This window comes from Tasmannia lanceolata, unplaced genomic scaffold, assembly GCF_043159265.1.
Source record: "Tasmannia lanceolata isolate RefF3 unplaced genomic scaffold, GAP_Taslan_0.1 ptg000003l, whole genome shotgun sequence".
In the NCBI taxonomy this organism is placed as follows: domain Eukaryota; kingdom Viridiplantae; phylum Streptophyta; class Magnoliopsida; order Canellales; family Winteraceae; genus Tasmannia; species Tasmannia lanceolata.
Window position 1 is genome coordinate 41,019,442 of NW_027518680.1, and position 72,089 is coordinate 41,091,530.

At 38.6% G+C, this 72,089-nt stretch overlaps 1 protein-coding gene across 1 annotated transcript; it reads left to right on the top strand.

The window, feature by feature from the left end:
- Positions 1-22,839: 22,839 nt before the first annotated feature.
- Positions 22,840-54,750, top strand: LOC143854657 (neurofilament light protein). The gene is made up of 3 exons (XM_077364722.1): positions 22,840-24,234; positions 47,632-48,318; positions 53,910-54,750. Exons 1-3 carry the CDS (start codon positions 23,098-23,100, stop codon positions 54,543-54,545), a joined length of 2,460 nt encoding a protein of 819 aa, XP_077220837.1. The 5' UTR covers positions 22,840-23,097; the 3' UTR covers positions 54,546-54,750.
- The last annotated feature ends 17,339 nt before the right edge of the window (positions 54,751-72,089 follow it).

The window sequence follows — 72,089 nt, forward strand, 5'->3', positions numbered from 1 at the left end:
CATCAATAAAAAATTTTAATTTAAAGGATTTTATTTAATTTTCATTAAAAAGGAATCCAAAATACATGTCATAAGGCCCATTGGGCTAAAGCCCACAAGGTGGGGCTCCATGTGGACCCACCCATGTGAGTCTACCACATAAGTGGGCGCCCCACATGAGGAGGCCACATGCAAAAACATTCAAAATGGGATGAGGTGGTTGGTGACATCATATTTGTTTTGAAAAAATAATAAAGAAATGAAGAGTTATAATTAGAAAGGGCTTGTATGATCAAGTTACTAAATTGACCATAACGTTTTACTTTCTGGTCCAAAAAATTAGTTATTATACTTGTTTCGAATGTCTCGAAAATATCTACAACTTTCTAGTTTATGAATTTTCCTGAATCAGCCTCTAAATTAGTCAAAAATGAGCTCAAACATCGGGCAACCATTTTTGGACGAAAATCATTCATAAAAGCTAGTTTCCTATGTGAGAAGGCTTCTAGATTGATCTTGAAGGATCTCCATTGTGTAATTTAGCATTGCTTAGCTTGCAAGAAACAAGGTTTAGAAATAAGTTCAATATGAAAATCAAAGAATGAGAAAGTCAAAGCACAAATTAGAAACTAACTAAAGGTAAAAGTCCTCATATTGGAAACTTCCAAATCCAATATAACCTTAACTTTTTCTATAAAAACAAAGCAAGCACAACCTTTGGCTGCTCTCTAGAAATTTTCATCCCTCTCTCTCCTCCATCTTGAAATTTGTTCCATTATTTTGTGTGTTTTGGTGTTCATCTCTATCATTTGGTTCTACACAAAGTGCTTCATATATTCAACATATTCAACATTGGAGGCTATTCGGGGTTTCTTTTGCAATTAAAAGGGTAAGTCAATGCTTATATCCAAGGATTATTTACCCTAGAGATAAGGAGAGCTAGCAAGGTTGGTCTTCCAAAACCATCTTTCATGTAGTTTAAACTAGAAGCATGCTAGGATTGAATTTGTGATTTTCTTTGAAAAGCTATGAAGATGAAATTGTTTGCATGTAAAATTTTGAGGAGATGAGATCAGGTTTAGATTATTTCATCTCTGAAAAATTTATTTTTTAATATTAAAATCCAATTTTTGAAATTAAGAGGGTTTAAATCCACTTTACAAAGCAACTTTAATAAGCTTTTGAAATTTCTTGAATTTTTCAATCTCTGAGTCTTTTGTGTATTAAAGAGCATAGAAATCTGGAATTTTCAGACCTTTTGAACTTTACCCTTAAAGGGGTGAAATTCCAAAGATCGGATTTAAAAGATATCAAAACAGATCCAAAATCAATGAAAATTTAAACATAACAGATTTTTGAGGTTTTGGAACAGTAAATTTTTTTTAAAGAATTTTAGATTTTATTTAAGGGGTTCAAAAATTTATTTAATCATAGGGGCATTTTTGAAAAAAACTAATTTTTAAAAAATATATAGAGTTTTCAGAGATGAAATTTGGATGAGAAGTAACTAAGACTTGATTTAATCTCTTGTAAATTTTTAAGATTTTGGTTGCTGTTAGATACTTGTTTATGATTTTTTATGCCAAATCATGCATGCTATATTAAATCGAAACAAATAGTAAATAGCAATGAAAAATTTTGAAAATAGTTTATTGAGAGTTACTACTGGAATTACATGTTTTTATAAAGATAGGATTGATTTGGACTAGATTTACTATGTGTTGCTTTGTAAATTCATAATCCGGACAGATACTTTTAAAATTAAAATGGATAGTAAATCATTTTTAAAAATCGATGAAACTTTTACAGTAATCGTCTTTGGTCAAGAGAAAGCTACTGTAAAATTTTCATCTTATTTCGATTAGAGTTTCTATGAGTGTATGTGTAAATTTATAATCTGAACATAAATCTTCAACATGGAAAAACTGATAGTAAATCACAATTACAATTCATGAAAATTGTACAGTAACCTTCTTTGGTCAAGAGCAAGTTACTGTAAATATTTGAACTTATTTAGATTAGATTTCCTATGAGTTGCTGTGTAAATCTATGATCTGGACAGAACTCTTCAACATTAGAAAATTGATAGCAAAACATATTTGCAATCCATGAAAATTTTACAGTAATCTTCTCTGGTCAGGAGAAAGCTACTGTAATAATTTCAGCTTAATCCGAATAGATTTGCTATAAGTTGATGTGTAAATCTCTAATCTGAACTGAATTTCTTTAAAATACTTAAGAAAATCATAAATTCGAATTGTTATCAAAATTTCTCAAAAAAATTCTAATGTTCTATCAAGTATTCAATCTTTAAACTATTGAAATAGAAACTTTAGGAGTCATTGATTTCTTTTGCTAATTTGCAATGCTATGATAGTTTAATCGCCAAGATTGAGTTCATAATCATATCTTAATTGCGATCAATCCTTAATAATTTGAGCATTTAAATTATAATATGTTGTTGGCTCCGAGGTCCACTGTCCACGGAAATCCTGAGAAATATGCCAGGCAATAACATACTATAACTTACGTGTTAAATTATACAAGGTTGGAAAGCACGATTTCCTTCCGTGAATGCAACTCCAGACTGAAACTTGCCAATAATAGAGTCATTGGTATTCCTTAGATGTTAGGAATAAAAAATATTTGAAAAAATTGAGAATCATTAACTTAATAAATTAAGATAATTTGATCCATGCTTTTGGAACCGTTGGATAACGGTATCACTTCGTAGGAACCTTTAGAACCAATTAGGAACACTTACGTCACGTCCTAGGTTTTAGGGTATCCTAGAGTTAAGAGGTTCTGCCTCATCACGACCGATTGCTAGTATTAGCAATTGAGTCATAGATCTAGTTACACTAGTTACCCTAGTTACCCATTTTTCCCATAGGACAAGCCTAGTTACCTAGGATGTAGGTTCGCGTGCATTAGTCTAAGGGATGTCTTGCACTTAGATAGGACCATATAGCATCTTAGATGGAGTCCTAGGATAATAAAATCTACTCAACTTGAACTAAATAATCTCTTTTAAATTGTTGAAACAGTCATTCTAGTCTAGCTTAGTGTCCTAGATGTCTTAGGCATGTAGCTTAATTCAGGCACTGAACTACGATCGACTTTGATTCCAGTGAGGCTTGGATACGTAGGCAGCTTTGGATGCTTTGAATGGCATACCGAGCACGAGTCGGCCCACCACAAATGGTGGGGTTTTGTATATTAGTTTTTTTTTAAAAAAAATTCTTAACTAAATATATAGGATTTCCCTCAAATTAGAATTTTAGGAGAACATTCACTTAGATTGAATCCAAACAAATTAAGAAAATCAAGATACACATTAGGGAATACATTGAAATTAGATTTTAGGATACATGTCACAAGTTCGCACATTAATAAAGAGTTAAATGAGCCATTTAAAAAAAATCAAGAGAGTTAACTTTTGGAATTGAAGACCGGATTATCAGGCAAGAATGATGATTGTGGTGGTAACTCCCCATACCTTCCATTCTTGTAATCAGGTAACGAATCTAGATTTTTGGTCATTTACGGATCCTAGATCTCTCATCTAGGTGGCGACTTTGTCATTCTCTTTTGCGTGAAGTTCGGATTGCTTTAGTGTTCCTAAGTTCACGGAAATGATGAATCAAATCAATAATAAAAGGGACGCGCCAACCGGGTGGGTACGAGAGACCAAGAGAGAGGGAGGCGGCTCGCGGGCCATTCCCCTCTCGCGGGATCGGGTCCCACAGCGGGCGACCGCAATGGCTCGGTCGACCGCCGCAGTCGAGCAAACTAGCCGTTGGGGCATTTTCTGCTTGACTTTTTCAATCCAGTTATTTATAGTTTTATCCCAAACGGTCATATTTTTAAATACACTATATATACATCATTAAAACCTATCTCTACAAGCTTTTCAACATTTGAGAAAGATCAAATCCCATTTCTTTGAGCTTAAACTTTTCAAATGAAAAGCTAAAACCTCTTTGATCTTCAATTTCTACATCTTATCAAGAGGCACTCCATAAGGCTTTACATTTATATTTTCTTGGAGTGATTGTGAGCTTTCAAGTTTGTAATCCACCTATCTAAAGAGGCATTGAGAGTTTTTCCTTTTATTTGTTCTTCATGTGAGGGTCTTCTCTTCGGCCCGTTAAGAATTGTGAAGACCAGGGTCGCCTCTTCGGCCCTTTAAGAAAGGTGAAGACATGAGGGTCTCCGATTCAGCCCGTGAAGAAAGGTGAATCATGTAAGAGGGAGTGTCCCTCGCAAGGCTTCGTGCGAAAAGGGTGTGTGCCCTTTTGGAGTTGGAGGAGTCATGGTGTATGGCTTGGTGATTCGCTATTGAAGAATCCCAACTTTAGTGGAGCATTCAAGGAGGAACTTGGAAGAGTGGAGTAGGTCTTGTGATAGACCGAACCACTATAAAAATCTTGTGTCTCTTATGATTGCTTCCTCTTCTCCTTCTCTTGCACGTGTGGTGATTGGTAAACTTAACCCTAACTTGTATTTGTGCTTTTAATTGAACAAGGGTAGTAAATGCACTTGATTGAAATGTTTAAACCCTAATTGCATTATAATGTCTATTTGAACAAGGGTTAACAAATGTGCATGATTAGAATGTCTAAACCTTAGCTTTTATTGATATACCTATATGAACAAGGGTTAGACTAATTAGTGCTTAATTAAGTGGATTAATTTTTAATCTTCCCCTAATTAAGCCTAAAATTTCTAATTGACCAATCCACCCCCCCTCTTGGGTTGTCACACTTGTATTTCACCGAGTAAAGGTTTTGGAAGAGGAAAATCTGGGTTTGTACCCAAAATCCCTTAAAAAACTTTTAGTCTCCCTTTAAAAAGCTTTTATTCTCCCTTTCCTCAATTTTATACTTCAAACAGAAAAAAATGGAAACAAAAAAAATATATGAACTTACTTGGTTTGTCGCCTTGCGAGTGGAGGAGATGAAGTAGAAAAGCTTGAACCAGAGAGAGAGAGAGGAACCGGAGAGAGAGTGTGAGGAGAACAAGCAAAACCCAAAACAAAAACCGTGATTAAGGCGAGGAGAGAGACGAACTAGCGAGAGTGAGATGAACCAGAGAGAGGGTGTGAGGAGAACCACCAAAAACCGAAAAAACCCTATTTTTGGGCTTTTAGCGCTCCAGAGAGAGAGAGAGAGAGAGAGAGAGAGAGAGGGAGATACGACTGTCTTTTTTATAAAGGATACGAATGTCTTTTTTTAAAACATTAGTGCAATGTAGGGGGCTTGACTGTCATTTTAAAATAAGTTCAAACAGTTAAAACATAATGGGGGCCCACTATAAGCGCCAATTGAAAGGAGCTTTTAACTAGTGCGCAGATATCCTCTCTACGCTGCTGCGCAGAAACACTTCTCTCTCTCTCTCTATACATACATATATATATACACATACATACATATATATATATATATATACACATACATATATATATATATATATATACACATACATATATATATATATAGGGAAAAGGTTTCTGAGGTAAATCGAATGGTTAGGATTATGGTATAGAGATAGTTTCTTTGGAACACCTTATCTATGTGAGGTCCTATGGAATGAATGGGTTGTGATAGGGTATAAAAAGCAACCCCAATTAGCAATCGACATGTGGCGTTAAGAAAGGCCTACGTACTTGTTACCCAACAAGGGGCAAGGAGGTCATTACAGCCTAAAGAATGAAGGATCAAATATAAGTTTCACCCAACCACAATCCTGCACCTATCAAGGGTAGGAAGGAAAGGGTGAAATTTGATCCATTGATAAACTGACACCTGTTCTCAAGGGTAGAAGGGTAATTCAATACCCAGAGCCCTCACTATAAATAGCCTTCATACAGGCAAAGGTAAGGGACCGAATCCAAACAATTTACTATTCATAGCTTTGGTTTCTATATTTGTGCCCATTACTGACTTAGCATCGGAGGTCCATCCGGAGCTACCACTCCGGATTGGTCATCTGACTGGGTGTTCCTCTGTGCAGGATGTACCCCCCTAGACCAGTTCAGCAACTTGGACTCGCCAGATCAGCTTTTTCGTCACTGCCTTATTTGTTACCAATTTTGGGCGTAACAGGTTGGATGAGTCAAACTACATGGAGATGGTGTATTTATAGTGGCTTGCTCAGGCTGCGCGATACCTCAGAAACCTCGCCCCTATATATATATATATATACATATATATATATATATATATATATATATATATATATATATATATATAGAGGAAAGTGTTTCTAGTCCGGCCGACTAGAGATCATTCTCTAGTCCACCACCCAAAAACACATGGGTCCCACATATTTTGTGGTGATCTAAAGCATTCATTTGATAGGCCTCATCATAGATAGGATGTCCACAAAAATTCAGCTTCATAGGATCTTCTTAACCCTTTGATTTGTGGAGTTAAAAAATGGACAGATTTGTGGCGGTTTATAGCCGTCCATTTTAAGCTCCACAAATCATAGGGTTGGGATGATCCTATGAAGCTAATTTCTTGGGGACACAGTCTCCATGTCAGGCCCCATCAAATGAATGCTTTGCATCACCCAAATATGTGGGACCCATGTGTTTTTGGTCGGCGGACTAGAGAATGATCTCTAGTCGGCCGGACTAGAAACACTTTCCTCATATATATATAATTAGTGGACAAGAAATAAGAGTAAGGTTATTCTACACAGATGGAACCCTTAATATCCTTAAACTTGAGTGATCAAATTGGTTTGTGGGTTTGTTTTTTAGTTTTGGTTAGTCTCACAGTGGATTTCATTCGAGAATCATATCTGACTAAACACTACACTGGATTGTATGGTAACCCACGAGATCAATAGGGATGCCCAACAAAGAATTCGCTACATCTCGAAGAGGAAAATCATTTATAGTTTTGATCACAACACGAACCTCAAATATCTAACCAAGAGTTTTTGATGAATAGTTTATCAAAGCAATTTTCATATACATACATACATACACACATATGGAAAAATGATTGTGCTTGGTCGAGTAGATTAGCTTATCTACTTAATAGTGGAGGACACTTGGTCATTTTTTCATGGTCCTTAAAAGTGATTTAGACATGTTCAATTTTCAATGGTCCGTTGTCTTGTCTTGGAGAAAGTGATAACTTTAGCTCGTCTCCCAATATCTTTAAAATCTTATTCTTTTAGAATTTTCATAATGATTTTTGTCCTTTTCACATGGCACATCTTTTTATGTCTTATCATTAATGCTATCAGGAAAAGTTTCACAAATCGCTCCATATAAGCGCCAAAAGGTTACAATAAACCAATTGGGAGGATTACATTGGTTTCCAAATCTAATAAACCATGAATGTTTGAAATAATTGTTTTGAAGAGGAATGATAGATACAAGGGAGCCCTTGCATAAAGAGCCAAAAAAAGGCAATTGATTGGATCCACGTCGTCAACTGTAACTGATTTTACTTTTTCAACTGATTTTAAAATGTAACTGAAAATGATGTGGATCCAATGAAAAGCCCTTTTTCGGCTCTTTATGCAAGGGCTCCCTTGTATCTATCATTGCTCTTGTTTTGAATTAACAGTACATTTTCCCATTCACTGAGAAAATGTTTCTTCAAAAGGTGTAAGCCCAATGATTCCCACCTTGGCAATTCTCATCTTATTTTGATGATTCCAATACACAAGTGATTTATGATCACTAATGTGTTTGATTGTCTAAGTTGTAGATCATAATTGCTTAAAGACATCATTGCTTGGATTAAGGCCAAAGAAGCTCGCATTGGACCACATTCGGAAGGCCAAAGACATCGAAGTCCAAGATAAATGAAGACTTGAAGAGTCCATTGAAGATCAAGTTATATTAGAATGTATTAAGATCCAATCCTAGTTTAGGATTTTGAAAGGCATAATTAAGGAAATAAACACACACCCTAAATTTATATGTGATTGTCTTTGTGGTGTTCCAACACCTTGGAACCCTCATAGCAATCCCAACTTGGTGTTAAGTTGGAAGCCTAAAAACATGAAGTGAAAATCTGCTCTTCATAGGCTTCTCGGAACTCCGAGAGAAATTCTCGGAACTCCGAGAATTCTCAGAACTCCAAGAAATGGTCCAGTAGACTTTTTTTCATCTTCTGTTTGTATTCCCGGAACTCCGAGATTTTTTCTCGGAACTCCGAGAACACTATAACGGTCATATTTTGACCCGTTGGGAATTTTGCTGGAATTACCACAATGCCATTGAACGGTCATATTTTGGTTTTTCTATATATATATGGGCATTCTAAACTTCAAGACTATCAATCCTAACACTCTTAAACTTCATTTGAACATCCAAAGAGTGAATCAAACTTGATTATGCCTCTCATCCTCTAAGATTAGGATTTGGATCTTTAGGCTATATTTGTACATCTTCTCCAAAGTTGTAAACCCTTGTGAGGGATTTTGTTCTTTCTTTCTTATTCAAGAAATTGTATTCGGGCAAGTGTTCGGAGAAGCGTAGCCCACTCTCCGTGGTGAAGATTGCCACCAAGGTTAAAGGTAATCGGAATTTGTAATCGGCACCGATCTTCGCCGAAGTTAAGAAGATCACTTAGTGAAGCCATCAACGGGTCTTTGTTGGTGGAGTGGAGTAGGCCTCGCGTTTTGAGGACCGAACCACTTTAAATCTCGGGTGCACTCTCTCTTGAACTCTAGCTCTTTATTTTGCATTGCACCTCTAGATTTAACTTGTGTGCTTGAATTTCATTTTGATCTCTTAATTTCCAATTTAGGTTTGAGTTTTCAAAAGATTAAAACTTGTTAGAAACCTAATTAATTTTCACTCCTCATAGTTGCCGTACTCGGGACCACCCTTGGAATTTCACTTGGTATCAGAGCAAAGGCTCTTAAAAGATTTTCTTTTTTTAAAATCTTTGGTAAATTTTTCTTTAAAAATTTCAAACAAGGGAAAGATCATAAGATCTTTGACAACTTTCTAATTGTGAAATGGCGGATAGAAATGGAACCGGACTTCCGGAGAGCCATTCAACAACTAGACCTCCCTTCTTTAATGGGTCCAACTATGGACATTGGAAGATAAGGCTGCGCATCTATCTCCTTTCGATAGATGTGGAACTTTGGCACATTGTTGAAAATAGATACATGTTGCCTTCCAAACCATTTGAAGAATGGAATGTCGTAGAAAAAAAGCATGCAAATTTAAATTACAAAGCTATAAATTCTTTGTTTTGCGCCTTATCTACGGAGGAGTTTAATCGAGTTGCTCTTTTTTATTCCGCCAAGGTTATTTGGGATACACTTGCCGTTACCCATGAGGGAACATCTCAAGTTAAGGATTCCAAAATAAACTTGTTAAAGAGTAAATATGAAATGTTTAGAATGGATCAAAACGAAAGCATTTTCGAAATGTATACCCGTTTTTCTAAAATTTCTAATGAATTAGCAAATCTTGGTAAATCTTATCCTACTGATGAGCTTGTGAGTAAGTTGCTTAGGTCTCTTCCTCCATATTGGGATCCAAAGGTAACCGCCATACAAGAATCAAAGAATCTCAAGACGCTAACCATGGAGGAGCTTGTAGGATCTCTCATCACCCATGAGATGCTCCTCACTAGCCGACAAGAAGAGAAGAAGCCGAAAGAGAAAGAGAAAGAGAGTCGATCTCTAGCTCTAAAAGCCTTCAAAGCAAACTCATCATCCTCTAGCGAGGCGGATAGCGATGAAGAAGAAGCTTTAAGGAAATTTAAAAGCTTATGGAGAAAGAAACATAAAAAGGATAAAACGAAGAAGAAAGTGAAGTAGAAGGAGGAATAAGGTGCTATAATTGCAAGAAGGCCGGACACAAAAGACCGGATTGTCCACTTCTCAAGTCATCTTCCTCAAAATACAAGGGAAAGAAGGAATGGAAGAAACATAAAGCTCTTGCCGCCGGATGGGATGCTACTAGCACCTCGGGAAAGAGTTCAAGCGAAGGGGAAGAAAAGAAAGACGATCTTTGCTTCATGGCACTCACCCATGAAGACGAGGTAAACTCTAACCCTTCATGTTATTCATCTAGTAGTGATAGTGAAAAAATATCATATGATGAATTGTGCTCAACCTTGCACTCTCAAATTTCTAAAAATAAAGTTCAAAAGAAATCCATTTCAAAATTAGAAAATGAACTTAATTTTTTGAAAAATGAATTTTCTTCCAAATCTCAAATACAACTTGAAAATTTTAAACTTGAAATTGAAACCCTTAAGGGTTGTTTGGATGAGAAATCTTGCCAAATTGCAAAACTCCAAGATGTGGCAAGCTCTTCCAAATCTTATGAAGATGAATTTAATGATTTTCTAAATCAAATAACCCATCTTCATAATAAAAATGAAAGGTTAAGATTATGTCTCCATGGATTCTTAAATAGTGACAAAATTATTGACATAATCTTAAAGAAGACTAGTCAAAGACCTCAACATGCATATGATAGGACTAGCGTATCTAACCCTCATGTTAGATGCCATTATTGTGGAATAAATGGTCATTACCAATTCCAATGTGCATCTAAGATTAGGGATTATGGTAGCACCAAGAAATCTTGGGTTCCCAAAGTCCCCATATGATTTTCATCATATATGCTTAGATTAGGGGCTAATGCTTAAAATTGAATATCTTTTTCAAAGTTAATTAAATATCCCCTCTTATGTTGAATAAAAATTCTAAATAGGGGGAGTTCTAGGTTTGTCTTTTTCCTTGAAAAAGGGGGAGCATTAAATTGAATATTTCATCCATTTGTTTCTCTTTTACCCCAATCTTTTTTATTGATGCCAAAGGGGGAGAGAATTCTAGTGTAAGGAAAATATGTAAGCTTTTATTGGAAAATCTCTTGTGCTTGTCATCATCAAAAATGGGGAGATTGTAAGCCCAATGGTTCCCACCTTGGCAATTCCCATCTTATTTTGATGATTCCAATACACAAGTAATTTATGATCACTAATGTGTTTGATTGTCTAAGTTGTAGATCATAATTGCTTAAAGACATCATTGCTTGGATTAAGGCCAAAGAAGCTCGCATTGGACCACATTCGGAAGGCCAAAGACATCGAAGTCCAAGATAAATGAAGACTTGAAGAGTCCATTGAAGATCAAGTTATATTAGAATGTATTAAGATCCAATCCTAGTTTAGGATTTTGAAAGGCATAATTAAGGAAATAAACACACACCCTAAATTTATATGTGATTGTCTTTGTGGTATTCCAACACCTTGGAACCCTCATAGCAATCCCAACTTGGTGTTAAGTTGGAAGCCTAAAAACATGAAGTGAAAATCTGCTCTTCATAGGCTTCTCAGAACTCCGAGAAATATTCTCGAAACTCCGAGAAATGGTCCAGTAGACTTTTTTTCATCTTCTGTTTGTATTCCCGGAACTCCGAGATTTTTTCTCGGAACTCCGAGAACACTATAACGGTCATATTTTGAGCCGTTGGGAATTTTGCTGGAATTACCACAATGCCATTGAACGGTCATATTTTGGTTTTTCTATATATATGGGCATTCTAAACTTTAAGACCATCAATCCTAACACTCTTAAACTTCATTTGAACATCCAAAGAGTGAATCAAACTTGATTATGCCTCTCATCCTCTAAGATTAGGATTTGGATCTTTAGGCTATATTTGTACATCTTCTCCAAAGTTGTAAACCCTTGTGAGGGATTTTTGTTCTTTCTTTGTTATTCAAGAAGTTGTATTCGGGCGAGTGTTCGGAGAAGCGTAGCCTACTCTCCGTGGTGAAGATTGCCACCAAGGTTAAAAGTAATCGGAATTTGTAATCGGCACCGATCTTCGCCGAAGTTAAGAAGATCACTTAGTGAAGCCATCAACGGGTCTTTGTTGGTGGAGTGGAGTAGGCCTCGCGTTTTGAGGACCGAACCACTTTAAATCTTAGGTGCACTCTCTCTTGAACTCTAGCTCTTTATTTTGCATTGCACCTCTAGATTTAACTTGTGTGCTTGAATTTCATTTTGATCTCTTAATTTCCAATTTAGGTTTGAGTTTTCAAAAGATTAAAACTTGTTAGAAACCTAATTAATTTTCACTCCTCATAGTTGCCGTACTCGGGACCACCCTTGGAATTTCAAAAGGTAAGGATGATGGGCTAGGAGAATAAGCCAATGGAACTTTAGGCAATGTTTTGCCTTTTAAAATCTCTTTATAGTTGAATTTGTCCCACCATTTTAGATAGACCTGGCAAACGGGTGGTACGGGCTAGGTTTCACCCAACTCGTACGGGTCCGGGTCATAGGGGCCTGGTAAAAAATCACCCGAATTTTTACGGGTCACTGTTTGATGAACCCGTACCCCAGCCATACGGGTCGGGTGGACCCGCGGGTCACCCGTATTTTTGTGTTGTTTTTTGCTTTTTCGGGTTAGATGAAACCCAACTGTCCGTTTTCCCCAAATTCATGTTTCAAGGAAAACCCTAATTATTTGATCCAGGTCGAATTTATATGTGCAGCCTAAACCTAAGATCTTAGGGTTTCTTGAGAAATTAGGGCTCATTGAGAGGGGAAGGGAAAATCTTAGCTTTCTATAGAGAAAGATAAGGATTAGGGTTTATAAAAGGAAGACTGGGATTAGGGTTTTAGAAACCCAATTCAGAAACCCTAATTATTTGATCCAATAAGGAAAAAGAAAAAAAATCCCAATTGGTGGATTGTCGTCGCCGGCAAGTAGAGAGAGAGAGAGAGAGCACCTATCCTTAGAGATCACCAGAGGTCTTCGCTCGCCAGAGGTGGGGGTTGCCGCTCGCCGGAGGTCGTGGTGGGTTTGGTAGAGGTGGAGACCGATCGACAGCGAAGAGGTGGTCTCTCTCTCTCTCTCTCTCTCTCTCTGGGAAGAGGCAAAACAGAAAACACTTTAGATTAAAAAAGAGGCAAAGTAAAAAATTAGGGTTATTTTGTTATTACGGGCACCCGCGGGTCCACCCGACCCGGCCCAATTTTGACGGGTGGGGCCGGGCCGGGTCAAATTTCTTACGGGTTATTACTGTGTGACCCGGACCCGTAAATTACAGGTGGGCCGAGTGGACCAGCGGGTGCATGTCACTTTTTGCCAGGTCTGATTTTACATGGGACCGAGCCCCGTAGTCATGGATGCTCGTTTTGCCCGTCTAGCCAAAGAGCGTTAGGGCTTTGTGTTGAGCTACTTCACCATTGATTGGCCACTAGAAGTTACTTCAAAAGAGAATTATGGATAAGATCCGAAAGTCACTAAATTGTAGCTGCCAAAACTCACCCTCAACTTCTGGATCGTCCAGCTCTCCTGTGAGAATTATGTCAATAAAAAATAGTGAAAACATAAATTTCTCTGATATTGAAAAAAGCATTCAAAATTGGAAAATGCCAAAGGTTCTTGTTAATGAAATTTACTCCACAGGATCCTTCAGACTTAGATCTGACTACTGTATAACATAACATTTATCTGCTCTATGTGTTTTTATAGATCTTGCTTTGATTTCTTCCCTTCCTAACTTTATTGCCCCAAAGGGAGGATGGACAGATTCAACCTCTGTATCTTTACAAGTTTTCCAAGTATTTGTGATCTTTTTTGACACCATGGCCTGATCTTCAATCGGGAGGTCTTTAAGTATTGACTTTAAGGACTCTACATGATAATTGTCATACTAGTCAAAGAAAAGTATATTTTTCTTTTCAAATCTCATTTGGTCATACCATTGTTCTCTTATCACGGATCTTTCTTCTTCATCAAATTCTTAAAGAACCAATTTTTCTTTTCTATGTTTTCTTTTGAGTTAAAATCTTTTTTAAGAAAAAAATTATCTATTTCAAATAAATGCACGGAATGTTATGCCTTTCAGATTAAAAAATGCTCCATCTGAATTTCAAAAAATAATGAATGAAATTTTCAATCCATACATTTCATTTACAATTGTTTATATTGATGATGTTTTAATCTTTTCAAAAAACATAACCTCTTTAAATACTGACACTCAAGTTGATATTGACGCTCCATTGCTTTGATATTGACGCTCAAGTTTCTTGTCTTTTAGTATTTAAAGGGATTGTGAGAGTTGTTTTGGGAACTGTAATAACCTTTCGACAGCCCTTTAAATACTAAAACAAAAGAAACTTGAGCGTGAATATAAAAATATTGAAGCGCTGACATCATTTCCCTATATATATATATATATAGAGTTAAGTGAAGCTACACATACGTGTAGCTAACTTAGCTACACCGATGGCTTAAAATACAGTGGGCCCCACATTGTTTGGGTGATGCAAACCATTCATTTGATGGGCCCTCTCATAGATAGGGTGTGCCCAAAAAATCAGCTCCATAGGATCATCCCAACCCTACGATTTGTGGAGGCAAAAATGGACGTGTAAAAACCTTCACAAATCTGTCCATTTTTGCCTCTACAGTTTGAAGGGTTGAGATCATCAAATGGAGCTGATTTTTTTGGCACACCCTATCAATGTGAGGTCCTATCAAATGAATGGTTTGGATCACCCAAATAATGTGGGCCCACTGTATTTTAAGCCGTCGGTGTAGCTAAGTTAGCTACACGTATGTGTAGCTACACTTTTCTCATATATATATACTAGCAAAAAATCCCGTGCGATGCACGGACCGAAAAAAGAATTGTATAGACCACATCATAGGTTGATCTAAACCGTCCATGTGATGGAACACAACATAAATAGGTTGTGCCCCAAAAATCATTTCCATAGGCTGATCCTAGCCCTCCAATCTATAGAGGTTTCCATAATTCCTCTTCAATTGGATGGTTAAGATTACCCTATAGATTTTTTATTAAAAAAACATAAAGGAGGGGGGTAAGATTGAAATTATGTGGCTTTAATGGGTGCCTTTGTTAAAAAGCATAAAGAAGGGGGTAGGATTGAAAATATGTGGGTTGAATGGGTGCATTTGTTAAAAAAAGTCAAAAAAGTGATATGTAATTCTCATAGAATTTTCAAAAAATTCAAAAAATTCTCTTCTTTTCTCTTCTACTATATAGTATACTAGTAAAAAACCCCGTGCGATACACGGGCCGACAAAGAACTGTACGGACCACATCATAGGTTGATCTAAACCGTCCATGTGATGGAACACAACATCAATAGGTTGTGCCTATAAAATCATTTCCATAGGCTGATCCTAGCCCTCCAATCTATAGAGGTTTCCATAATTTAAAAAGCATTAAGGAGGGGGGTAGGATTGAAATTATGTGGCTTTAATGGGTGCCTTTGTTAAAAAGCATAAAGGAGGGGGTAGGATTGAAAATATGTGGGTTGAATGGGTGCCTTTGTTAATAACAGTATTAAAAAGTGATGTGTAATTCTCATAGAATTTTGGGAGAAATTCAAATAATTCTCTCATTTTCTCTTCTGCTATATAGTATATAATCATGAAGATGGAATTAATTAATAGCATAATACATAATCTAACATACAGATGCAATAAAAATGTCCTTGGAATTGTTCTCAGGTTAATGTCATTGGGAATGCAATGGAGTTATAGATATAAAATTAATTAAGGAGATTATGCCAGTACCTTAGGAAGCCCCAAAATGTTTTCCACGCGTGTGGGACCTGATCCCGCGAGAGGGTCGCTAGCACGCGATGCGCTACACTCTCTCTTGGTCTCTCGTACCCACGCGAATGACGTGTGCTTTTTATTATTGATTTTAATTACCCAAGCAAGCAGGCAGCAACCAAGCCATAGGGTACAAACAAACGTGCAACCCAGTACCCAAAAGGGCAGGGGTAATCCACCGAGCCTAGCAATATGTGATTTAATTCATCTTTTCTGTGAACTTGGGATCACTAAGGCAATCCGAATTCCACGCAAAAGAGAGTGATAGAGTCGCCACCTAGATGAGGGATCTAGGACCCATAATTGACCAGAAAATTTGACTCGTTACCTGGTTACCAGAATGGAAGGTATGGGGAGTTACCACCACATGCACCATTCCTGCCCGATAATCGGTCTTCAATTCCAAAAGTTAACTCTTTTGAATTTCTTTTAAATGACTCATTTAACTCTATGTTAATGTGCGAACTATATGACATGCATCCTAAGATCTAATTTCTGTGTAATTCCTAAATGTGTATCTTGATTTTTTTAATTTGTTTGAATTCAATCTAAGTGAAAGTTCTCCTAAAATTCTAATTTCATGGAAATTCCTAAGTGATTTAATTATTTTTAATTTAAGGATTAATGTACAAAACCCCACCACTTATGTGTGGAGCCGACTCGGGCTTGGTATGCCACTCAAGTATCCAAGTTGCCTACGTATCCCAGCCTCACTGGAATCAGAGTCGATCGTAGTTCGGTGCATCTGAACTAAGCTACTTATGCCTAACTCATCTAGGACACCGATCTAGACTGGATTTACTGTTTTAACAGTTTAAGATAAATTATTTAGTTCAAGTTGAAGATTTTATTATCCTAGGACTTCATCTAAGATGCTATATGGTCCTATCTAAGTGCAAGACACCCCTTAGACTAATGCAGGTAACCCTACATCCTACGTAACTAGGCTTGTCCTATGAGAAAAGTGAGGTGACTAGTGTAACTAGATCTATGGCACGGTTGCTATCCATAGCAAACGCCCGTGATGAGGCTAGACTCCTAACTCTAGGACTCCCTGAAACTTAGGACACAACGTGACGTAAGTGTTCCTAATGGGCCCTAAAGGTTCCTACGATAGGAGACCATAATCCAACGGATCCTAAGATGCGGATCGAGTTAATTCGATTTGTTAAACTTAAGGATTTTTTATTTTTGAGAATTTTCGATTCCTAAACATCTAAGGAATACCAAAGGCTCTATGGTTCGCAAGTTTCGGCCTCGAATCGCAACCATGGAAGGGAATCGTGTTCTCAACCCTTGTATAATTTAGCACGTAAGTTATAGTATCTTATTGCCTGGCATATTTCTCAGGATTTTCGTGGACAGTGGACCTCGGAGCCAATAACATACTATAATTTGTGCACTCCAATTATGCTGGATCGATCGCAATTAGTATACGATTATGGTTACGATCTCGGCATCTAAATTATCCTACCATGTTATTTTACAAAGGAAATCTATTACTCCTAAGATCTCTGTTTCATATGGCTTAGTGATTGAATACATGATGAAAAGTTAGAATCCTCTGAAAATTTTCAAGGTGCTTTGAATCAATTTGGATTTTTAAATGAATTTATCACAATTGGATCAGATTAATGATTTTACAAAGAAGCCTATAGCTAATTAAGTTATATGTTCCAAAAACTTTAGGATATGATGTGTTCTTGAAAAATATATTCTGCTTTAATTTTTCATGATTTTAAAGATTGAAATTCGATTTTTAATTGATTTTCCACTTTCGGGTTAGATTGATGACATTACACTAACAAACATAGCAAATTAATTCCAAATCTAACCAAACTTTTACTAGACCATTCTCGGACAAATAGAAAATAATGAGAAAACATTCAGACATTACGTCGATAACTGTCTATTTTTAACAGATATATTCATGTTCTGGTCAGAGCAATTAAAACTCAATAACAAATATTAAAATATGCCCAAAATTTCTGAGAAATTCACAATATGATTCTGATTGGTCAGTTCATCTTGCTACCAAATTTCAGTTTTTAAGGAATTCGTTGAATGATATGTCCTTCATTTACATGAAAATCAGTGATTTTATCAAAACAATTCCAGTAGGAATAATAAATCAACTCCTAATCTTTTGAAAATTTTTGAAAGATATTAAACATCAAAAATATGCTGAGGACCAAATTTCAATCAGTTTCGAATTGTTTTGTTATATGAACGATTTTTAGAACCATCAAAATCCTATTTTCGGGTATTATTTAAACGAATTTTTGAGCCATCAAAACAAATGAAATCTACCGAAATTTTTAGATTTTTGGTGCTACTTTAACCACATTAAGACTCAGAAAACATAGCTTCGCGAAAAACCCTTGGTTTCAAAACACTCATTTTGTAAAAATGATTCAAAAGCCACTAGATATCCCAATCAGTTAAACGCCCAATTTTCTCATATAACGATTCTTTTTTTTTTACCAAAATTGATAATCAAATAAACTGACCCACCAAAATCATATTACATCATGCATGGTAGCTTTTACGAAAATCATGAAGCAAACAAAGAAGAAACGGCCCTAAGCATGCTTTTCTACCTTTGATATTATAAAAATGGAGGAACCTACCGTTAATCGCGCTCCTTGTCTCTAGGGTGCGTAAATCCGAGGTATACGCTTTGTCGCACCTTTTTATATGCTTTAGAAAACCCCTTTGATGAAGTCGCGAACCGAAGCTATGTGCGACAACCCGCAGAAAGATGGCTGACTCGGCACAATGAAGAAATAACACCACCAAGAGAGAATGAGTGAACTCTTTTTTCCTTTTCCACCAAATAATAGAGAAGGTTGCACTTATGAGAGGAATCAAGAGGAGAGAATGAGAGAGGAGAGAGAGAGAGGTAGATTAATGGGTTTTTTTTTATTCAACTTGAAGAAAAACTTCTCTCCCCTTTTTTTCCCGAATTCCCCCTCTTTTTGTAAGCTGCCCTCCTTTTTGTGAATTTCCTCATAAAATGCTTTCCTTTTCCCACATTTGGTGTGTTGCTAAAAAAAACAATCCTCCAGGAAGAGAATATCCGAACCTTATTTCTAGAAAGAGGGAGGGTATTACCAAAATATTCAAGGAGAGAGAAAAATTACACCATGCTTTTCTTATAAAATCTCCTCTACAAAATAGCGACACATGGCTTCCCCAAAGTAGCTATTCGTTTGGCTGGGTAAGAAATAATTGCCTAAATCTTAGAATGAAGATAGCTGCTATAATAAGGTAGTAAGTAGAATGGGGAGACATTGCCGAATTTATTTTTTAGGAGGTGGAATTACCAAACGTAACACATGAAGATGGGGCAACCCAAAAAACGGTGACTGAAAACCTTGTGGTCATCCACATCACGTGCATGTATTTGAGGGTATAGTGGGCCCCGCAGATCAAACCATTGAGTTCCAATCATATTCAAAGTATAAAATGATGGGCCTCATCCAACCACAGCTTGATGTGTAAACTGTAGGCCCAACACATCAGATTATGAAGTTCAAAATGATAGTGGCACCACCCATACAAGAAAAACAGTGGTTCCACAGACGCATAGATTAATGATGGTGGCCCCACACATGTCCAGTACTAGTGAAATTGGTGGACCCTACTTTCTATAATTTAGAATTTAACTTATAGAGACAATTGGGCATTCCTTTTTTTATCACTTCTTATTGCCATTTTTAAGTGTATGCTTTCTTTTTCTTTTTCGTCCACAGAGAATACCAACGTGAGATGCCCTCTATAGAATTCCTCCTAAAATTGGTTGCTTGGATTCTTTAATCAAAGAGAGTCCAAAGTTTACTACTCACTTTCTTTAAAAAGAGAACGATTTGATCCAATATTTAGAAGGTGAAAATCGATACAAATTTTATAGATGGAATGTGGCTATGTTGACAAATTAAAGGCCGCTCTTTCCCAATCATATTGTCGATCTTTTTCATGAGAGAGCCATTGTCGTAATGCCTCCCAAAATATCAGCCAAAACAAATCTCTTTTCCAAGTAAAGCCTTTTTAAGATAATTTTAAAGTAGGCCCTACTAAGCTTTCCTAATTTCCTTCTTTTAGTGTACTTCAAATATCAAAACACTTTGAATGATGTACAACTCTTGTTAATCGAATCCTCACGAGATTAAACTCTGAGAATGGTGGGCCCTTCTTCATAGCCGAATTTTGATTCCCTCAACAACTCGAATTTTCATCTTTGATAATAAAAAAAACATTTAAAAGGCAATAGCGGGCCCTAATATGTCGATTGTACCCCCTATTCCCATAGATGATCTAAGCTGTTCGATTGATGGGCCCAACACGCACATTGGTTGCGCCCCCTCACTTATTTCCAGGGATGATCTAAACTGTCCATTTAGATGGGCCACATGGTGTAAATTGGTTATACATCCAAAGCCGCTTCTATAGGCTAATTCGAGCTATCAAATTAATGGGGCCGCGGCGCAAACAAGTTGTACCTCTAAATCCCCCAAATCATTTTTCATGAATATCGATGCAGGGCACACTTGCTTGATCCCATTCCAATCGAAATGTTCAATGCGGGCTCATCTAGTGGGTCCAAATTCTCTCTTGTTTTGATTCTTGCGAATGACCATTTTCAACACTTAGCAGGAAAACGCAAAACATGACGGAAATGACCGAAAAGATTTAAAAATGTAAGAGACGGAAAGGAGAGACACTAGAAAACCGATAGAAAAACACTGACTTCTTTGTTGATTAAGGCGGAACAAAATGAGGGTGTCTACAACGCGAAAGCACCAACAATGATTCTTCGTGAATTAAGAAAACCTCAACGATAAAGTACCAACCTAAAAGCAAATATGAAGATAAAATCAACCCACATGTTTGATTTCCATAAACAAACCAAGGAACTTCTATTAACAGACATACGATGTTAAGAACCAAAACCAAGATCACGATTACCCTCAATACAGCAAAGTAATCCCCAAACTGACATTTGAAGCCTTTTTTTTTTTTTTGGCATAAATCAGGTAAACAATTCAGGCAAATATTTTTTAGTTTTTTTTAGATAAATCAGGTAAACAATTCAGAAAACAGATTGAAGGAATTTAATAGTAGCAAAAAGATACCAAATTAATATATATTACATGCGTAAATAAATGCAAATAAATAGATAAAAAACCCATAAACTCTCCAAAACATCATATACAGCATAACGATATTTATTTCTTGGTTTAATTAAAATTCTAACCAATTCCATAGTATCTCAAAAATAATGTAAGCACATTAGTTTTGTGGGGAACTCACTATCAGTGACGACTACCAAGATGGGGTTGAGCCTGTAGCTGAATTGGTAAATGTTCTGTTATTTGAACTTGTGGTTGGTTACCCACCAAAAAAAAGAGAGAATATCATTAGTAAGTAACTTGGTAATAGAGAGAACAAAATATGAAGCATAAAAAAAACGGTAGGAAAAAGCATGGCAATGATGGACCAAAATTTTTTTTTTTTTTAAGGCCATCAATATACAACTAAGCAATATAGCATGGAACCCAAGATAAGGAAAACAATAAATTTGAAACAGAGAGGTCAGTTGCAAATTTTGGGGTAAAGGGATTGATTTTTTGGCACATTTTATTTTATTTTTATCCAACTAAGCAATATAGCATGGAACCCACGATAAGGAAAGCAATCAATTTGAAATAGAGAGGTCAGTTGCAAATTTTGGGGTGAAGTAACTGATTTTTTGGATTTTTCTCAATCCACATGTTGGGGTAAAAACAATCCCTTTACAAAATCAATACAACCAAATAAATAAAAGAATTAATTTGTGAAATGAATTTGTGGGAAGGAAAAAGTAGAAGAAGAAGAACAAAATCCCTAAAAACGTGGCTGAGAGAAAAGCCTACAGAAATCAATTTGTGGGAAGGAAAAAGTAGTAGAAGAAGAAGAAGCAGAAATCCCTACAAACCTGGGTTAGAGAAAACAATGGAAGATTCCTTTCTTTCTAAACGTGCTTCCGACGAAAATAGAAGAAGATGAAAGGGTTTTGGAAAGAGGCTTCGTGGGAGAGAGGACCTACCGTATGTTTTTGCCAAAAACACAGGGTGGGACAGAGAGACGTGGTCTCAATGTCAGGATTTACCAAAGAAAAAACAGGGAAAAAAATCTCTAACAATAAAAATATCTCTAAATCAATAGATTTTACAGGTGACTAAAATAACATATTTTGTGCATTTTCTCACGTCGGAGGATGCATAGTAGAAATTCATTTCAAACCTTATGAAGAGGGGCAAGAAGGTAAAATCCCATGAGAGAGAGTGAAGGAGAAAAATCGAGAGTTTAAAAACAGAAAACCTTTTTCCTCTTCCTATATAGTAGTATATAGTAGTATATATATATATATATATATATATATATATATATATATATATATATATATATATATATATAGATAGAGAGAGAGAGAGAGAGAGAGAGAGAGAGAGAGAGAGAGAGAGAGAGAGAGAGAGAGAGGAAAATGATTGTGAGCTTCAAGCTCATATAGCTTATATGAGCTTGAGGGCCCAAACACATGGGTCCCACATTTTTTGTGGTGATCCAAACCATTCATTTGCAAGGCCCCATCATAGATAGAGTGTGTACCAAAAATCAGCTCCATTAGATCATCCTAACTCCTCCAAAAGCGGAGGGAAAAAATGGGCAGATTTGTGGCAAACAGTGTCTATCCATTTTGCCATCCACTTTTGGATGAGTTAGGATGATCCTATGGAGCTGATTTTTTGTACACACCCTATCTATGTAAGGGCCTTTCAAATGAATGCTTTGGATCATCCTAATAATGTGGGCCCACATGTGTTTGGGCCCTCAAGCTCATATAAGCTATATGAGCTTCAAGCTCACAATCATTTCCCTCGTGTATATATATATATGAGTAAATTTATATTTAAAATAGGAAAAAGTTTTTCAAGCCAATAAGTTTGTGTTTTCAAATTATTTATTAACTTTAATTATAATAGTAAAGTTTATAGCGAAAGTCGTTGTTGTAAAGTGGTCATTATTCCCGCCTGTCACGCGGGTGACACGGGTTCGATCCCCTGCAACGGTGTTTCTTTTTACCTTTTTTTTCCATAATTGCACTAAGAAAGAACAGACAAGGTAATTTAGTGCAAATGTTAAAACATGGTAGTGCCTTTATACTACCTTCTTATTTACAAGACTAGTGATTTACGACTCTTGCCTCTTAGATCTCCCTCGACACCGTCCAAGTTGCGTCAAGCCCCGCAACTCTCCATCTCCGTTATTCTCAACGCGACGCCCTTTTTTGTTCCCCCTTCTTCCGCTCATCTGTCTCAAAAATCCCTATTTTTTGTTTTTTTTTCCAGCTAAAGTTAATGAAGGAGTAGAAGGAAAGGTTTTTTTTCTTTTCTCTCTATTCTCTCTCTCTATGTATGTAATATAATTCGTGCTGTTTCTGAGTGTGTTTTGATCGAGAAACAGCTATGGCATCCGAAGGGATGGATGATTTTGGATCCCTATTCGAGGGCATGGTCCTAATCGACCCTACTTCTTCTTCTTCACCTACTTCTTCTACTTTAGAAATCCAAAATCACCAATCTTCCCAACCCCTCGACCTCAATCTCTTCACTGATCTCACCCTCCTACCATCTCAAAACCCTCCTCCTCCTCAATCACAATCCCCTCATCATTCCCATTCCAATTCTGCTTCAGAAATCAATCAATCCTCCCGGCCCATCATCTCCAGAAAGAAAAAGAGAGGAGCCGTCAGGATCGGTTACGGCCGAGATTCCAATCCCGATTCCGACCCCAAACAAATCCATCATTCTCTTTCTACTTCTGATTCCCTTCCCTCACCCGCACCTTCCATCCATCCCCTAGTTTCTCAAACTGACTCTTTCATGCCTACTGATCCCCAACACCATCCACCTTCTCTCTCTCTTGCCAATTCTGACAATGCGTCACATACAATATCAAACGCTCCTCATCATGAATCACCCAATTCTCATTCCCCACTAGCCATATCAGTGATCCCATTGATCGACGAGATTCGACTATCGGAAAGTGAATTACCTGAAAAACCTACATCCAGTGAAAAACGACAAGTAGAAGAAGAAGAAGCCAGAGATGCATCTAGATCTGCATTAAATGGCGAGAATTTGAGGAAGGAAAATGAGGAATCAATCAAACAGATGCATTCAGAGGAGGAATACAAAGGAAGAGATGTGTGCAGTTCAGTTGAGGAGAAATTAGAGTTGATTAGAGCTAAGATCTCTAGAGAATTCGAGAAGATCCGCGAAACAGCTGCTTCGGTTTCCTCATCGAGAAAGGAATCAGCGAAGAAGAGAAGGGAAGCCACAAATAGCGTGAATTTAGCATCTATTAAGTACAAGGAACTGGAAAAGGAGCTTGAGGAAGCTTGTGAGGCAGAAGATTTCGAGAGGGCAGAGAGGGTTAGCGAGAGCCTCGCTGCGACTGAGAAGGAGAAGGAAGGATTTCTGATCATGTTGAGAGATGCAGAAGCTGATTCTGACTCTGTTGATTCAGAGATGCAGCGACTTTTGGAGTTGCAGATCGCAGCGGAGGAAGAAGCCTCATCATTGCTTGAACACTTAGCAAAGGTGAGTAGGAAATCCTTTCACGTGTACCTAGATTACCTGTGATTAGTGATACTTGTTAACTTTATGCAACCATGGATTGTGTTTATGTTATTGATTATGTCTAAATTTTCTCTCATGCGTTTTGATCAGCATAAACCACTTTATGGGTAAACGGGAGGAAATATGAAGGAAATAGTGCTCTAACGATAAGAATGTAGGCTTTTTAGCATTCCATCCTAAGTTTTGGAAGAAGAGAGTAAAAGTAATTTTGGTACTTTGATTGCTGTATATTAACTTGGATTTGGGGTGTTTTTTTGTTATTGCCTATGTTTCAATTTTTTTTTTGGTCCTCCCCCCCTCCCAATTGCTCAAGTGGTATGGATATTGTGAAGACAGTCATCACCATATCCATCTCTCGGTGTCATAAACACTTTCTTGACCACAATCTCTTTCCTTACATCACCGTGCAATATCTCCTCCTCAACACCATCTTCATAGGAATCAAACACTGGTGGTGCAGAGTAATCCACAAAGTCACTCTCATCCTCGTCATAATCTACCTCTTCAACAAGCAATTGTTTCCCTTCACGACCATCTTTCTTGCATTCATTAGCTCGATGCCCCATCTCCCCAAACTTAAAGCATCTTGGTCTGAAAGCATTGTACCTCGGCTTGGCTGCACTGCTTGTGTTGGCTGGGTTTGGGGTTGAGCCGCCCTCTGCACAGGAGCACCAATTTGTGCGCCCCTTGCAGGGGAGTCTAGTATTATTAGTAGGGACACTCCTATATTGCCTGGTGTGCTCCAACTGCCTTTTAATCACAATTTTACGTTGATCTGCTACGGATATACTCCAACAATCGAACAAAACTAATGAATCTTGTATAGTTTGCCTCAAACCTCCAATATATCTAGCATCTAATTGCTCGTCTGATTCGGATAAATCGTTCTGGGCAATTTTTTCGAAAAATAGAATCGTTCTGGGCAATTAATTGGTGAAATTTCTTAGTGTACTCGTAATATCCCTTGTTTTAGGTTCTACAACGGTTGGAACAATAGACGAGTGTAATTGTAAGGAAGAAACTCTGATTTCATCTTTTTCTTCAATTTATCCCATGTGGCGATCTTCTCTTTGTCTTGCCTTTGTCTAATCACTTTCATCTGCTGCTAGTATGCAACGTCTTTCCCACAATGTCAAGTAGTGATAAGAGGAATCACCCGATCCTCTGGAATCTCCTTGAACTGAAGTATCTCTTTCATGGTGAAAACCTGTGCGTTAACCCTCCATGGAACTCGGGGATCTCAATCTTAAGACCTAATTCTCAGCTCCCGGAATCACCTTTGGCAGCCTCAACTCTCGCTGGTTGTTGCGGCGGATAACCCTTTCGCTGGCTCATGGTGTCTACGTCTAATCCGCTATCCACTGCTTGAGAAGAAGCCTAGACCGATCTCTACTGTTTCGTGAGTCCCTCTACGCTCTTCAGTGCTGTGATCTCTCTCTATGGGTCTTCCAACAGCTCCTGTACCGCTGCTTGGGTCATCTGCCTCGTTCTTGTTACTATCAACGAACGTCTCGATCACAGTACTCAAGATATCAGATGATGTAGCCCGACTATGCGTGTGTGGGTGTTTTACTAGGTTTGAACGAGAATCACACCTACTAGTGCAAATTAGAGAAGAAAACAAAAGGAAAACATTGGACATTTTCTCTTTATAATTATATTATTTTAGAAAATCAAATCAACTCCTCTTTTACCATTATCTTTCCCCCTTTCATAACTAATAATTAAGGAGGGAAACAATTAAGAGAGAAATTCAAATAACAAAATATACTAATATAAATCTTCAACATGCGGCATGAATCTGGATGTGAATCGACATGAATCACTGTGAATTCGCATGAATCTGCTGTGAAGCGAGTGAATCTGCGTGAATTTGTGAATAGGCATGCGTGAATTGGCATGATGAATGTAATTGTGGGCTTTGTTGCCGATTTGGGGTCTCCTTTGGGAACAAATGAGGAAAATCTTGGGCGTTGATTGGATCTCCTGTTGCCATGGTTTTAAATTTCCTCTGAAACCAACACGAAATGGCCGAAATGTTCCCATTTCCATCCTCACTAAAACAGAAACCGAAATCACCGAAATGCAAAAACCAAAATTGTAAGTGTTATAATTGTTACTATATTATCACTATGTATTACATAATTATATGTATATTAATTGCATGCAAAATGTGGTGCATGTTTTATGTACAAATATTTATCTCAATTACATGTGAAATTTTGTATGTACTAAATTACTAGACATGCGCGACAATGCATCTTACTAGGTGTTTGATAGTTTTAAACTATTATGGATGGTAGTCTTGTTTATTTTTAAACCGACTTTTGGATGGGTCCGCTTCCTCTTGTAATAATGATCTATGATCTGGGTTGCATTTTCCTCCCCGGGTTGAAGAAAATCTGTCCTCAGATTTGAATCTTTCAAAGAGAAGAGGTGGTTCTTGATACAGCTGAATCTTCATTTTGTAAAATTCATGAACTTTCTAAAACCATGCCTGCACACTTATTTCTAATGCCTTCTTGCCTCCAATCTCCTACACCTATTCTGAAGTCTGAACACAAGTACAGCCTGAACCTGACTTTTCTTCATCATGATTACCTTCCATTTTAATTTTATTTGAAAAGTGAATGATTGTTAATCAGAAACTATTATTAAAAAAAATAATTACAAAACCAAAGAACAATGGAAGTGGACTAGTCGTCCCGCACAAAGATCACATTACAACCCACTGTAATGATAAATGCCTAATCGGGAACCTGGCCAAAAACACATAAAATCTGATATTACCTAGAGTCGATCAGTAACACCTCTTCCTTTTCCACCCCATCTCTCCCAAGTGTTTCCGCTCAATCATTTGCAGACCTCTTCATATGAATGAATTTCGGACGAAAGATCGAATATAGATCTAGGATTTTTGATAGGATACTAGCCAACTTCCAAGGACCAGGATACTTTTTGCAATCCCACGCCAGCATGTTTGCCACATCACATTCTATGATGGTATTTGAGTTCCTATTTTAATTTTTTAGGTCATTGTTTTGAATTTCCCACATTATTTCTTAGGTTTTTCTTTGAAAAGTGGCAATATATTCATTAATACTAAAAGAAGCAGCCTAGGAATGGGATTATCTAATGACTAGGAAGATACAATCACATTCATATTACTAAAATTTTACAATCACTATGCTGTAAACAAGAAAAAAACATGCAGGGAAAAACCAACGCGGTAATGTAAAAAAGTCCTCTATAATAGTGGAAATGCATCTGGTGTGCGACGCTCCTCTCGACGACTTCTATTCTCTTCATATGTGTTGATGTCAAGTTCCGAAGGAACATTGCTTTCTGAAACTCTGAAGCCTGGATCGGAAACACTAAAGCTCTAATCGATTTGAATGGCTCAAGAACTAGTAACTGAAAAGAAGTCTAGTGAGAGAGCGTGGTGTCAAAGTCGAAGAAGGAAATAAGAATCAAGAACATCTAGTGTGAAGAAAACCGAGGAGGCTGGAGATGCATAACATGTAAGTACTTTAACTTTGGTTTTTGGTGCAGATGCAAGGTCTATGCCAAACTGTGGTCCAAATCTGATCTGGAGTTAAGTAAGGATGAAGGTGAGCTAAACTCGACACACCAAACATATAGCAAAGAAATTTTAAGAGTGTATGCCCTTAAAGCTAGTGTTTGATGTATTTAACCTTCTTTCATTCCATTTTATGACACCTACTAGGTACTTTACAAGGGTGTGTGATGTGCTTATTAACATGCATCCCTCTTTAGGCAGCATCGTAGGAATGGTCTTCCCCATGGATTCACAGATCCTTAGGGGCAGGGAGATATGACATTCCATCTCTTTGCATACCTAAAATGTTTCTGGTTGGCGTTGAGACCAGATATCTCTTCCCGGACACAACCAGCATCAGACCTGCTTCCATAACGAGTTGGGGTGGCTTATCTCGATCAATTGGGCACTCGACCCTAAGCAGGTAGCATGGGTGCGGTGAATGGTTCACACTGAACTGGATCATTTACAGAATAGCCCGTGGACAAGAATATGGATAAGGCTGTTGTGTCAGTCAAGACCCTTTTTATGTGCTTACACCTGAGAGGTCATATGGGTCTGTGGGCTCGCCTTATGGCTTTGGTCTCTGACAGTGGTCCCACATCGAGGTCACTTACAAGTAGTGATGGGTCTTAGGGTAACCCATGGGATCAATAGGGATGCCTAACAAGGAATCCTCCACCCTTATAAAATAGGAAAGTCATATACTGTTTCGATCTTAGCCATGCCTTTGAAATATGTCTGCCCACATGGATTTGATAAATTGTTTATCAAATGATTTTAGAAAACAATTGTTTGCTTTTCAAAGGGATTTGCAAATGCATATGTGGGTCCAAACTGATAGATTGGAAGGTATACCACTGGGTGGGCACAGAGCGTAATTGATGTCCACTCCAAGGTTGCCAGGGCGGGAATCGAAAACGGGATTCGAAAGCGGGAATCGAAGGCTCCGGGGATGGTTGGGAGCCGGAATCGTGGGTTCGCCTGGGATTCGTCGGGGAGTTGTCAGAGAGTCGCCGGAGATTCGCCGGGGAGCGATTAAGAATTAAAAAACGATAAAATTTAAGAAAAAATACCTGAAAATCTGAGCATTTAGCTGTACACCATTAAACATAAACATGATTCTCCAAATACCGAAATTATAACAATTTTACATTAAGGACTCCACCATTAAACAAAAAAATTCAGTCTCCAAAAAGCCAAAATGCCAAATATCAAAATTATTACAGAATTTCTTCAGTCTTTTCAAATAAAAAGATATAAAGTTAGCTTTTCCTCTTTCCCAAGATTAGTTCGTCCTCTTCCTTCTCCTGTTCCTTCTACATTTTCTGTAAAGAAAAAATTGAAAGAAATGAATTAATATTTATAAAACTAATATCTTCACTGGGAAATTGAAAGTGTTAAAAGATTTTAAATATGTCTCTTCAAGTGTGAAATTGTACCTCCCCTTGTACGTTCTCCACCCCCCAGGAAACTAGTAATACGACCTTGAGTGTTGGATGGTCGTGTAATTTTAGGTTCCGAGTTGTTGACCACTCTTCGAGTCCCAGATCCTGCAGCTTCGTCATCGTCGTCTAGGTCACAAATAATGAGTAAAGGACCTGAAGGTAATGCTTGAGAAGATGATGCACGAATTGTAGAAGGTCTAGAGAAATCATTATCGAGATCCTGACATCGCATGTCCTCTATTCTGATAGAGGAGTCATCCATAACTGGGAGCTCTGGGTTGATGTCCCATTTCCTATTTGGTCATTCTTTATATGCAGTATCATTATATCTAAATAATAAATTCCAAATTAAATAAATAATCCGACATAAGTAATGAAAAACAATTATTACATGCAAAAACTAATTGCAGAGCTTAAACCTGAATATGAGTCGAAGATTTGAGTGGATGTACACAAGGGTATCAGCACGATGTGAATTTAAGCGATTACGATTTACGTTGTGTATGAAGCTATACCTGCTCCATACTCTCTCTGCAGAAGATGTGCTAATAGGCTGTGAGAGAACTTTGATGGCCACTGACTGTATAACTCTGGTACATGAATTCCATGAAAGTGCCACCATTTGGTCACATACACCTTGGGATCTTTCGCATCCTCCCTGGCAAAATTACCGGTAAACCTTCCAACCTTTCCTATGGAATCATATAATTGATGTCTAATCGTATTGCTCATCTCAGCATCAGGGGAGAGAGCCTTAATGGCATCATAAACAACATCCATGATTTTAGGGTCTTTATCTGAAAATAAAATTGAATAATTGATCAGTCGGCAACATAAATGAAGATAAATACAATTACATTATGAAAATTTACAATACGAAAAACAATTACGTACATGGGGTGACTCGTTTACCATCGCCTGGTGCTGGAATATTGAGATATGTAGGCTCATAATATTTTGGAGTGAGTACATGAACCAAGGCATGCATTCGAACATTCATCTTCCCCCAGCGTTCCAACATAATACCATGAATATGATTGTACATGTCAGGCACATCTTTCAAGTTATCTTTTATTTGCCCTAACATATTGTCTATGCCTTCGTACACTTATGATATTATACATCCTCCCTGGTCAGTGAACTTAATCATTTTATAGATGGGCTTCGTAATTAATAATGCCAATCTTATGTTCGTCCAAAATTCATCATAGACTATACACCTAGTTGTATTTTTGCCCCTATCTATCATCACTCTGTCAGTGCAAGCATTCAGCCAATCTTTCCAAGCATCTGTCAATATTGTCATCTGCAACGCCTCCCTTACGTCAAGAAGTCTCTTCAGTGTAGTATAATGAGTTGCAAATCTAGTCTTCGCAACTTTCAGCAACTCAAACTTTGAATTGCTTCTAAATATAGTAAGAGCTTGCGAATGATTGGTAATGTATTTGACGACATCCTTGTAGGAATGGTAAGTCTCTCCAATCCAACTTAGGTGTTTATGCTTGGCCAAGTCTTTGAATATCAGATTTAATGTGTGAACCACACAAGGAGACCAAAATATGTGGGGATAAACTTTATTAACCTCTGTCCCAGCCAGCTTGCAATTGGCTGCATTATCTGTCACTTCTTGCACAACATTAAAAGGCCCTACTTCTTGAATGGCTTCCAACAAAAACTTTGCAATGTTTTTTCCTGATTTCTCCACGGCAGAGAAGTCGTGCGCATAGAGAAACATCGAACCGAACATATTCGATGCCAGTACATTAATCAGGGCTTTGTTCTTCACGTTTGTCCATCCATCAGAGACAATAGAAAGCCCATGTTCATTCATGCCATTTTTCTCTTAGAACACCTAAATCTCCTGTGACCTTCTCTTTCTAATAGTCCAATAAAGTTGTTCTTGCTTTCTCATAAGAAGGCAACTTGTATCCAGGCACACAATTGGTTGCAGTTACCATCTCTTGAAAATATGGAGATCGGAGGACGTTAAAGGAAATCCCATTAGCGGTAAAAAATTGCAGTACTTTATGATCAACATCGTCTCTATCCTTTGCTCTAAAAGACTTGCCAATTGGTGATTCATCAACCTTACTTGACGAAGTCCGACCAGAGCTGGAAGACTTGCCAAGCACGTCTAACCGTGGTTTCTTCAGTGGCACTCTCCCAGGTAAATTCTCTGCTCGTTAGACTTGTCTTCTGATATGCTCTTGTAATTCTTTGTCTTTTGCAACTACACTGCAATATGCTGTTCCTTAACCTTGACTTCTTGCTGCTTTCATAAGGTGTGCGTGCACCCTTGTATAAGTCCCAGTGTAAATCTTCTTACAGTGCTTACATTGCCACTTTTTGGTTCCCCCATGTCCTTGGTCGGCTTTCTTTCCTCTGACTACGTGTGACCATAAAACTGTCGGTGACCTTGCGTTCGGACTCAACACTATGTCGTCATCATAAGGTTCTTCTACATATTCTTCTTCATCATAATGGTATTCTAAGTCCCCTTCAAAAACTACGTCATCATCACCTACACGTCCCTGGCCTTTAAATTCTTGGTCGACAGTCTCGTCCATCTTTTTTCAATTTCCTCTGACAAAATCAAATTGTAAAATATTTGGCTAAGTATGATAGATATATTCTACTATGAGTGTCTTACATGCATGCATGCAAGGGTATGCAGGGGTAGGCTCAGGGGTAGGGTCAGGGTTGGGTTTCCCGTGGCGCAGTGTCGAATCATTTGGATTATCCAACAGATCGTCTTACGTGGGAATTTCCGGAGGTATTTGGCAGGGGTAGGGTCAGGGTTGGGTTTCTCATGGCGCAGTGTCGAATCCATTGAATTATCCAACATATCCGGAGGTATTTGGCAGGGGTAGGGTCAGGGGGAGGTGTTCTCAAGGGCGATGATGGTTCACCGATTCCAGTCTTTATCAATCGCATTCTTTGTCCTCATCTTCAAGGGTTGAGGCCGAAAGGAGTCCGCTGCCGAAACATCCATCATCGCTATGTGATGTTGGGCTCCATAGTACTGTCGGAGGATCTGCTGAGGCAAGTAAAAGGAAATGCTCTAAAAACCCATTATCCGAATGCACTTCTGACCAGAAGTCTCAAGGACTGCAGAGCAAATGGGCGACCATGTTGAGGCCGAAAGAAGTCTCAAGGACTGCAGAGCAAATGGGCGACCATGGGAGAGTCCATTCAATGTTCGTACTTTCGCAACCCTCAAGCCATATAGCCTAACTGGCGGGATCATCGAATGAAATCAATACCTCCCTAGTATTAAAGCTCCTTCTCCAAGCTCGTATTGGCAAAGGTGGTGAAGCCAAAATTCGTAATCTCTCTACTAACCAAACCTAAATAAAGAAAAGAATGTCAGGAATAATTATCCATAACCAAGCACCTCATTCAAGCATTTTTAATAAACCATCTAACACTTACATAAAGAATGACGGAACTTCCCAAGAAGTTGGATCCAGGAGATCGGCAAGCACTATCTAGGCTATCAAAAAGTTCGGCCAAGACAGTAGGAGCTAGATTTGCACCTTGACAAACTTGATCAACCAAGTCTACAAAATATAACGGGATCAAGTCCGATGACTCTGATCGGCCTGGGAAGAGAAAAGCTGTATAAGCACATAGTGCTAAGCATTTTCACGGCAACGTCGATACTCCTTATCCAATTATCTATTTGGTGAAAAGACTTCTTCTAGCTTAGGATGGAAGATATTACTCGCATGACGGTAGTGAGCTAGGGACTTCTTTGGCACCCCAATCAGATGACTTAGTGCCTTATCGTACCTGTCCTTAAAGGAAGGCTTGAACAAGGGACCATCATGAGAAATGTCGAGCATAATGCAAATATCTTCATAAGTCGGACAAAGCTCTTGTATTCCAAAACGAAACACGTGCATGTCGGGATTCCAAAATCTGACTGCGGCATGAATCAAACCCCAATCAACACAAACAGAGGCAATATTGCGTGAGCTGCCTAGGCCCACCGTGCCAAGATTAATGCCTTCCACTTGTTGCAACCCATTGATCCATGCCAACAAACCATTGTTGGAGACTTGAGCCATCCCACTCGCCATCACTCGTATATGCCCCGCATAGTACTATAGATTGTTAAATGACAAACGATATCTTATTAGCATTCCCTTTTAGAAATAAACACTTAAATAATGTAAATTTTTGCAACCAATTTTGACAAATAAAAGCAATCAGCAGTTACAAACTTATGATAATAATGAAGGAATTTTTATATGATGCAACTTAGAAGCCAACAAAAAAGTTAATAAAACTTAGAAGCCCACGAACTTATGAAAAGGATTGTGCGCTTAGGTGCGCTCGAGTGCCAAATGACATGGGTCCTACATTTTTTGTGCTGATCCAAACCATTCATTTGCAAGGCCCCATCATAGATAGGGTGTGTACCAAAAATCAGGTCCATTGAATCATCCTAACCCCTCCAAAAGTGAAGGGCAAAAATGGGCAGATTTGTGAACCAACAGAGTCTGTCTATTTTGACCATACTCCATAAATGGATGGGTTAGGATGATCCTATGGAGCTAATTTTTGGTACATACCCCATCTATGTGAGGGCCTTTCAAATGAATGCTTTGGATCATCCTAACAAAGTGGGCTCACATGAGTTTGGGGCACTCGAGCGCACCTAAGCTTGGGGCGCTCAAGCGCACAATCCTTTTCCTCTAAAAAAAAATGCAGGAAAATCCAACAAAAAAGTTGAAAAATTGCAACTTAGAAGAAAGAATAAGCCAGTGGAGCCTATGATTAAATGGAGTTTTTATATGATGCCCGACCGTGAAGTACCATCAAAACGGTACCACCCTTGATATTTGATCCAAAAGCAGCCCACTTTTTAAGAGGCTGCTGTTGGATCAAATATCAAGGGTGGTACTTTTGAAGCACCTTCACGGGACTTGATGGTCGGGCATCATATAATTTCTCGATTAAATGAACCACAATTGCATACGACAAAAAAATTCAATGAACCACAGTAGCCTATGATTAAACTAATCGGTAGCATAAAAGCCTATGATTAAATTAATAAGACAAAAAAATTGAAAAACTGATAAAGAATTAACAAAAGGTTATTATTGTACATAATAATTTCTGATTTTATGGGATATTTTTATCATTGTGCCTAAGTGTCTGAACTGAAGCATATCACCGGTATATCTCAGATGTTGATGTGTCCAAGACAAGTCTGACTGTCTGATACCCATACCGGGGACTATGTTCCATACATATTATTAAATATTAGTTAATAAAAAATTTAGTATATAAAGTATCTCTAAATGAATAGAAATGCATTGGAACAAAATAAATGAATAGAAATGCATAAAAAATACATAAGTACATTATAAATAAGATCCAAAAACCAGAGAAGGAAACATTAATGGTTTTCTATTCATATCCATGTCAGTGTATTTCGACAGTATGAAACTTTCAGAAAATTAGAGGTTCTTTTTCGGCAGGAGTTAAATTATTAGATCTTGGGAACAACAAGGTTCAGAAGGAGGGCTTAAAGAACATAATCTCAGTCTGATACCCATACTGATAATAGGCATTTCTCTGAAACAAAATAAAAAATAAAAAATGAAAGAATGAAACCTGTTAACATAGAGAGATTAATGTTTTTCTTTGCCTTTAAAAACTCAACGAATAACATTAAAGGGGGGGCTTTGATCCGTTAGAGAGGGAGGGGGGGGGGGGGGGGAGAATAACATTTCCCAAAATAAAAAGGGCATACTAGTTAGGGTCGAAAGCCTTCTTCTCTTCGTGAGTTCTCTCTCTTCTTCTCTGAAAACCGCTTGACAAATGAAAAATCAGAAGATTAAAAGAAAAAAAGAGAGATTAAAGGATGTTAGATGAAAGTTTAGACAGAGAAAATAAATGAGTCAGGGTTATCTCCCCCTGACTCATATCTTTATACTAAAACATAAAGGAATGTACAAAGTCCTAAATGCCCTTAGGCAAGTTACATATTCCAACACTTCCCCTAAAGCTGGAATATAGATATCATACATTCCTAGCTTGTTACATATATCATTCAATTTAGACTTATTTAAGGACTTTGTAAACATATCAGCTAATTGGTCCCCTGACCGAGTAAACACAGTGCAAATCTCTTTTCTGGATTCTTTGACGGATAAAATGACAATCCACTTCAATATGCTTGGTGCGCTCATGGAAGACTGCATTGTTGGTAATGTATATTGCAGCTTTGTTGTCGCAATAAAGCTGCGAAGGAGAAGATGAAATGAAGCCAATTTCAGAAAGAAGTGAACGTAGCCAAATAAGTTCTGTGCTTGTCTGTGCCATTGCCCTGTATTCAGCCTCTGCACTGGACTTAGTTATAACATCCTGCTTCTTACTCTTCCATGAAACAAGATTGCCACCTACAAATGTACAATACCCAGTGGTGGACCGTCTATCTGCTGGGGATCCAGCCTAATCTGAATCAAAGAAGCCTTCAACTTTCATATGGCCATGTCTTTTGAACATCAATCCCTTCCCTGGAGCCCCTTTCAAATACTTAAGAATCTGTGTCACCGCAGCCCAGTGAGAAGTACGTGGAGAGCTCATATACTGACAACTCCAACAGCATATGAAATATCTGGCCGAGTAACCGTGAGATATATAAGTTTACCGACAAGCCTGCGATACCTGCCAGGATCCTCCAACAACTCTCCTTCTGGAACGTGTTTCACATTAGGATCCATGGGTGCAGAAGCTGGTTTAACTCCAAGATTGCCTGTTTCTTTTAGCAAGTCCAAGACATACTTTCTCTGTGATAGGAACAAGCCTCTAGAAGAACGAGCAACCAGCCCCAAGAAATACCTGAGCTGACCCAAATCCTTAGTAGAGAATTCCTTTTGCAAGAAGGTTTTCAAACGTTGTATACCTTGTGAATTGCTCCCTGTGATAATTATGTCATCCACATAAACTATCAACAAAATACACCTAGCTGAAGAGTGGTAACTGAAGACTGAGTGATCCACTGCGCATTGTTTCATGCCAAAGCGCATGACTGCCTCACTGAATCTCCCAAACCACGCACGCGGAGATTGTTTGAGGCCATATAGTGACTTGCGTAGGCGACACACGTAGGAAGTCTCCCCTTGAGCAACAAACCCTGGTGGTTGCTCCATATCCACCTCCTCTGTTAGGTCGCTATGGAGGAAGGCATTCTTCACATCCAGCTGATGAAGGGGCCAGCTATGATTAACAGCAAGAGACAGGAACACACGGACAGGGGGAATTTTCGTAACGGGACTGAATGTCTCAGTGTAGTCAACACCAAAAGTCTGAGTGTATTCTTTCGCGACTAACCGTGCTTTTAAGCGCTCGACAGTGCCATCAGGGAGGTATTTGATGGAGAAAACTCACCGACAACCAACAGGACGGGCACCAGCGGATAGGGAAACCAGATCCCATGTATCATTACTATGAAGAGCGCCCATTTCTAGGTTCATAGCATCACGCCAGCCAGGATGGTCAAGAGCCTCAGCCACTGACTATGGTAAAGAGATAGAAGACAAGGAGGAAACAAAGCTCTGGAAGGTACTGGTGGAGCTTATCATAAGAAACAAATTTCGAAATAGGATGTGCAGTGGAACGGGATCTCGTACGAGATGCAATAGGAGAATCAGAAACAACAGAGGAAGGCGGAAGAGAAGATACCTGAGAGCGGGAGAGAGGGATCATCGGCTCAGAAGATGATTGTGCGAGAGGAGGTAGAAGAGACCTATCTGTAACTTGGCGCCGCTGATACTGCTGTGTAATTTTAAGTGGAGCTGGCTTCTCCAACGTGGCAGAAGAAGTAGAAGCTGCAGAAGCTGGCCGCACGGAAATAGGAGATGACGAAAGAGAAGCAGGTAGATCTGGTAAGGGAAGCGAGACCTCGGACTCGAGAGAAGGGGTGAAAGATGCCGCGCCATGTTGGAAGAATGCCTCAGACTCAAAGAACGTAACATCGGCTGAGACAAACCAGCGACGCAGACGAGGGCTATATCAACGATAGCCTTTCTGCTTGCGGGAATACCCCAGAAAGACACACCGCTCAGACCGGGGATCGAGTTTGTCACGTCCAGGTCCAAGGTGATGAACAAAACAAACGCATCCAAATACACGAGGTGTCAGAGGAAACTGTTCCTTACTAGGAGATAAAATCTCGAAAGAAGAGGCACCCTCTAAGACAGAGGAAGGAAGGCGATTTGCTAAGAAACACACCGTGAGAAGGGCATCACTCCAGTATGCCTTAGGAACACTCATCTGAAAAAGAAGAGTGCGACCTACTTCAAGCAAATAACGAAGTTTCCTCTCAGCAACACCATTCTGTTGAGAGGTGTACACACATGAAGACTGATGTAAAATCCCATGTTGGGAGAGATAGGATTGAAAGCCATTAGTATCAGAAAAATATTCTCTAGCATTGTCAGTACGAAGACTTTTAATATTGCAATTATATTGATTCTTAATTTCAGAATGAAATGTGCGAAAAGCAAAGAACACGTCGGATCGACTCTTAAGTAAATATAACCAGGTCATGCGTGAGAAGTCATCAATAAACAATAAACACAATAAAATATCGAAAGCCAGTACTAGACGTGACCCTAGAGGGTCCCCATACATCAGAATGGACTAATTCAAATGGACTAGACACTCGACTAATGATCCGGGACGGAAACGACACACGACGGTGCTTCCCGAGTTCACAGGACACACTGAAAACTAGAAAAAGGTCCGGGAACCAGAGAAGTCTGCTGCAGCCGCTGAAGTGAAGGATGCCCCAGGCGACAATGACACTGAAATGTATCCACAGAGCTATGTAAGACAGTAGGCGGCCGGCAGTCAAGATGATAGAGTCCATCTACCTCACGACCCGTTCCAATCGTCTTCCGAGTCGAGAGATCCTGAAACAAACAGTAAGATGGGAAAAATGAGACAGAACAATGAAGAGATTTAGTAATTTGGCTAACCGAAAGTAAACTAAATGGTGATTTTGGGACACATAAAACAGAAGATAAGGTAAGAGCAGGATGAGGGGAGATATGACCAACACCAGTGATAGGTGTAGTGGACCCATCAGCAAGGGTGACAGACTGAGAGGGAGATGAGAAAGAGCGAAAAGAATGAAGCTGAGAAGAGTTACCAGTCAGGTGATTGGATGCCCCAGAGTCAATGATCCATGACCCTGAGCTAGATAGAAGAGTAGTGGGTGAACTACCTGGCTGGGCGAAACCTGCAGAGGGAGGACGAGAACTGCGCCGCAGACGCTGGAACTCCTCATAATCGGCACGGGATAATGTATAGGTGGAATCGGCTGGTGCAGGAACAGAAGCAGAGGGAGCGCAATCTGAAACCGAAGCAGTAGTAGCACCCATGTGAGCTGAGCGTGCCTGACGAAGCTCGGGATGCAGGGTATAGCAATGGTCAATATAATGTCAGGAGAGCACTGCTGGACGCGGGAGTAAACCTCAGTAAGGGAAGGAATAGCGCCAGAACCGATAATCTGCTGATGAAGATGCATGTACTCTGGACCCAAACTCTCAAGGTACTGCACAACACGGATCTGATCCCTCTGACGGGCAGCCTCTGTGAGATCCGTGGTAAGCGGCATGTAAACATCAAGCTGCTGACAGAGGCCAACGAATTGGCTGTAATGGGTGGCAAGAGGAAGATCAGCACGGCGGAAACGCACCCACTCAGAATAGGTAGAGCAGATCCGACTAATGTTTGCCACGCCAGAGTAAAGAAGAGTAACCTGATCCCATATCCGTTTCGCAGTAGGCAAAAGCATCAAGGGCCCAGAGACGTGAGGGGCCATACTCTGCCACAGAAGGGTGCAAACAAGAGCATCCTCCTGTTCCCATCGATCAAAGGTGGGATCCGTCGTAGGAGGAGGATCACGACGAATGACGTGGGCTTTCCCACGGGCAATAAGATACTTCTCGACGGCTGCTTTCCAAGTAACATAGTTTGCCCCATCCAACTTAACAGTAGTGATATGTGGGAATGATCCATCCACAGAGAGAGACGAAGAAGACACCAAAGAGGGTGTCAGACGAACACTAGGAGCCACTCCTGTGGAAGGATTGTCAATCACCTCCTCCATAACAACAAGCAAGAAAGAAACAGACAATCCAAACCAAGACGAATAACAGGAGATAACAGAATAGGTGGGCAAACTAGGATAGGCCAAGAAAGCTAGACGCGGCTCCAAGAATGACGGGCATCGACGAAGCTCGACAAGAGGGAAGCCATGAGACACAGAGGGGAGCTGCAAAGACAAACAAGAATCAAAGTAGGGTAAGAGATGAAGATCTAACACATAATAACAGGGAGAAAAGAGTGGTAGGGTTTACCAAGGGATGGAAGGAAGAGGCGGAAAAATGATGTGGGTTGAAAAACTTGGGGTGTGAGGCTTACCAGCAAACCTAGGAATTGGGGGCTGGAAAAAAAAAAATTCTTGCGCAGGGGAAAAGAGACGTCGCGGGCGGGAGGGAGGGAGGGCTTGCTGCCTTCGGCTCGGACAGAACGACTTGGCCGGTCTGCCTCCGATGAAACTTGGCCCGGAGTTGGGTTTCGCGGCGAGGGGGGTGGCGGAGAAGATGGAGGCTGCTAGAGAACCCTAGGGATCAGAAAACCATAAGGCTCTAATACTATGTTAGACGAAAGTTTAGACAGAGAAAATAAATGAGTTAGGGTTATCTCCCCCTGACTCATATCTTTATACTAAAACATAAAGGAATGTACAAAGTCCTAAATGCCCCCTTAGGCAAGTTACATATTCCAACAAAGGAAAAAAGAGAGATTAAAGAGAGAGACTAGAGTTCGGAATCGTCCGACCTTCCTCTTCTTCTCTTCTACTTCTCCCTTTTCTTTCTCCTTCAACGTCACCATGGACCGATCGAGTGTCGAGTCCATGGATAAAAAGACAGAAATACCCCTTAAAGATGTATTTGGTTTTAGACTTTTAGTCGGCCAGAAACGTAATTTCCATAAAAAAGATAGGGAATCGCGGTTCCCACATTTAAAAACGCGATTCCATTAAAATATAATTCGCGGTTTTCTTAAATGCGAATCGCAGTTTTATTTAACTAAGAATCGCGGTTTTACTTTTAAAGGTACGCGGTTTTAAATTATGGGAGTCGCGTTTCCTGTAATTTAGAAACCACGATTCCCATTAATAGGAATCGTGTTTCCGGCAACAACGATCCTCGATTCCCAAGTTTTGGGGAATCGAATCGATTCCCGGTTCGGAATCGCGAACCGGGGAATCGCGAATCCCCAATGTTTGGAACGAATCCTGCTTCCTTGGTCCACCCCCCGTAGGACCCAATCTAGTTTCTCTATATATATTGACGGGAGGGAATGGAAACTAGGATTTGACGTTTTTGCACAAGTTTCCTCTACTCTCCCATCTTCCTAAAAACCTCTCTTCCTCTCTTCTTCCAAACGTTCTCCACATAGTTTTTCCTCTATGGCTTGAGGCCATGGTTGAGAACAAAAGTTCTCCAAAATCTCTGGTACTAGGATTCTGGATTAAGGCCTTTGAGAAGAAAAGTTCTGTTTTCATGCCGTCAAATCCTTCCACCGCGTGTATTTCTTCCCATGCTGCCTTTCAAGAAACACCAAGGTCGAGAACAAGAAACCTGGTTGGATAATGCTAGGGAGTTTGGAAAAATGATGGGAATGGTAAAGACAAAGGATTCACGAGCAATTGACAGTGGGGGAAAGAGCCGGTTATTATAAAAAACCTAGTAGCAGTGGAAGTGAAAAGAAGAGAGCTAAAGATATGCTTGGTGGGGGTACTATCTGACTATGTGCTAGATCTGACCATAATAGCTGATTGGGTAGCAAAAAAATGGAAAATACAGGACTAGATGTGGGTTAGGGTGCTAGGCGATAAAATGATGCTATTTCAGTTAGAAAATCAGGAAGAAGCTGATAGAGTCTGGAGAATGGGTGGAGAGGCTTAAGGAGGAATAGTTGATCGGCTTTACCCTGGTACGCTGCGTTTAGGAGAAGTGACCATATGGGTGCTGATTTTGGGTGTTCCTCCTCATACATGGATTGAGGAGACATTCACCGTTTTTGGGTCTATTTTTCAGAAAAAGTTTTGAGGTTGTTAGGGCCTCAATCTTCGGAGGTTCCTTCGCCAGACCGACGATGAGAATTGTGACCAAAGGATGTTAAACATTGCACTGGTTTTGTGAGGATGAAGGTAGGAGATGTGTGGTTTCCGATAACAGTGAGAAATGAGGCGCTCAGACTTGAGGTCACAAGATTGATGGTTGATTTATTTGACTGGTTGAAAGCAGTGAATAGCCTTATTTTTTAGGGCAGTGGCAATGACGAGTCAATCCGCTGAGGTGTCTGGAGTGGAATGATGGACGCAGATGATGATGTGGACATCAAAGGCCATCATAGTACAGAGGAGGCCTGCCATAGCTCGTGTGACACGGCAAGAAAAGAAAAAAATTGAATCCTTCTGTCTTGACCCGCAGATTGGTAGATTCAGTGACGGGCTTCTCTGATAACCAGCTCAGGAGTAATCCTTTGGCCCGGGAAAGCCCCAGGCTGCAATCTTATATGGCCAAGCTAGATACAATGGCACGGACATCAAAGAAGCCTTTCGGTTAGATTTTGCAAGGGGAGAACATGAGGAAGTCGGCGAAAGCTGTGACTCATCAATGGAGGTGTCTGCACTAGGTTGCTTCTGTGGCATGATCGCTCCAGTAGTCTTTCCAATAGCCGCAAAATCATATGCGGGTTGTTCTGTCAGGTGGAACTTAGGAAAAAGAAAAAGAAAATAAAAAAATCAGCTGGAAATAGCTGCCGTAAAAGAGAGTTGAGGTAGCTACTTCCCAGATAATTGGGCGGTGCCTTTTAACGGCTTCGCTTCTTTCTCAAAAGGACGCTTATTGTCTAGTATCTCATTGGGAAACGTGTGACATTAGCTAATCATTGCGACAATTTGCTCGTAACAGAGGTGCAGGAGAGGGGAAGTCAGTCTAGCTCCCCGAGCTCGATAATCGAGTTTAGCCTAGGTCCGCGAAGCATGGGCTCAAGGCAAGAAGAGGCTTCGTCTACACGAGCATCAGTTCCATGCGCGAGTCCACAACTCTTGGCTATCAATATCTATCAATATCTAATTGCATAAATAAAGACTTCTAAACATAGTCCTCAACAAGGATTTGAAATTTAGAGACACAAATGATCTGCCATGCACATGAGTCTCTATCTCTAGGAAGGTCCGTGTTTGAAGAGGGGAATGCTGTGTTGTTCGGACTATTACACAGCCTTACTATGACAAAAGAGAGGGTGCGTGGCGTGGGGGGTTGCACACACCGAGGCACTTCGTCTCTTTTCAATTGACATCCAGCCTTCTAATTCTAATTCGCAAAATGTTTTAATCTTTTTCGTTACTCCTTCCCTTCCCATGTAAAATTTCCAACCTACTTGCAAATTTGCAATCATCACTGAATTTTAAAAAGTTACATAGAGTGGACTGAAAGGGCCCTTTCTCACCCTCAAAAGACAAGCAGCATTTATTCCATGGGCAATTTTTTTTTTTTTTGATAGGTAAGCTTGAATTGTACTTCCAACCTCAATCCCCCCACTAGGCCAACTTCTCCACCCATTCCATTGCTGTGCATGATAAATTTTTGGTGGGAAGCCAATATTGGGATGCCAAGGTACATGATTAGAAAGGATTTGGTTTTACTCCCAAAAAGCTTGGCAAGTGATGTGATACTTTCCCTTCAATATTTATTCCTACCATCAAGGTCTTGCTTAAACTCGTCCTAAGAATGGACATTCCTCAAACCATCTTAGGATAGACCACAAGTTATGTATTTCCTCAGTCTATCGTTGCAAATAACCAAAATAACAACTGCAAACAAGAGATGTTAGGTTGGAAGGATATGACATAAAACTTCTACCACCAAGATAACAAGAGATGGATAAAGGGTATCCTATTGACTAATGCTTCTGGAGTTATGAAAGTAACCCACTTGGGTACATATATGAGAATAGAGAGCTATAGTTGAAAAGAGGACATGTAACTTCTTAATAATCACGTGGAAAATCAGTTATAAGGTTAGAACTTCCCGTGAAAAAAATATGGAGTATTCTTAAAGAAAGTAATATCAAATTGCTCAAACCTCTTTTGAAGGCCGGGATGATAACAACAATACCCTTGGGGACTGTTTGGTTGCCATATGCCTTGCATCCTCAAGGATGTCCCGAGCAAAAAAATGCTTTTATGGTAACTTTATGGTGTTTGGTTGCAAATTGAGCATCACAATCCCTAGAGACTAGTATACAAGATTCAAAGGTAATTACTTTTCTAGATCAAACACTGCAAATGTTTGTCTCCTCCCTATTGACTACTTGTACCACTAATCTACAAGGTAACTATTTACATCCAAACAGAAGAACAAATTTAATCATAGTTGTCGATTCCATTTCGTTTGTCGTTTCGTTTTGGTCAGTGGAATGGAACGTTTTGGCGTTTCGTTCCTGAAAAGACACTACAGCCGAAGAAATATTTTCATTAATAGTTCAAAATTAAAAAAGTCAAAAAAATAAAAAAAATTGAGAAATATTTGTAAAACATGGTCATTTGCAACCTAGTCCATCATAACATTAAGGTTGTAAAGATCCGACATTTACTTGAAAGAAAATCACTTTCAGCTAAAATGCATGTGTTGACTAGCACCTGACTGGATGAAAAACTTTAAGAGACCAAATTATGAGATTTTTTTACGGGACTTTTGGGATTTAATAATTTTCGGACATGATAGCATTTATGAATTTTAAAAATTGGAAAAATACCCTATTCGTTTGGAAGTTAAGATTTTGACCCAACCCGAAATGACCGAAAAAGGTCAAATTTTGTACAAGAACTAGAAAGTTGAATTTTTATCCTTATAGGGTTGGGTCTTGAAACTATTTTTAATAAATCCAATTGGGATAATTCCCCTATTTACTTGTAATTCTTAATTAAATGACTTTACATGTAATGCCCAATTCTAAGAAGAGGCAAGAAGAGAAGAGGACCAAAAAAAAAGTGTTTCATCCGAAACAGGGAATTTCGTTCTGTTTCGTTCTGTTTCAGACGAAACAGGATGAAATCCTGTGTTTCGGCCGAAACAGGACGAAACTCCGGACGAAACAGACGAAACGGGATGAAATCATGTGTTTCCGAAACAGGACGAAACAGAGTAGAACCTAGTCTGAAAAACCAGTTCAGTTCCGGTTTTCCAGATGAAACGAAATGTTTTAGCCATTTCCAGTGAAATGAAAGAAAATCGATAACTATGAACTTAGTAGCACAAGAGTAACTTATCAACATTTGGCCCCAAATAGTGAATGAAAAAGACAACCAAATACATGAGGAGGAATAGGAAACAATGTAGTATTATGAAAGAGAATGAGAAGAGGACAAGGTTGAAGATGGGTGCTTTAACCATTCAAAAAAAAGAAAAAAGATGGCATGTGCTTTATCGAGTAACATGCAGTCAAAGCAGTTAAAAGGTAAAAAGAGGTTGCTTCACACTCTAAACTAGACAAATGATGTAAAGACTAATGAAAGAACTGAAGACTTCAAACTAGTCAAAGACAGATGAGCTAGATGACAATGCTAGAGATGTGGAGAGGAAGTTGAATGTGGAGAAGCACCATCAAGTCTTGACAATAGAGGTCGTATGACTTGAGTCTGCCACCAACTGTCCTCTCTCTGGATCCCATAAAGCAAAAAAAGAATGATTAGAAGTTACCAAAAACTTGAGATATTTGGTTAGCTCACTTACAATTAGAAGAAAACTTGGAAACATGAAGGATTGAAGACATCAAAAGGGAAGAGGTAAGGCAAACATGACCTCTATTAAATCTTAGGTACAAATAACCATCAACAAGTGTAACAGACGAGTTGAGGACAACTTATCAAAAATTGGAAAATATGGATGATTTTGTTGTCATATGTCAGAGGTTCTCAAATCAATGACCCAAGGAGATGACCTCTATGAAACAAGAAATGCAAAATTACCTAACTTGACCACTATAGTCACAAATGTGGATTGTGGATCAATGACCTGTATACCGTTGGTAGGTCTTCTCGAGCTTCTGATGCTCATCTTGTGTGATGAGGTTGTTTGGATTTGGATGTAGTACATTTCGTTGGGGATGTCCATTTTTTGGATATGGATGAGCATGGAGAGTACGTGTCATTGTTGGGATGAGTGGTGTTTGGTGTTGGCCCTTCAAATAGGAATCTGTGGTGTCTGTTAGCATGTTAGTGGGCAACTAGAGTCCAACTATGTAGGCAACTTAGATGTAAAACGTGTTGAAGTGGTTTGTTGGGTCGTTTGAGTCCCTAGTTTCACATATGAAGTGCTTTGTATTTAACTTTTGTTTCTGATTGAATAAACCACTTTGCTTTGTTCTGCAACTTCGTGAGAAGTATAGGAGGATCTGGTTCTCCTCGAATTGAACCAAAAGCTTCTTTCTCTTCTTCAACACACCATAGGTTGTAAGAGGGGAGGGCGTAACATTGTGATAGCAGTAATAAATCACCACTTGAGCATTTAGCCTGATTTTTAGTGGAACCACTTTGTTGCATATCATCACCTTGTATACGAAACCTGGTTTGCCTATTCAGGCTTGCCAAACTTATCCCATCACTTACCTGAATTGTGGTTAGTACGACAACAAATAATGCAAATCCTAACTCCACGACCTTCAACCCTGGCCTGCCCCTAAATCACCGACTTCACTTCCAATACCAAGAGCATCACCTCGACCTCTCTGACTATGTTCTCTGCCTACTAAAATCATCAGAGCAAATCTATCACTAAAGCTACAGCTGGAGGCTGATTACACTTCTATACGTGTCAAGTCGTGAATATAGGTTAGTAAGCGAAAGGAGCATTTTACTAGCCAATGCACCAAATGATCCTCTAGGTTGAGACCAGAGAGGAATTTGGCCACTCAAAGCATTGATGTCTCTAAAGCAATTCGAAATCATTACGCATGGGTTGATTCAGATTCAGCTCTTCCCAAATACTTCTCTAGAGTACTATAATACTCACCAAAATACTTATTCATCTATTGCAACATGAAAATATTCACGAATAGTTCTTAAACACAAGAAATATTTTCTCAACTGAGTCGCTCTAATTGTGTTCCAAGCTTCTTTAGCCATGTCTAAAACATTACTTTTGAAATAACATTTGGTCGCTGCTATTCCACAACCAGGCCATGGGCTCCCCCCTAACATGTTTGCATACTGACTATCTTATTCATCCAGACCTTCCTCAGTCAAAAAACATTTTCTCTGCACCCAATGCTGCCTTTTGGCCTAGCCAACATGAAATGATTTGCCCCATTCCACTTCATGTATGTGAGTTGCATTCCTAGAATCTCTATAATGTTGGGATGGCTAGGTCTGCTTTCACTCATTAGTGCAATTCACAAATAGTGCGTCAACTGACCCAAACAAATAATGCAGCACTTAATTCAGACTGGTGTGGTAGCTGTCTTAAAATCCATTAACAAGATACAACCAATGGACTAGCTAGTGTTCCACATGAATAAATCAGCTGGGCTATCAAATAAACAACACAACACACCTTAAAATCCACGAACAGGGCAGTGATATGTTCACATAAACACCTCGGCTAGAGATTCACGCAAGTGGATCCTCCAGACGGCACAGCAACGGTTAGACCAACACTAGTATGTCATCATACAGGCCACACAAACAGCATATAGGCCACACAAATTCTCAGTTCAATCCATACGAGCAGAACACAACATAGCCCACACAAGCACCATACAAACCGCACGATCAGGTCAGTGCTTTGATATCATATTAATGTAAAACGAAAAACGGAAAATACTTCGTGGCCACCCAAGTCATGGGAAATAAAGATAGAGAAAGGTGGAGGAGAGGAAGAAATGAGTTCCTAGGGTTTGGAAAGATACCCGACGATGCCCATAAACTCACTTTATATATTTATAAAAAGATGAAATTAGAAGTACCCCATTATAAATGGAAGGCTGCATCCTGATACATGAATAACAGTTGCATAAACTACCTTATATCTGAACAGAAAGTATTTTGGAGGAATTCAGCAATACATCCTAGGAAATTGTTATGCCATAACCCTTGTTATTTCGTTCTTTAATCACGGGACCTTTTTCTCTGGTATATTTGCTATATTCAGCTTAGCCGCTTAGATGGTTATCATAACTTTATAATCAACTGCCTTTACTTCTTCAGAGTTGATTATGACTGATTTGTAACATCTTATCTTGTTTTTCCAGGATGCTGCTAATAATGCAGATTTACTTATGAAGAATGCAGAAGAAAGTTCTTCTAAAGAAATTGAAGAATGGCTATCATCAACTGAAACCTTAGAGATCAAGAAAGTTGAATTGGAAATTCAGTCACATCTAATAAATGATGCACGGTTGGGATTGAAAGATAGCATTGAGCACTCAATTGCGGATGACAGGAAAGAAAAAGAAGCCCTAAGTGAAAAACAAGCGGTTCTAAGAGAAGAATTAGATGTGCTACTCACTTTGGTTAGATCAAAGGAAGCAGAAATTGCTGAAAACGATCACAACATTAAAGAAGTAGAGAAAAGGATTGAAAGTGTGACGTTTGGTTTTCAGGAGGCTCAGTCGAGCATTGACACGATGTACGATGGTTTGCAGGTGGGTCTTTCCCATATAGAGTTGGAGGCTAATGCTTTGTCCAACAAAAAGAAGGAAGTTGATGAAGTTCTGTCTCTAGAGGAAGAGAGGAGGTCAAAACTTAAAGAACTTTCCCTTGCTTCCGCAAATGAAGCGAAAGCATGCCATGAACTTGTTGGGTTGAGAAAGATATTGGCCGCGTCCATTTTGAAGTCTAGGGAGGACAAAGTGAGGCTCGCTAAGACTGAAGAGAAAATTTTGGAGGAAGTCCTAATTCTAAGGCAACAGGTTTCTGAAGCGAGAGCTTCTCTACAGGTTAGTTGAATTTTCTGTTCATCTGATGGTTAAACTTCCATTTTTATTCAGCATTAGCATACATATATAGAAAGAAACTGTTGTTGAAGAGTTTCAATTTTTAAGATATCTGCTGTCCTGGGGTTGAAAGCTGTAACTTGGAGACCGATATCTATCCAGGGTGGTTGACAGTGCAACTTCGAGAGGGCAGATATTCTAACATGTCCATACAAGCATATTATGATATTAGTTCTTAAAGGGATCCAAAAATAAACACAATGGAGAAACCAAGAAAAAAAAAAGAACAAAAAGAGAAAAGAAGAGTCTTGTCTGGTCATAATGGCCCGCATCTCTTTATCGATTATGTTGACATGGCCAGAAAACCTAAAAGTCTTTTTCTCTTTTTCGTAGTTCGAAATCACTAATTGTTCTCTTATACATTACAACCACTTATTCTTGTGAACGGATAGGAAGATAATCATATTCATATTGTCCCATCTTTTATTGTTGCAAGATAAGCTTGCATTTTAGGTTATTGGATTCTAAATTCTTACATGAGCCATTAGTAGCACCAAACTCTCTTTTAATCTTTGCTTTTTCTCACAAGCTAAGATCGGCAAATGAAAAGGCAGATAAGCTAGCAAAGGAGGGAGTGGAGAAGGGAGAGATGGAAGTCGTAATTCATAACATGTAAAGAGGAGTTTTCCCGGGGTGTAAGAAATAAGGATAGGTAGCACTTTGCTTGTAATATGAGCTGGTTGACTCCTTGTTTCCCACTCTCAAAACATGATCTTAGTGTATTTACCTTTCGGATATCAATAAAGTTATCTTTTTCAAAACATTTTAATAAACAAAGTAAAATGTGCATTCATTGCTGCTTCATCATCTCTATCAAATTCTTTTTAATTCAATTATACACAAAAATGAACGCAAGCACACTATCCACTTGCATAAGGAAAGTACCTTTGGATGTTTAGAAGTGTAAATGTTTCATTTTATAGAGGATTCAGTGAAGATTTTGTCTGAGATTTTTACTTTCTTTCATGGCCAACATCTTACAGAAATTTTTACCTCCATAGGGTTTATCAAAGTCAATTAATTTTCTGAAGACATGAAATGATGAAGATGCCTGTTAGTCTCTTGAAAGTTGAAAGGCCTAGTTGATGATTGTTTTGGTTTAATGAGAAGCTGTAGACCTTTTCCCTTGTCATTTCATGTATATCATGTTACTGGCACACTTAAAAATTCAAACTGTATATGTGCATGATGTTTCAAGTTAATATGAAAAATCTAGAAAGCCTGATAATCTTTTTATGAGTTGAATGGGCCTGTCCACTGGCTAAGTAGACTTTAATTTTATCTTATGGGATGGATAGAAGGGATTTAGGAAACAAGAGTAGGGACTGATTTGGTGAAATAGATGGAATCCAATCTGTGATCATGGCAGAAATTTGAAAAGTGTAATGATATAGGCCTGTGATGGTTTGTTTGGACTCGGAGAGTAGTAGAATGAGTAGTCAACAGGGAGGAGACAAGCATTGGATTTGCCTGGAATTACCTCAGAGAGTCGTGGTATTTAGTGTTTGGTTGCGCGGCATAGGCTTGGAGAGTTGGGGAATAAGTCGAGGGTGTCATTAGACTCATTACCAATATATATATATATATATATATATATATATATATATAGAGAGAGAGAGAGAGAGAGAGAGAGAGAGAGAGAGCACCATTCCCGAGAAATTTCAAGCAAAATCTGGGAGTTCAATGCTATATTGGCAACCAAAAAGGGAATTTTGCTGACGTGGCACCCAAATGCCAAGAAAAATCCCTAAGCCTCCCGGCTTTTGTGCAGACAAGGGTGTCCACTCTTTTTTACGACTGATCTGGTTTCCCAAACATTTTCAAAAAAGACCTGTCAGATCTGTTCATAGTCCGTGAAACAGTAAATTCAACCCTCAAATTGAAGGATTCAAGCAAATAGAACGGCATTCAGACTCAGATCTGAGTGTCGAATTCAAAATCGAAATTGAATCGCAAAAATTGGAAGAAATGATGAAAACAGTTCCAAAGTTGCAAGAAAAAAAAAATTGAGAGTTGAAGGATTGAGAGGATGAAGATGAGATAATTTAAGAAAGAACACTAAGCTTTAATGGAGGAGATAGAGAATTTAACATACAGGGAGGCACACCACTCTAACCCTAGGGCATCACACCAATAAATTGATCAAGGCATCACACCAAGATCCAAAGGAGGATTTCAATTACCTAACTTTGTAACTTAGAATCTTTATTCGTAATCCATTTAAAAGAAGGGTCATCAATCTACTATTCTAGTGGCCTCCCTTAGGTTGCATTGGGAGTCTCCTTCGTAATTAGAAAACAAAATCCCCCGACCCCCTTCGGGCTACCATCTATTTACTCTTCACGTAATTAAAAACAGCAATAAACTGAAATATAAACTAGTCATATTTGTCTTGACTTCCTATATTTAGACTAACACAATTAGGAAACTACCTTTTAACATCATTCCCCAAAAGTGACCAACATGGACTCTTAACAAAACAAAAACAAAATATAACCCAAACTTGTGACTAACTCAAGTGCAGTCTTCCCCAATGGAAACCCAAAAGATAGAAAAATAACCCTTTCGACGGTTTGACCAAAAGTCAAAGTTGTAAAAAAGACTAATTTAGCCTTTCTCTTGCTGCTTCACATTAAATTCTAGCTGGGGTTGAGTTATGACGTGTTCCCGATTTGACAATGAATCGACCCGGCTCCTCTGGTTGTGGATGGTCCCCATCACCTTAAAAGCAGGAATCTTCCCCCATGGGTGCTGCTCCCTCCCCAGAACTGTGATTCGGTACTCCTTAGGAAGGAGCTTCCAGGGAGCGTGACCTCGAAGAGATGGAAACCGCTCCCATGACCAACTTTATCAGTCCCACCATGGCCAACTTCCTTGCATCAAACTCCTGCGACTCTTCAATTTACTTAATTGGATCAAACACTAAGGCATATTCAGAAGGCATAAGGAAAGAGGGCATGAAATGAAGATGGTTAGAAATTACTGCTTTTTGACGTACCGAAATTTTGAAGGATATATATATATATATATATATATATATATATATATATACATGAGAAAAGAGTTTCTACACACTAGTGTAGATAAGTTATCTACACAGTAGCGTAAAATACAGTGAGGGCCACGTTGTTTGGGTGATCCAAAGCATTCATTTGATGGTCCCTCACATACATAGGGTGTGCCCAAAAAATCAGCTCCGTAGGATCATCCCAACCCTACGATTTGCGGAGGTAAAATGGATGTGTATAAACTTTCACAAATCTGTCTATTTTTTGCTTCCACTGTTCGAATGGCTAGAATAATCCTATGGAGCTGATATTTTGGGCACACCCTATCTATGTGAGGGCCCATCAAATGAATGCTTTGGATCACCCAAACAAGGTGACCCTCACTTTATTTTAAGCTAGTGTGTAGATAACTTATCAGTTATCTACACTAGTGTGTAGATAACTTATCAGTTATCTACACTAGTGTGTAGAAACTCTTCTCTCTCATATATATATATATATATATATATATATATATATATATATATATATAAGAAAAGTGAGCGTACTCGGTCGAGTAGATAAGCTTATCTACTCGGTTGAGCTAAAAACAGTGGGGGCCCACATTTTTTGGGTGATCCAAACCATTCATTTGAAAGGCCCTTACCTACATAGGGTGTCAACAAAACATCAGATCCATAGGATCATCCTAACCCATCCAAATGTGGAGGGAAAAATGCGGAAAAAATGGACAGACCTGTTTGTCCACAAATTTGCCCATTTTCCCCTCCACAGTTGGATGGGTTAGGATGATCCCATGGGGCTGATTTTTTGTGGACACTCTATCTATGTAAGGACCTTTCAAATGAATTGTTTGGATCACCCAAAAAATGTGGGCCCCCACTGTTTTTAGCCGACCGAGTAGATAAGCTTATCTACTAGACCGAGTACGCTCACTTTTCCCTATATATATATATATATATATATATATATATATATATATATATGAGAAAAGTGTTTCTGCGCATGTGCACAGGGAGCTCCCTGTGCATAAGTGGCTTAAAAAGCCACCGATTGGTCGCTTTTGTGGACCCGCCATACGAACCAATCGGTGGCTTTTTAAGCCACTTATGCGCAGGGAGTTCCCTGCGCAGAAACACCTCTCTCTCTCTCTCTTTATATATATATATATATATATATATATATATATATATATATATATATATATATGAAGGCATTTAGAAATTACTATTTTTTGATGTACTTGAAATTTGAAAGATATATAAAGAAAATATTACATACATGCTCTCATGGCTCTCCCGAAATTAGACTCTTCTTGATAGACCCCCACGCTTCCCTGCCCTCGCTCCTGCCTTTGCACCTGCAACCGCTTCGTGCGTCTAAGCCCATCACTTGGCAAGGAGTTAGGCTCCTTTATTTTCCCGACAAAAGCTCCACTCAAATCTTACCCTTTGACACTCGTAATTCTTTGGTTCTATGTTCTAGTACTTATTATTTTCCTTTTATGACTAACGATGTTGGAAAAACCATAGTTTGAAAAAAGAAAGGCAACAAAACAGCTATTACAGCCGACTACCAAGAAACAAGGGAGAAAGAAAGTCAGAACTTAAACAAGGGAGGCATAGCTTGTCCAATGCAGATATGAATAGTAACATCTATGGCTAAAGAATGTGCCACCACATTGGCTTCCCTAAAACATTCTTAAAGGAAACTTCCAAGCTGAAATAGAAGTCCTATATTTCAATAAGGATCTTTGCCCGTGCCCAAGGACCTAGGCTATAAGTGGAAGCCAAGAAATAGAATTACTAGCATCCCTACAGGCTGAAATATGTCCCAAATTTCATCAAGGAATTTCGCCAATCTCCAAGAATGTAAGCTATAATTGGAAGCCAATAAATAGCATTACTAGTATTTCTCGTCACTTTTATGCATCCTATTGACACAAAGGGGCTGTTTGGATACCTTGATTTGAAACCAGGTTTTAGTTTGAAAGCTTCCGCACTCTTAATCTCGCTTCTCTTTAGAATCCTGGATTTTAAGTAAGAAATCCAGGTTTTAGAAATCTCTCCCCCAGCCGGAGATTTCTAAAACCTGGAAACACGGCGATCTCCTACTCTCTTGCTCGATGGAATGAAGGGCGAGAAATCAGAAAACAACTAACGATCTCCTTCTTCTCTCGTCTCCCATCCGTGATTTTGAGGAAATCCAAGATTATAAAATCCGTGTGTCCAAACTGCCCCAAAAGATTCTCCTTCTGTTTTACATATTTAGGAACTAATCCATGACATATTGACTCCTTGTCTAGAAATATGGAATTATTTAGTTGTGCCAGCCATCATCCATTTTGTTCCCATCCCTAGGGCACAAAACCAGACAAAAGAACCAGAATACACCATGTTTAATTGTTCACTGCTTTTTTTGGTGCTTGGGCCGTTGGAAATGCCCTTCTAATGTTTGCATTTACGCATGCGATCAATCAATGAAATGTCTATCTGAAGTGTACCATTCTTTTGCTACTTTTTGTAGGAACTTTCTTCAACCAGGGCAAGCATCCAGCAAGAAATTGCATCTTCCAGACAAAGAATAAGCTTCATAGACAAAAGAGGCCCAGAGCTAGAGGCCGAAAAGAAAGTTGCCGCTGCTGCAAGAAATTTCAAAGAAGCAGGGAGAATAGCTACCGAGTCAAAGGCACTTAGCATAGAAAAAGAAAGCATACAGAATAAAATGGAGTCTTCTATTTTAGAACTGGAAAAGGTAGAGGAAGAGATCAAAGGCACTGTCAACAAACTACAGGAAAGCGAGCGATTAATTTTATCCAAGGAAGAAGAGGCAGCAATGGCAGGATATGAGAGGCTACAATTAGTAGCCGCTGCTGCCATGGCTGAGAGATCGGCTGCACTCGAATTGGGAGACCTTGAAGAAGCAAACATATTACTTGCAGAGGCTGAATCGGCGAATTCCGATGCAGAAAACCTTCAAAAAGCTTATGATTTGAAGGTGAAGGAAACTGTGAAGACACCCAAACACTTTGTTTCCATGACACTTATAGCCAATCTTGCTGGGCAACGGCTGGCTGAAATGGCAGCTTCTGTTCGCCTCTCTTTAGAGGGAGGATCACAACTATGGCCTACTGGGCATCACCTTCATTCATTTTCTACTTAAAAAGGAGTTTTGCTAAATAGGGAGAAGTTATTTCTCTATATTTTACTTGGTTTTTGTGCATGGATATTTTGGGTTTTGCAAAAAAAATAAAAATTAAGCTGAATTATTTTGTAATTTGTGGTGTTTCCACTCGAAATTGAATTGTATCATGTTGTTGAGCCTACTAATTAGTACAATAAGATATGATATTCTGAAAGTTCCAGTACGTGCCAAATTTCATGCATTTTTTTTCCCTGGAATGTAATCTCTCAAACCTGATGACTCTATTACGAAATTTAATGGAATCTCACACCAAGTGAACCATTTCCTATGAAACTGGTAATAACAGAGTGGCCTCTTCTTCTTCTTCGACTTTGCTTACTGTAAGCCCAAAGATTCTCATGGGTTCAATCATTTACCTTACCTTCTTGTTTTGATGATAGCAAACTAAAATTGATTAGCAGTGATGGACTAATGTGTTGCTTTGAGATGTTGTGCTCTATACAGGAATTTGATATGTCATATCGCCATTACACAACTCACCACAACACATGACTTGTAGATCAAGAAGCAAAGAAGGAACCAAGAGCTTGCACCTACGTTGGAAGCATCCTCATTTGGAGATGATGAAGTCAAGAAGCTTAAGATAAAGATCCCTCAAGCTACCTAGCAAGTGTCAAGAAGAAGCTTGGAGTTGAGCAAGTCACTGGTGACATCTCATGCACCTTCCAACATGCATTGAAGATTGGAGGAGTCACAAAAGTCAAACAAAGTTCAAGAAGTTCACTCTCAAGATGAAGAAGTCCGAGGAAGTGCAAATGAGCCAAAACATTCCAAGAAGATTCAATGGTATACACTATTAGAATGTATTTGGAGTCCTCTTGATTTATGTTTAAATACATTTTCAAAAGGTTTTCAAAATGATTTTCATGCTTAAATTTTGATATTTTTGGAAAACATACACACACCAAAAAATGTGTTTGAAATCCTATGACTTAAGCCTAAAGACCAAAGCCCAAAGCTCCTGGATCTTAAAGTTAAAAATAAAATTTTACTTAAGGACGGTCGACCGGACTATTCCGGGCGACCGCGAGATGTCACCTGGAATTCCAGGGCATCTCGAAAATTATCGGGCCGGTCGATTGGGGTAATCCCGGCGACCGCGGATTTGTTTTCTGAAAATTCAGAAAATATCCAGGTTGGTCTTGGCGGGCGACCTCCATGGGTCTGGTCGACCGCGATAGTGTTTTTTATCCGAATTTTTATTCAAACAGATTGCCCTCGTTGGTTGACCGCCCTAGGGCTGATCGACCGCGCCGGTATGAAATTTTAAATTCAAATAGAGAGCTCGTAGGGGCGAGCGACCGCCACGGCCTGAAAATAGAGCCGTTGGGGCTTGCGCAGGTTGACTTTTTCAATCCTGTATTTTACAATTTTACATCCCAAACGGTCATATTTCCTTGTGGGCTATATATACACTATCTAAACATTTTTAAACAATATTTTTGCAAGATCAAATCCTATATTCTTGAACCCAAACTTTTATATGAAATGTTAAACTTCTTTAACCTTGGATTTTTACATTCTATCGAGAGGAACTCCATAGGCTTTACATTTGTATCTATTTCTTGGAGAGTTTGTGAGCTTTGAAAGTTTGTAATCAGCCTATTCTAAGAGGCATTGAGAGTTCTTTCATTTTATTTCTTCATTTGTATCCAGGGGTCTCCGATTCGGCCCGTGAACAAAGGTGAATCATTGTAAGAGGGTGTGATCTCTTGGCAAGGCTTCATGCAGAAAGGGTGTGATCCCTTTGAAAGAGTTGGTGTATGGCTTTGAGATTCACCCATTGAAGAATCTCATGTTTTAGTGGAGATCCTAAAGAGGTAAAACTTGGAAGATTGGAGTAGGTCTTGTGATAGATCGAACCAATATAAAATTGTGTGCCCTGTAGATTGCTTCTTCTCCTTCTCTCATTTGCACTTTGGTGATTGGTAATCTCTACCCTTTATTTGTATCTATGTTTTATTGAACATGGGTTAGAGTATATAAATCTAAAGGAACATCTAAACCCTAGCTTTCAATACCTTGATTATTTGAACAAGGGTTAGACCATATATGCTTAATTACTACTAACTTGATTTAAATAATCTATTTAATTATGTACAAAATTTTTAATTAAGCAATTCACCCCCCTCTTGGGTTGTCACACCTGTATTCCATTTGGTATCAAAGTATCGGCTCTTAAAGTGATTTTTAAATTCAAAATCAACAAGAGATAAAGATCAATGATAATCCAAATGGATTTTGAGTTAGGACAATCTGCTATAATTTCTCCATTCTTTGATGGAACAAATTATAAAGCTTGAAAAGTAAAAATGTTTGCCTATCTCAAATCCATAGATTTTGACATCTTAGATGTCATTAAAAGGGGATTTTCTATTACAAGAAAATGCACTAAAAATGATGCAAAATTATTTTTGTTAAATTCAAAAGCTATTATTATAATATGTTGTGGACTATGTCCCAATGCTTTTGATAAAAATTCATCATGTACAAATACAAAAGATATTTGGATTAATCTTGAAAATTTTTATGAGAAAAATAGTAGTCTCTCTTCAATTGATAAAGATATTGTTTCTGAATAAAAAGAGACTCTATAAAAATCTTTTGCAAAGGAAAACTCTTTCAAACATTCAATTTCCGAGTTGGAAAAACAAATTAAAAATTTGAAATCGGAGGTTAATGAAAGTTTGGAAAGAAATGAAAAACTAAGTTATTTGAGCAAAATTTTGATAAAAAAAAACGATGACTTAAACAATGAAATATCCTTGGAAAAGAAAAAGAAAGCCTTGCAAACACAAATAATTATTTAAATGAGAAATTCAAACTTGTTTGTGAAAAATGAAGAAAAATTAAAAGCTAATTTATCTCAACAAACAAATTGCTTTGAAAGTCAATTAAATGAGATTAAACTAGTTAATAAAGAACTCTCTATGAAGAACCAAAGAATAAAAGAAGAAAGGGACAAACATGTTTGTCATCATGTGTATTCTTGTGGTTCTAGTTGCTCCTCATCTACCCACACTTATTCATGTTCATATTGTGGTAGATTGGGACATCACAAATCTAGGTGTAATCTTAGATTTGTGAAATCAAACAAGTTTGTTTGAGTAAGCAAAGACACTCCCACAAACAAACTTGGTACCAATTTTTCTCACTCAACTCATTGTTTGAAATCATTGATATAATGGGGTTGTGCTTTAATTGCTATATTATGTAAATTCTCTCTAGATACTATTTCAATGTTGCATTTATTGTATTTGGATCACATGTGCTTTAATGATATATCATTTCATATTTGAGCATAGTTACATACCATTATTCATGTTTCAATAGAATGTATCTTTGCATATTAAGCTTCATGATCACATCATCCACCATTTGTAATCTATGAAGAAAACAAGAAATTACTTTTTTAGACTATATGTTGTGCTTTATTGAGAATCTTTTAGAAAAATTCATCTAAGTGCAAGAACACACATATATGCACTTAGCATCCACAAATGGAGAGCTTGTCCTGACAATATTTTGCTAGACATATAGTAAACATATGTAATCATCCATATCTAGCAAAATCCATTTAGAACATTCACTTTGAGCTTCACTGAAAACACAGGTCCATTTATTCCATTTGAGCTTAAATATTGAAAAACAGAAATGAATTTTAAATGTCCTCATATAGCCTAGGGATCAAGTTTACATGTCCATTATAATTCTATAAATGCATGAAAAATAGGAGAAAATGAGTTTGACCACAAAATCCCTTAAAAATATGGAAAAATCCAAAACATGGGTGTGGCGGTCGACCGACCCTCGGCGGGCGATCGTGATAGGGAAATAGGAGAAAAATAAATCGAGACAGGTTAGACACGGCAGGTGACCGCGTGAACCCGGTCGACCGCGTGAACCCGGTCGACCGCGTGAACCCGGTCGACCGCGTGAACCCGGTCGACCGCGGATGGTCGAGAAGGCAAAAATAAAAAGAGTCAGGTGGGTCCCGCACGGGCGACCGCTATATCCCGGTCGACCGCGACGATCGAAAACTGCTTTTTAAAGGGCGTCGGCAGATCATTTTTCACTTCTGCCGCTTATCTCTTCTCCTAGGGTTTTCTCTCTCCTTTGCTCTCAAGTGATTTTCGATTAAGATCTTCAAGAATAGGGTGATTTGAGTAAGATTTCTCTATTCCTTTTCCTCCATTTCTCATATCTCATCCTCATCTTCGCTTTTCCTCCATTAAAAACCATCCATTCCTTTTCCTTCCTCTTCTCTCACAATTTCTCTCTTAAATCCTTCTACCTATCCATCTATCCATCTTCTTCATCTATCTTCCATCATCCTTCATCAAAACCCCCAAATCTCTTATCTCTTCTCATCTCTCTCTCAAAACCCTAACTCTAAAATATCGACTTCAAGAAAATCCATCGCACAAAAGGGGAAAAGAATTAGAACCGAGCCCGAAGAAGAGGTATTCCCCAATGAACACTTCTTCAACAAGCAAGCCAAGGATCGTTACACGGCCTTCATGAATTGAGTCGTCATCTCGGGGCAAAAAGTTATTTTCCAAGACTTTAACAAATTTGATCTTCTTTCACTTTTTGAATTCCAAGGTTGGTCATTCTTTCTCATCTATAGTGCCTTGCTCTATCTTGAGATAGTTACGTATTTTTATGCCAATTTGGATATTTCCCATGAAGAAGTAGTTATGAATACCCACCTTCAAGGAGACAAATTTGGGTTAAATTTGAAGGATTTCTGTGCTTGGCTTGATATACCTAATGCAGGGAAAATGATCTTCTTTTGGGGGAAAGATGAAATAGAAAATCACTTTCCAAGAGAAGAGAGGTATATGGGATATTAAAAGTTCCTCCTCCTCGAAAGGATAAGTTGAACATCCAGGCTAGTAAAATGGATAATACGGCTAGGGTGATTCATAAAATTGTGGCCTACAACATCACCCCTAGAGCAGAAAACTTTGATGCTGTAAAGCCCTTTGAAGCCCTCCTGATTCACTGCATTATGAAGAAGATCCAAGTGAATCTAGGCTTCATCATTTTGGGATACATGGATGAGACAGTCAAGAGAGGACAAGGTGGTCTTCCTTATGGGGTCCAAATTACTAAGCTCCTAAGGCGCAATAAGATCAATCTGGAAAAAGCCTTCTCAACAAACCCTGATCCACCATTCAACCACTCCACCATTACCCTTATGAAAATTCCTATACCAGGTGTAGGAGGTCCTAGTGGGGTTACACCAGATGAGATTGATGAGGCTGTAGATGAAGCTGAACAAGTGGCCCTGATGCAGCAGCAGAGTAGAGCACATGAGCAAGCATAGGCTCAGCATCATCAGCCCCCTACCACTGGCTCATATGAGGATCTTGCCAGAGATATCGCATCCTTGAGGACTGGCCAAGACACTCTCACGACTAGAGTTGAGTCCCTCTCTACTGCCTTTACGACTGCAGAGAGTCAGAGAGCCTCAGATCATGCGAGACTTATGGAGCTTATGACGAGGCAGCATAGGGAGATGATGCAAACTTATCAGAGGAGTTAGGTCACCAGATACTACACCTTCAGGACTCCACCTCGTGATGAGCACCAGCTTCCACCTCAGGACTGATCGATGGCCAGCACCTTCTTTGCAGCAGACACAGTCGATCACATTTTTGCTGCTGATTATCATGTTTTGTTTAACTTTCTCTTGCCCAGTATGGGCTTTTGGACTATGTTTTTATTCTCTCATGGATGATGTTTATGCCCGATGTGGGCTTTATGTTTATGGGCTTTATGACATGTGGATGATGCCCAGTGTGAGCTTGATATTTTGATTGATAGATGGTTGTGCCCAGTAGGGGCATTTTATGTGTATATAGATGTGGATGGATATGCCCTATATGGCATGATTATGGATGTACATGATATCTGCCTAGAGGGGTATTTTGCTTTATGGTTCATTTTATTTTTCATGTTCAGAGATTATGTGATTTTATCCATTGTAGTGGTGATGAGTTCTTGTTTCTCACACCCATCATTTGTGTATCTCTGTCATGTAGCTTTAATGTGGAGATGGTGTGTCTCTTCAATCGTTTATTCATGTATATGGGACCTCCTCTTGTCTCATCTTTATATATACATGAGTTCTCTTGGTTGCCATGGATGTGTACTTCTCTTGTCTGTCAGTTTTTCTAATAATCATCCATTCTAATTCAAATTGTACTTTTCATTTGAATGGAGCAAAAATTGGAATGGTTAAGGTGATTAAAATCAAGGGCTTGTGTGCTTGAAATTATTACTTATAGACTAGATGCACATAGTCTGGGGGAACTTACAATTTCATATGTGTAAACTTCTAAGGGCATGCAACAAGTGATCTCTAAAAAGTTATCTCATAGTTCAAAGCATATCCATGCTTTGGAAGAGACCTGTCTGCATTTTTCCATAAAAACCCATGTATGAAGCAACTTGTGAACTTAAACAATCATAGTATAGATCTGAGCATATTCATGCTCAGGGAGGGACTTGTCTGCTTCATGGTTGAAAATATAGCCCAAATGTTGAAATCAGTCACCATTTCTATCATATCAGCCTGTCATGCCCTATTACATAGGTTTCACCTAGGGCCAATGACAAATTCATAGGGGGAGGGCTAAATAGTTATATATTCACATTTATATAGATATTTGTGATATGCTCACAAGATCTATTGCCCCATTCCTTGCACTTAACTTGCAAATCATTTGATTAAAAAAAAAGGGGGGGCTTATCATGTATCTCATTTTTGTTTTCTTTTTTATAAGCATTCTAAAAGCTTAAATGTAATATCACGTACAAGGCACATAGCTTAGATAAGCTATTATTCACTCTTGACACCACACTTGCACTTTCACTTGTAGATCCCTACCTTTTCGTTGTTGCCAAAAGGGGGAGATTTTTGGAAATTGATTAGGTAGTCCATAGTTGTATGCACCATTTGTCTTACATTCATTTATTATACATGTACATATAGTGAGGGAGAGCATTACTCTATTGTTTATGCTATTTCTATATATCTCCTATCTCTCTAATCAATTTGATTGCCATCATAAAAAAGGGGGAGAATGTAAGCCCAAAGGTTCCCATGGGTTCAATCATTCACCTTACCTTCTTGTTTTGATGATAGCAAACTCAAATTGATTAGTAGTGATGGACTAATGTGTTGCTTTGAGATGTTGTGCTCTATACAGGAATTTGATATGTCATATCACCATTACACAACTCAACATAACAAATGGCTTGTGGATCAAGAAGCAAAGAAGGAACCAAGAGCTTGCACCTACATTGGAAGCATCCTCATTTGGAGATGATCAAGTCAAGAAGCTCAAGATAAAGATCCCTCAAGCTACCTAGCAAGTGTCAAGAAAAAGGTTGGAGTTGAACAAACCATTAGTGACACCTTATGCACCTTCCAACATGCATTGAAGATTGGAGGAGTCACAAGAGTCAAACAAAGTTCAAGAAGTTCACTCTCAAGAAGAAGAAGTCTGAGGAAGTGCAAAGGAGCCAAGACATTCCAAGAAGACTCAATGGTATACACTATTAGAATGTATTTGGAGTCCTCTTGATTTTATGTTTAAAAGCACTTTCAAAAGGTTTTCAAATGGTTTTCATACTTAAATTTTGATATCTTTGGAAAACATACACACACCCAAAAGTGTGTTTGAAAACCTAGGACTTAAGCCCAAAGCCTAAAGCCCAAAGCCCAAAGCCCAAAGCACAAAGCCTCTGGATCTTAAAGTTAAAAATGGAATTTTACTCAGGGACGGTCGACCGGACTATTCCGGGCGACCGCGAGATGTCACCTGGAATTCCAGGGCATCTCGAAAATTATCGGGCCGGTCGACCGACGTAATCCGGGCGACCGCGGATTTGTTTTCTGAAAATCGAGAAAACAACCAGGTTGATCTTGGCGAACGACCTCCATGGGTCTGGTTTACCACGATAGTGTTTTTTAGCCTAATTTTTATTCAAACAGATTGCTTTCGCCGGGCGACCATCCTAGGGCCGGTCGACAGCGCCAGTATGAAATTTGAAATTCAAATAGAGAGCCCGATGAGGGCGGGCAACCGCCGTGCCTCGGTCGACCTCCGTGCCTCGGTCGACCGCCGCGGCCTGGAAATAGAGCCGTTGGGGCTTGCGCAGGTTGACTTTTTCAACCCTTTATTTTACAGTTTTACCCCCAAACGGTCATATTTTCTTGTGGGCTATATATACAATATCTAAACTTTTCTAAACAACATTTTTGCAAGATCAAATCCTATCTTCTTGAACCCAAACTTTTATATGAAAGGTTAAACCTCTTTGAACTTGGATTTTTACATTCTATCAAGAGAAACTTCATAGGCTTTACATTTGTATCTATTTCTTAGAGAGTTTGTGAGCTTTGAAAGTTTGTAATCAGCCTATTCTAAGAGGCATTGAGAGCTCTTTCATTTTATTTCTTCATTTGTATCCAAGGGTCTCCAATTCGGCCCGTGAACAAAGGTGAATCATTGTAAGAGGGTGTGATCCCTCGGCAAGGCTTCGTGCAGAAAGGGTGTGATCCCTTTGAAATAGTTGGTGTATGGCTTTGAGATTCGCCCATTGAAAAATCTCATGTTTTAGTGGAGATCCCAAGGAGGTAAAACTTGAAAGAGTGGAGTAGGTCTTGTGATAGACCGAACCATTATAAAATCGTGTGCCTTGTGGATTGCTTCTTCTCCTTCTCTCATTTGCACTTTGGTGATTGGTAAAATCTACCCTTTACTTGTATCTATGTTTTATTGAACAAGGGTTAGAGTATATAAATCTAAAGTAACATCTAAACCCTAGCTTTCATTACCTTGATTATTTGAACAAGGGTTAGACCATACATGCTTAATTACTAACTTGATTTAAATAATCTATTTAATTATGTACAAAATTTTTAATTAACCAATTCACCCCCCTCTTGGGTTGTCACACCTGTATTTCACTTACTACTCTCTGGCACCAACTCCCTTGTGAAGAACACAAGAATAGAAATTTTGGCTTTGTTTAGTTGATGCATTTGCTGCGGAAAAAGGGTGAAAATTAGGTTACTTTTCCATCAACATGTGTTGGTGTAGACACCCCATTTTGACTGTACCCTAATCTCTCCATGTTTGAGCAAAACCCCATCAAATGAATGAGATAGAACCCCAAATTTCTTCCTAGGCTAGGTTAAGGTCTCTGCTTGCTCCCCGTAAAATTTTGTCCGAATCCGAGCGCGTTTGCCTAGCGAACGATCCGAAAAAGTGTCCGCAGTGTAACTGGAAAAGGGGGGCGAATTATCCTGGAACGGTGCCAAACTTGGGCCGAATAAGACCCGTAATTTCGCGCGCCTATCAAAATTTCGCGCGCTCATCAAATTTCCCCGCGCTCATCATTTTTGAGTGCCAATATTAATCGTCCAAAATTCCATATAAATACAAGTTTTAACTCATTTTTTTTTAAAAAAAGAAAGAGAAAATTCGCAGAGGTAGAGAGAGAAAACAGATCTCGTTTTCCCAAATCCGATCCAAGCTTCATCTTCTCCGACGTATACATCGGAGCTCCGACCGGTCAATTCGCACCACCGATCCACCTTCCTTCACTTCTAAATACCTTTACAGATCTTCATCCCATCACTTTCGTTCACTTTTCTTGTCTTGAAATCCTATATTTTCCTTTCTTCACCGTTAGATCTAGCCGGAATCAGATCTGCTCTACCAAAAGACTTCTTCTCCGGTGGATTCGGCAAGGCTCTGCCAAAGGTTTTCTTCTCCGAGCAGATCTACTAGCAGTGTGAGATTCCAAAGAGTTTTTAGTCTTCGTTAACAGGTATTTGATTTTTTATTTTTATTTTTTATTATTTTTATTATAATCTAAAGCATTTATTTCATAATCCACAGCAGTTTTTCTTAGATAAACAATATATATTTTTTTAAGAATCATAATTTTGGTGATAAGTGATAGTAATTTTGCCTGAGTTGTGAGATCTCTTCTTTGAATAACATAATTAGTGGTGTATAATTCTGTGTTTTTTTTCTAAAAATTGGCATCGATTTTTTTGTGATAGCACTTGTGATCTTTTCTATCAGGTTAGAAAGTAAGAGTTAAGAGAAAATAATTGCTTATAAGTTTATTTTGAATTGCTTTTGATTAATGTATAAAGACCTTACATATTATGTGTGGCTATTTTGTGAGTGAAAATATGACTGATTCTCTCAAATCTCCAGGTTAGCATGACCAATTCCTATGGCTTTAAGTATTTTGGCTTGCAAATTACACTTGCTCAGTCATCATGTGTCACTTTATAATGTCAGAAATAGGAGAATCTGGATCGTTGATTTATGTACTTTGATTTTATTTCTAGTATAAAAATAAATAAAAATGCGATGCATTCTTGGTTCCTGGAAATAGTTGAATATGGTGAATACATTGTTTTGCCATTATTCATGTTAGAAATGTCTCTTATTAAATTGGAAGTTGGAAGGGTAATTTGGATTTATCTTTACAAAAATTGGTGATATTTTCAATGAAGAATAAAAATCAAGATCAAACTGGTTGTGTCATTCATTGGTTGCATTGATAATTTTTTTTTATATGTGCTAATGATCATAGTTTGGAGCTCGTCAGTCAGTGGAGACTTTATTTGGTTTCTAACCCCTGTTATCAATGTTATATATATTTAGATACTTGTTTTAAGCTTAAAAAAGTCAAAAGAAAGTATTTTTATTTATCCATAAAATATGTTCAGCTGGTTTCTTTTATCAACCCATTGTTGTTCATTGATCTGGCTCGTGGTTCGTGTTGTGCATATCAATGTTATTTTTAGTATTCCAAATTTTTATTATTATCTATTTTCAGTGATAAAATGATTAATTACCTTGTTCCAATCATTTTTCTTATCATCCATGGTAAGACACTTATAACAGTTCTGATGGTTGTTCGGGATAACATGTGAGACATAGTGATACTTTTGAGAATCCTTATTTGATGACTATGACAATAAGCAATCAGGCCTTCATGATGTAGCAATCCATTCATCCTTTGATTTCTTTTGACAGTAATCTTTTGTCTTCATAACTAGTAGCTTGATTTGTTGGGCATTCTAGGACCTTAAATCTATTGTAGTCGTTATTTTGCTTTTGTACTTTTAAGAGTGTCATTTAGAATTGATAGTCTATCATAGATACATTATGTAGAGAAGGCAATATGAGTTCATTTCATTATAGTACTATTGTAAATGGCTATAGTCTCCTTGTCATATAGTTTTTATTTTATGTGTCATGCACTCCCAACTAGAGTCTCATTTCAACGTCAAAATTGTACCGGTTTTTTTTTTTTTAATCTATTCGTGTTTGATAAATAGATATTTGGCAGTGCTTACTTGGAGATCAGTCACAATTTTGGTGTTACAATATTAAAAGATCATAAGATATTACAGTGTAGTTATTTAAGTAGATTGTTGTTCATGACAACACTATTATCCATTGGTCTAGCTGGTTTCCCCTGTTAAAATGGTCGTTGAGAAGTTTCTGTTTGGAAATGCTAATGATGTTTGATTGTTGTATATGGTATAAAAAATAATAACAAGCAGTTTTGGAAAATATAGTTGTGGTCTTAGGTAGTGTTTGATAGTTGCTATCTGTATTACTCTGTTAGGATAATGTTTTCTTTTAGGTTCAATGATTAAATAATATTTGTTATTCATAGTTCAATGTGTAAGCAGATAAATAGACAATAGTGCTAGCTGGAGACAAGCTATGTCTCAGCAAATAATCAATACCCTTTAGGGAGACAAGCTATGTCTCAATAGAGAGTCATGTTCTTTAAGAGACAGGCTTTGTCTCATTAGTGAGTCGCATGTAGGAGGCTTGCTTAGCCTCATCATTAGAAACTCCCTTCTTAGTTGAAGACCAACTTGGTCTGATAGTTTTCCTAATCCTTTCATCATTGCAGGGGCGATGAAGGCGTTAGCCCAAGCCCATTCTTAGGGGACTTGCTCAGTCCAAGTAGCACTCCCCTCTTTTTTTTTTAAAAAAAAAGAAAAGACTTTCCTAGTCTTTTAGATATGTGTCCCCTAGATATTAGATCCCTTCTGTCATTGCTAGGGCGATGAAGGCGATAGCTCAAGCCCATCCTTAGAGGGATTTATTAGATCATGATAGTACCCTCTCCCCTTTTCTTTCCTCTTATTTAGGTAAAGAGTCCTCAGTCTTTTAGATACCCTGAAACCTTTAGTTCTTCATTGCAAGGGCAATAATGAAAGAGCTATCTAGAGCCCTTCTTAGGAGACATGCCGTGTCTCATTTATCCTAGTGGTTATCATCCTTTTGGGAAGACATGCTTTATCTCTTTTGTTTTACTCGTTGCATCTTTTAGAGATACATACTTTGTCTCACTAGATAATCTTTCTTTTTAGGGAGACTCGCTCAGTCTCATCCTTTTCTTTTAAGAGACTCGACCAGTCTCATTCTTCTGTCAATTCTTCTCTTTTAGGAGACAGGCTATGTCTCGGCAGAAAATCAAACCTTTTGGAGACAGGCTTTGTCTCTGTGGACCCCGATCCGAGAGAGCGGCGGCGGGAGGACGTGCCCTCACACGAGTCAGTCTCAGGATCATCCACGTGAATGGAGAGCTCTACCAAGGAACTCTCGAAATAAATGCCCCTCACAGCATGAGTGGCGATACAAAGGGAGATACCTCTCGATTCGAGGACTAGCCCAGATTCGAGGCGTACCTTAAACAAAGAAGAGTCGCCATCCAAGGAAGTGGGCCAAGGATCCCATACTATGCTCTGTTGCAACGGATAACCAAAGATATAAAAGAGGGTTCGTGCCTGGTTACGAATTTGGAAGGTCTAAAGAGCACCTCATCCGCCCAAGTGTAAACACCTGGTCTCTTATGCCATTTATTTAATAATTTTGAAGAGTTTTGGGCGAAAGTCATATGAAATGGGAACGAATATCTCCAAGAAGACGTCTATCTAATCATGCATGTCTCGGAGATGAATAATAAGCACACATAAAAGAAATGAAAGAAGTGTCGCCTAAGAATAACTAGGTTATGAGTGTCATACCTAATTGGTGTCTGAGTTCTGGTGTGCAAACACATGCATGCTACAGCTAAAGGTATAGGATCTGTACATGAAAGTAAGAAAACACAGCAAAGCACACAACACAATTCAATTCTATACATGACTGGACAAAAATGAGTCCTAACTCTAATGCGACCTGACTCGGACCAAGATGGCCGTCCATCCCAGCTGCTCTACGTATCCCGGCCTCGGGAAGAATCGGAGTCAACGTAGTTCGATGCCCTATTCTAAACTACTATGCCTAACCATCTAGAACCGCTATCCTAGACTCAATTCCACAAGACTCGACTGATTTTTAAAGCTTTTTTTGTACAATTGCTTAAGTTCATGTGAGTTGTAATTTTTAGGACTCTCTATATGCCCTAACTAATGCAAGTTGATTAGCCTTGAGCTAATGCAGGTGGGCCCTATATCCTATGTGTAACTAGGCTGTGCAACCTAAGGAAAACCATGGCTGACTATATGCTTCATAGTCTAGCCATCGGTTCGACTAAATGTCTAACCGATCGACTCAAGGCCTCCTAACTCTAGGGACACTCACACGACAGGACACACCATATCAATACAAATCAGGACAGACTCTTAACTCTAAAACACCCTAAATAGCTAGGACAGACTCCTAACTCTAGGGGAAGATCTTTTTGAAAAAGGGTTTGAATATTTTTGTAATTTTGAAAGGTTTGAAATGCTCATTTTTTAAAGGTTTGGCTGGACTTGGGATGTGAATCCCAAGCTGCACTACGTACCCTGTTGAAAGGGATCAAGCCAACGTAGTTCGGAAACAGAATTCCCTAACTACTCTGAAAGGCTCAAAATTTTTGAGATTTTTGGATTTTAAGATATTTTTGAATTTTTAAGTGTTTTTTTTGAAATTTTTGAATGTTTTTGAGTTTTTGACACAAGAGGACAAATCCCTATCATCATAAGGGTAAGACAAACTCCTGAATATCCCGCAAAGGTTGGACAGCATCTTATGTTTTGCGGGGGAAAATGACAGAATAACAACTCTGCAAGGGTTGGACAGCATCCTATACCTTGCAGGAGCGGATAAAAATCACATGATTTGATGAGAGGTAGGATAGAATCCTAACCCCTATGATGATAGAATTTGATTCTTGAACAAGAGGACTGACTCTCTAGACTAAGGACGGATTCCTATGCTAGTGGACTATCAAACTAAGATAAAGCTCACAAGTAATAAGGAAAAAGAGACCTTGTGCATATTTGGCAAAGGTAAAACACCCAACCGGGCCGGACAGCTACCTAGCCCTAGGGTGCAACAAATATGCAACCCAATACCCATAAGGGTAAGGGTATGATGCCAAGCCGAGTAGGATGTTCTCCCAAAACCAAATGATGCACAAAGAGGAGGTTTAGTAAGAGAATGAGACTGGGTAAGTCTCTTAGACACATAGGTAGGATAGAGAAAAATGCTAACAAGGAAAAAGAGACCTTGTGCATATTTGGCAAAGGTAAAACACCCAGCCGGGCCGGATAGCTACCTAGCCCTAGGGTGCAACAAATGTGCAACCCAATACCCTTAAGGGTCGGGGTATGATGCCAAGCCGAGTAAGGTGTTCTCCCAAAACCAAAAGACGCACAAAGAGGAGGTTTAGGAAGAAAATGAGACTGGATAAGTCTCTTAGACATAGAGGTAGGATAAAGAAACATCCTAGCAAGACTGGGCAAGTCTCCTAGGCACAGAGATGAGATAGAGAAAAATGCTAGCAAGACTGGGAAAGTCTCCTAGGATGGGCTTCAAGTAACCTTATCATCGCCTAAACATTGATAAGAAAATGAGATAACTGACAGACCAAGTTGGTCTTCGACTAGAAGAGGGTTTAAGACATGTGAGAGTATAGGTAGTCTCCTAGGAGTTGACTCAGGTTGATTCATTAATGAGACAATGCCTGTCTCCAAAGATTTGGATCTAAAAGACTAGGCAAGTCTTTTGAGAAAATGGAATGCTATTTGGACTGTGCAAGTCCCCCTAGAGATGGGCTTGAAATGACAAAGGAAAGAAACCTGAAAGACTTAAACAGTCTCATAAAATGAAGAAAAGATTAGAAGGGAAAACACTACTAGGACTATGCAAGTCCTCTAAAATAATGGGCTCGGGATGACTCCTTCATAGCCCTTGCAACGAGAGGGAATTCTAGTATCTAAAGAATTTAACAAAAATCTAAAAGACTGTGTTAGTCTATCAAAAAGAGAAGAAAAGGCTACCAGATAATCGCAAATTTCATTCTAAAAATAAATCAAGCGCTAAGCAAAGAAGAATTTTCAATAAAAAGAATATACAATCTATAGCAATCATAAAATGATAAATAACATTTAGTTAGTCCAGACCAGCCGCTGGATAGCCTAATAAAGTAAAAAAAAAAAAAAAAAAAAAAAACATCAAATACTTCTATGCCCAACCACAAACGCTGCCTCAATATGGGGGTGAAATCAGATGATGCTAAAGTAATCATCTGATATCACAAATACACATGATAATATTTCTAAGCCCGCCTTGAGATCAGACAGTACTCATGTCGATAATATCGAATAGAGTAGTCATCTGATCTCCTTCTTCCTATTAAACAATTTATTTTAAAAAAATGAATGAATATAAAAAAAAATGAAAGGAAATGAAATCTACGTGATCAATTATAAATGCTGCAAAGTGCAGGAAATAATGGACAGCAAATAGTAAGCAACAGTGAATATCAGCTAGGTGCTTGTAAATTATTCTAATGGGCAGCAATTATACACAACGATGGACAACAAGTAGTAAGCAACAATGAATATCAGCTAGGTGCTTGTAAATTATTCTAATGAGCAACAATTATACTTGACAATGGACAGCAAGTAATGAGCAACAATGAACAGCAGCTATATAAGACAACAAAAGGGCAGCAGCTATATATTTATGAAAACAAACAAAGGGGCAGCAACTATATATTTGCGAAAAATAACCAAAGGGCAGCAAACAAAAGGGCAACAGCTATATATTTGCGAAAAAAACAACCAAAGGACAGCAAACAAGGGGCAACAGCTATATATTTGCGAAAAACAACCAAGGGGCAGCAGCTGTGCATAGTGAGATAATAGCATTGTGCTTTGTGAAACAGAATGAATGGGCAACATTCTATGGACAACAGCTATGCATAGTGAGACAGTAGCACTGTGCTTTTTAATTCATCCAAAATCCCAATTTCAAAGTGATGAAACTATAAACAACAGCCATACAAAATGAATAACAAATATCTGCGTTTTTTTTTTAAATTGATCTAAGATCATAGTTTCAAAGTGATGAAACTATGAGCCTCAGCTGTGCATTTACAAATAAGATATGGGCTGTGCATTTACAAATAGATACGGGCTGTGCATTTACAAATGGATATGGACTGTGCATTTACAAATAGATATAGACTGTGCATTTACAAATAGATATAGACTGTGCATTTACAAATAGATATAGACTATCCATATCAAATGGAATGGCTGCTGTGCATATCAAATGGGATGCGAGGGCTGCTATCATAAAAAGGTATGAAGGTTGCGCATATACAAATGGAATAGGGGCTGCTGTGTGCAGAAAAAGAGCCAAACCAATGGTAACACAGGGCAAAAATGTGCAGAAAATAATCCAAACTAGTGTCAATATAGTGCAGAAATTGAGCTGAACCAGAGACAAAATATTGCAGAAATGGGCCAAACCAATGCCAAACAAAACACAGAAATATTCAGAAAATGTGCATAAACCAGTGTCCAAACAGAGGATAGAAATGTTCATAAAATGTGCATAAACGAGTGTCCAAACAGAGTACAGAAATGTTCAGAAAATGTGCATAAACCAGTATCCAAACAGAGCACAGAAATATTCAGAAAATGTGCATAAACCAGTATCCAAACAGAGCACAGAAATATTCAGAAAATGAGTTGAACCAGTGTCAACACAGGGAAGAATAAAGGGGATAAATGTGAGTACAACTTCTCTAATTGCTACATAAAATTCCTCTCATCTTTCATAGTTAACACAACAGACAAGTTCTATTAAGGGATTTATTTCAATGCCTCAAATGAAACTGATTAAAAAAAAAATTATGAAAGAAAAGCTCCCATTCACGACCAAAATTCTAGGAATATATATGTGATGAATAATTTTTTTTTTAACATAAAATTGAACACTTATTAGAATCTACGCATAATCATCATTATTTGAAATTACTAAACTCTAGTCAAAATATACACAATCCATGCCTCGTTTTAAAGATTCAATGAAATCACATGTCGAGATCCTAAAATAAAACAAAACAATAACTAGAAATCCTGTAAAAGTAACCTTAGGCTAGTATTTTAAAAGCATAAACACATCTGAAACCACAAATACAGATTCCACG

What these genes read in the sequence shown, in the direction of transcription:
- LOC143854657 (XM_077364722.1), top strand. Translation starts at nt 23,098, where the DNA reads ATGGCATCCGAAGGGATGGATGATTTTGGATCCCTATTCGAGGGCATG. An exon ending in TGCTTGAACACTTAGCAAAG is followed by an intron (nt 24,235 to 47,631) that starts GTGAGTAGGAAA and finishes TTGTTTTTCCAG; the next exon opens with GATGCTGCTAATAATGCAGA. An exon ending in AAGCGAGAGCTTCTCTACAG is followed by an intron (nt 48,319 to 53,909) that starts GTTAGTTGAATT and finishes TACTTTTTGTAG; the next exon opens with GAACTTTCTTCAACCAGGGC.